At 40.6% G+C, this 53,321-nt stretch overlaps 1 protein-coding gene and 1 pseudogene across 1 annotated transcript; one reads left to right on the top strand and one right to left on the bottom strand.

The window, feature by feature from the left end:
* Positions 1–1,492: 1,492 nt before the first annotated feature.
* Positions 1,493–2,684, bottom strand: LOC146628903 (uncharacterized; annotated as a pseudogene).
* A 2,644-nt stretch (positions 2,685–5,328) lies between these two features.
* On the top strand, positions 5,329–42,135 carry sppl3 (signal peptide peptidase 3). Its single transcript, XM_085359744.1, has 11 exons — positions 5,329–5,857; positions 29,833–29,910; positions 33,456–33,547; positions 33,732–33,851; positions 34,076–34,154; positions 35,124–35,236; positions 35,759–35,865; positions 38,880–39,043; positions 40,591–40,781; positions 40,940–41,049; positions 42,040–42,135. Exons 1-11 carry the CDS (start codon positions 5,832–5,834, stop codon positions 42,109–42,111), a joined length of 1,152 nt encoding a protein of 383 aa, XP_085215870.1. The 5' UTR covers positions 5,329–5,831; the 3' UTR covers positions 42,112–42,135.
* The last annotated feature ends 11,186 nt before the right edge of the window (positions 42,136–53,321 follow it).

Here is a 53,321-nt window from a genome sequence, read left to right on the forward strand (position 1 = left end):
TGGTCCTCCTGGGAACTGAGTCCTTAATGGTTTTGGTGACCCCCTCTGACCTTTCCTCTCTTACCACCGTCTGGCCAAAATATCCACTTGAGGACTTCAAAGTCTAAAGGGCAGATTGTCATTCAGTTTACTAATATATGCTATCCAGAGGATAAAAGGTAAAATTTGCATTCTTTTGTGCACATTTGCTCAAAAATGCATCTTTATCAGATTGGCGTATTGATTGTGAGAAACTCTTACAAAGCATTTGTGTCATTCTCAAAGCAACAAACCCTGGCTTTAATGATACATTGATCTTTTAGATGTGTTGTGTACTGATAAGGCTTCTTTAAAAGGACAAACAGTCTATAGATGTGTCACTGCAATTGTGAGTGATGAGAAAAATAAACTGTTGCAAAACGTGGCTACAGGAGAAATCAGGTACAGAAACGAAATTCCAGAAATTCACAAAAGTCTGCACAAAAACAGAGCAATTCATACAATAACTGCAAATCACAAAAAAATAACAGCCACGGGTTAAAGAAAAAACCCAATGTTCATCCTTTACACAAGACTTTGTGGCAGTCTGTACAATTATAAAGCCTGGACCAAAGTCAGAGACCGGCAGACAATGCCATCACTAGAGCTATACATTTAACAGGACTGATAATAATAATTTTGTGGTCTTTGGGTGCCATTTGGGCATTAGACCAGTTGGGTATTGCAGTGTTTTTGTTCCCATAAAATCTCCATTCCATGTTCACAGAGGGAATCAATATTCTATTAGTGGGTAGGCTGTGGTATCACTACTAGGAAAGGACAATAGAAGGCAGCAATATGAAGTTACACAATGGCACCCAACATTTACCGCTGCATGACTGACATAAAACATTTAGAAATTAAAGCTGAGCCTGTCACGGTCTCGCTGGCAGACCGTGGGGATGTGGGGAAAGGAGGACCCAAAATGCAGGACTCTACAGTGCAACAGTGTTTATTTACAGTGGTGACAATCCGAACAACAATAAATCCCCCCGTGCGATCCCAACTCCCGTTCCGTGTCTTCTCCTTTATCCCGTGCTCCGTGCTCTGTCTCCGTTCCCTGTGTACTCTCCGTGTGCTGCCTCCTGGTCGCCACAATTCCTCCTGAGGAAACACGCATACCAAAGGCAGCCGTGAGTACAAAACCTAACAGTAGACTTGCACTAACCTTGCACAATACGCTTAAGACTGACGGGAAGTCACTCAACGATCCAGCGTCGAGGAGCTCTCAGCCACACTGTTTTGAAGCTCCTCTGACGAGGCTTGATCGGCGCCAGGTGTGTGTGGATTCCTGGGTGGGACTGGTCAGCTGGCAGGGCCACCAGGCCTAAAAGTGCCTGCCACGACCGCACCCTCACATACACAAGCACACACCCCTAAACACCTGACAGTACACCAACACGGAAAAACAGGACAGCAGACACAACCATAATAACAACAACCACAATAATGATAATAATAATAATAATAATAACTACAATAGTAGTCCACACTGCTCACGGACCCCGAATCCCTGGAACTGGGTCCGTGACAGTACCCCCCCTCTAAGGGTCGGCACCCGACGACCCAAAAACAAAAACAAAACAAAAACCACAGTACAACCAACCCCGGGCGGGCGGCGGGGGGGTCCCGGACGGAGGGCCCCAAAACCCCAGTTCAAATGTCCAACCACTGCCATGGTGGGAACAACAGTTCTTGCGGCCGACCCAGTGGACCGCAAGCAGGCAAAACTCGCTACGGGTCAGGCAGTGGTGGGAAAACAGTTCGGGCGGCCTACCTCCAACCCCATGATGGAAGCGGAACGCTTCAGGCGGCCTGCCACGGATCCGGTGGCGGCGGCGCTGCTCCTCCGGCGGCCTGCCACGGGTCCGGTGGCGGCGGAACGGTTCTGGTGGCCTGCCACGGGTCCGATGGCAATGTCGCTGCTCCGGTGAGCAACAGCGAGGCGTGGCACATGGTCTATGACGCGCCGGTCGCTGACGTGGACGCACTGGACGTGGAGGTCCCTCCGGTTCGCTGACCTCCGGCTGAGCGGGTCCCTCCTCGGCTGGCAGCGAGAGCCCCTCCTCGGCTGGCAGCGCCGGTTGTTCCTTCTGCTCGCCGAGCTCCTCTGCTGGTGGCTCGCCGAGCTCCTCTGCTGGTGGCTCGCCGAGCTCCTCTGCTGGTGGCTCGCCGAGCTCCTCTGCTGGTGGCTCGCCGAGCTCCTCTTGCTCGCTGAGCTCCACAGCTGGCGACGCGAGCTCCTCTTGCTCGCTGAGCTCCACAGCTGGCGACGCGGGCTCCTCCGGCTCGCTGAGCTCCTCCGGCTCGCTGAGCTCCTCCGGCTCGCTGAGCTCCTCCGGCTCGCTGAGCTCCACAGCTGGCGACGCGGGCTCCTCCCGCTCGCTGAGCCGCTCCTCCGGCTGCGACGCGGGTATAGATGGTCGTTGATCCGGAGGTGAAGATGGCGATGCGGAAGCTGCAGGTGGCGAAGATGACGGTCGAGCGGGTGATGTGGATGGTGAAGTTGAGAGTTCTGCGGTCGCTGCAGTCTGATGGGACGCTGGTGGAGAAGTAGCTGCAAAGGGCGGAGGTGATAATGGTGCGGCAGCTACTCGTGGTAGACTGGACAGCGATGTAGAAACAACAGGCGGGTGACATAATGGCAGGGTAGTTCCAGCAGGCATATCAGCCTCCAACTGAGGATGAAGACGAGAGGCTGACTGGACTGGCTGTGCTACGGCTACAGGCTAGGCAGCTGGCTGTGCTACGGCTACAGGCTGGGCAGCTGGCTGTGCTACGGCTACAGGCTGGGCAGCTGGCTGTGCTACGGCTACAGGCTGGGCAGCTGGCTGTGCTACGGCTACAGGCTGGGCAGCTGGCTGTGCTACGGCTACAGGCTGGGCAGCTGGCTGTGCTACGAGGTTAGCTTTCACACAGTCCCGTGAATAAACAGATGAGGTGAATGAAGATGAATTGTCCATATGACTCACCACAGCCGGCTGTTGGAAAGTTTTAGAGTCTGACTGCGGTGAGGCACGCCGGCGGCGCAAGCGTCGCTTCTTTAACGATGCCGGGGCCAGCGTATCAGGCTGAGGTTCCACCAGCCGGCCGGACAGGAGAGCAGCTGCGTGATTTTGAGCTGCCGGTCCTTGGTCTGCTGACTCAGCAGGTGCCGCAGAGGTGAGTGGAGATGTGGTGAGGTGCAGAGGGCGTGTGAAACGTTTCCCCCGCAATGGAGGGTCCAACAAGCGAGCTGCAAGCGACGGCGGGGAGGCTATCAGCCTATGAAAAAAGAAATAGGCAGCAAGGGCTCCCAGGGAGGTTGCCATATCCTCCTCGCCCGGACAGCCCAAACCAAACAGCTCAAAACAGGAACTTTCCCTCAGCGTGGTTATAATCGAAATTAGTCTCTTAATGTCCAAAAAGCTCACAGATGAGGTGATTGATGATAAGAAGGAATCAAAAAATACGACCTGTAAGTGTCTCTGATGTGGATCTGCCGCCTGGATAATGCTCCGACAGTATTTCCAGAGCTGGGCGAGCAATTCCTCCTGTGAGACGGTCCTTGAGTCCGCTGGGCCCATAATGGCTGGATCGTTCTGTCACGGTCTCGCTGGCAGACCGTGGGGATGTGGGGAAAGGAGGACCCAAAATGCAGGACTCTACAGTGCAACAGTGTTTATTTACAGTGGTGACAATCCGAACAACAATAAATCCCCCCGTGTGATCCCAACTCCCGTTCCGTGTCTTCTCCTTTATCCCGTGCTCCGTGCTCTGTCTCCGTTCCCTGTGTACTCTCCGTGTGCTGCCTCCTGGTCGCCACAATTCCTCCTGAGGAAACACGCATACCAAAGGCAGCCGTGAGTACAAAACCTAACAGTAGACTTGCACTAACCTTGCACAATACGCTTAAGACTGACGGGAAGTCACTCAACGATCCAGCGTCGAGGAGCTCTCAGCCACACTGTTTTGAAGCTCCTCTGACGAGGCTTGATCGGCGCCAGGTGTGTGTGGATTCCTGGGTGGGACCGGTCAGCTGGCAGGGCCACACCCACCAGGCCTAAAAGTGCCTGCCACGACCGCACCCTCACATACACAAGCACACACCCCTAAACACCTGACAGTACACCAACACGGAAAAACAGGACAGCAGACACAACCATAATAACAACAACCACAATAATGATAATAATAATAATAATAATAACTACAATAGTAGTCCACACTGCTCACGGACCCCGAATCCCTGGAACTGGGTCCGTGACAGAGCCAGTCTTAACTTTTCTTTCAGTGCTCCAGTGGTGCAGGCAAGCATCAACCAAACATATGCTTCCATTGTTTGCTTACTCACAGTGGATTTATACTTTTGTGTTAAATCTGTGCTGTAGTTACATTGTAATTGCAAACCCTATGTGGTAACTGGACATTTACCTCCCTAGAAGTGTAACTACATGTTGCCATCGACACAGAAGCACAGATATAATTGCAGGAAATGGCGTTGGCCACAGAACTATAAATTAAGCTACGGATAAGTCCGCCCATGGATAACGTCACTGAGTGTTTGAGCAGAGATCTTGTAACTTGGTCAAGCCCAATACACGTTGACCTTTATTTCACCTGCAAAGTCCCAATCTTCATGTGGAGTTTATGTTTTTTTTACCACTAAAAGGGGAACGACAGTGAATGCCCTACTATGGTTATTACATTGAGGAGCCAGAGGGGGCGACACAACAAATGGATTTATTTACGTAATCATCATCATAAACATTGAGAACATAAACATTGAGAAAAAAAAACAAAGAACTAGGCCCAATATATTTTTTATATAAATTTGACTTGATTATTTCAGTAAATATTGCTATGTTGCACACTCTTTTATTTATATTTTGATAAAGGGCATCTATGGGGTGATTCAGTCAACATATTGTCCTGACAACTTGATAACCGCACGACATTTCTTTTATCGGCTTTTGGTCCCTTTTAAAAAACAAAAAATCACCAAAGGAGGCGCATTATGCAAAACAATATTTTTAAAAATCTTAAAACGAATTTATTTTTTATAATTATACACACGTATTCAATTTAATTTGCTCTGAAAAAAAGTTTTTTTTATTTTTAATTTAATTTACAATTTTATTTTTTGTCATAATACTAAAGTAAATTGGTTAAATATTCATGCACGGCCCGTTTTTTCCGTATTTTGTATGTCACATAATTCAGCAATTAATTGCAACAACTCGTTGCCTTTCACAATCGCTGTGTATATGATAGGCTGCAGTGCTGCCGGGAGGGGAAACCATTACAAACGTTTTCGATGCATGAAAGCGTTTCAGTGCACGTCCTATTTGTAAACCTCTTCAGTAGGGCGATTTTGCGCGCTCCCGTGGACTCGCCATAGAAAACAAAGCTGAACGTCTTCCATAACAGCTAGAGGTGCAGACTTGAGGAATATCCGAATTTAGTCTGCATACAGCGAGCTGAATATGGATTTACTGTGGGTGTAGCATCGTTGGAGACCGAGCCTTCTCGGTTGGAGTGACAGCAGGACACTAGCGAAACCACCGAAAATAACAGCTGTCTTTTTTTCTCGGGGTGCTTTGTCTAGTCCACCTAACGATAGCAAACCATCACTGTCGTTTTAACCGCAAGATATTCAGCTAGTTCTTACTAGCTGCTGCCGGGATGTATCACCATGTTGTCACCAAAAAGTAACCGCTAAGACGTCGAATTGTGAAGGAAACGCAAGAAAACATCTCCCGGGTCCCGACGGGTTGTCACTGGGACCTGAATCTGTGTTAGCCACAGTCGCGGAACCCACTGTTTTTGGCGATATGGCGGAGCAAGGCTACTCATCCTGGTGAGTGCGTACAGGCATTGCGCTACCGATTGGTAGCCGCTGTTGCTATTGCTAAACCAGATTGCAATAGGTCATTAAACCAACGAACCGTATTTCTGTCAGTATACAGAAACCTTTGTCTCTTCACATCGACACTTCACATGCATTTATCAACGTCTTCAGAACAAAAGGTCACTCATCCAGATATTTTTCCATCAGCTTGATTTTTTTTTTTTTTTTTGCTAAACTGCTAACTTTGGCTAGCCCTAGCTAACGAGCAGCCCCAGCTGATGCCGTGCTAACATTGTCCAGCATCGGTTAAATCCAATGGTGGCTGTTGCAAGGAAATGCTAACGAGTTAGCTGCCCTGCTGATAGCTAAAGCACAATGGGGTGGTCATTTTAAAAATTTTCCTTCGCTTTTTGGAGTACGGCTGGCTTTGTTGGTAAACCCAGTTGTGCACAATAAACGCAGCGTTTCATGACAGTGTTAAAAGGCTTAGTTTGTTGTCTGCCAACAAATTAGTGCTAGCTGGCATTCGTCGTCGACCTGCTGCTCACACAATAACAAAGGTTCGGCTGTAGCTAAGCTAGCATCGGTGTCAAGTCACAAAAATGCAGTTTTTCCATACAGTGACAAGCGATAGGCGGTCACAGATGGCACCATCAGGTCTCGAGGTATAGAAACGATATATAACTATAGTGTCATAGTAATTTTTGTGGTCGGCGAAAGTATAGATTGCACGAAATCATTCAGAGATGATGTGATAAGTGAAATGCGTTGTCTCCGAAAACGACCTCTTTCTTATGGCCTAGTTAATCTATACTAGGTTATACTTGTCTGATCTATGAACTAAAGATTAAGTGTTTGTGTCATGTCTACTACAAGATTGTTTTGAGTCTGAGAAGGCCGAGCCAACCGGGTCTTCCCTAAGAGAGTGCATTCATTGAGTTGTACGAGTCGACTGTTTATTTCATATACTAACCTTTATTTAATGTCACACCTTCTGCCTCTGAAAATCCCAGTATTCATGCTCTTTAAAAAAAAATCACAATTGAATATCTTTCATCAGTTTTAGATCAGTGAGCAAAAGTCTTTCCCAGTACAGCGATATCTGTAAATGCAGATAAAACAAAGTTTTTCCCAACGTTTTTGCCAGCAGGGTGCCACTGTGTGCTTTTAGCTTCATAAGTGGTCTATCAAACTGTTTGTGTGGTAAATGTGTTGTATAAAAAGTCCAAATCACTGTAAAATGTGAGGCCAAAGAAAGAAAATAGTTTGTATATTTTTTTTAATGCACAATTTTTATGACTACACCCAGTCCACAGGCTTTTACAATGAAACTTGATATTTGAAAGGGTTGTTGTCATAAATTTTGTGTGCAATGTTATTGGATCTCAGAATGCAAATTAGTGTCCAAAAAACAAGCTTCATGATCCCGTTTGACTTGTCAACGGCTGTGATATATCAGAAGATAAGCGAAGCACTGGTGAGGATTAATTAACATAGTAAGCTTAATTTATGTGACCCAGCAGCAATAAAACCCACTGCCGATCAAGATGGATTTACACCTCGATGAGATCGGATCAAAGCACAAGCAAAACTACCTCCAGATGTGGTTAAATCAGTGGATTGATTCGTAACACAGCAGATAATGTCCATTTATTCTTTTGCTTTAAATGGGACTAACATTGAAATATGTCTTCACAATATTACAGCCCCATCATTTTTCTTTTTTTAATTACATTTATAGGACTGAGATCATCTCTGACTGGGAGGGGAGGAGGGTTAACTTTATGTTTGATTATTTATTTATTTTTAAAAAAAAGGTATGAATAGAAATATTCAGGCATGCCTTATATGCCCCAAACAGCTGTTCCGACTTTGACACACAGTCTGCAGTAATGTGGGTGGATAACACTCCATCAACCTCACAGCCCAACGTCTTCATACGGCTGATCTTTTTTTATTTCCACATTTAATTATGAAAATTCATATTCAAATATTTTTTTTTTCAAAATTTATATTATATGATCAAATTAAGAATATTTTCCAGGTGCACTGTTATCTATACTGTTCTACAAACATAAAAAATGATTTGGGGTTATTTTATGTGCGCTCCTACACATGACCATTTTGCATGTGTTTGTTTTATATATGCTGATATTTAAGTTATAGTGATGCAGATTAAATCAAGTATGAATTCAAAAGCTAATGATGATGATTTAACATGTTATTGGGAAAACAACCTGTAACAATCCTCTTGATCGGTAAGCTATCTGGGATTGCTCTGAACATATTTATTATCATCTGTCCCCAGGCCTTGCTTTAACAGTGTTAACGTATTGTTCATTCTCAACCTTTTAACACTTGTTGAAGGTAGCTTAGTACAAAGGGAATCTGAAAAACGGATAACCTCCATCCAAGAGAGTGAAAAAGAGGAATCAGAGACATTATACTGGTTGAAATTTATTCAGAACAGCAAAGATGGTTATGAAATTTTAACTGAGAGGGGGGGAAAGGGAAGGGGGGGAAAACCCCTTGCTTTTGGGGAAAATCTGTACATAATTTCATTATCATTTAAAACATTTCATTTGTGAGTGTAGTTTGTCTCAATTGCCGCTTAAGTTCGAGTTCATTAGATACTTGCTTTAAACTAACTCCCCAAACAAGTGCCACAAAGCTTTACCCAGATGGCTGCTCAGTGGCAAGACTTTCTTCTAGAAGGATTTTGGGAAAATTCAGCCACTTCAAAATTCTCTCTGGTCTAATTTGCATACATTAGTCTATTTTTTTTGAGGAAAAAAGAGGAAGAAAAGAACCACACACACCCACAGAGGCAGTTTATAGAGGGGAAAAAAGAAAACATACAGAAACACAATAGAAGCACTGATAAGAACATGCCAAGTGGACAAACCATAAAGCCATGTCGGCCAATCAGAACCACAGGCTCTGCAACGTCAAAAACTGCCAACCCTGCAAATGCCTTTTCTGAATTTCTTGACCCATGATTTCCAAAAGGCCAGTTTCAGTGACCTAAAACTGCGTGTGTGGCTAAAAGGCTAAAGTCCATGGAGAAGGAAAATCTGTTTTGTTTTTTAAACACGTAGTGTCAACAAAGCCTTGTACATTTTGTGACTTAATGATTTTGTGTTAACCATGGCTAAAGAGCTGTTGATATAAGGATTCCTGCTTAGAGATGTATTTATTGTAATATTTATGATTTAACTCAAGCTCCTCAAAAGAAATTAGTCTAAATGGGGTTTAGATACATAGTTGCTTGTGTTGATTTGCAAGCTCAGCAGAAAAACATTAGACCGTGACTATCTATTGTGCTTGAAATAGCTTAAATGTCACTGAGGAGCTTCAGAGATGAATAATGAGTAAATGTGGAATTATAGTTGAATCTCAAAGCTTGTGTGCTCGCACTAAATTTTCTTTTTGCTTTGCAGCCAACCTGAGATTTATTTTAATTACTACAGTGTGCACAGCCAACCATCAGGGCAGAATATCATAGTGTTTGTAGACATAAGCTGTTTTCAAACACAAATTTAGGACAGTTTTGGAACAATCTGGTTGAGATATTTTCTGCTTTTCTCACTTGTAGTGAACAGCAGGAAATAAATTTGCAGTGTGCTGGAAATGTTAGATTTGCTGCAGTATTAGGTGCTCTGTTCAAACATCACATGGACCCATGAAGCTGACAGGTCCCCCCCCCCCCAAAAAAAAAAAAAACCCAAAAACTCATCCGATCCAATTGCGTGGGATATTTGCATTTTGCCCTACACTTCTCCTGATTCTGATAGAAGTTAAGAGCACATGCATGAAAATGGCTTCATATTTTCTACATTTTTATTGGTGTTATCTAGTAGTGATGTTTTCTCTTCATATCAGCATCATCAGGTTAATATAGTTTAATATTGCACTAGATCAATTTTAAGTCATCCTGTTACAGTAGAGTAAGTGATGCCACTTTTGTCCTCACCTCAGTACCCGTTTGTCAGAAGAGCAGCAGCTAGACCCAGTGCAGCTACCTCGCACACTGAGCCACTGAATGCAATGTGTTCCTAGTAACTTTCAGAAGACACCAGAAAGCACTGCTGTTTTAAATCACATGCCTAAGTTTATTAATAGTGTTGACAAAGAGCAGATATTTGAAGACCGATCTCTCACCGCAATTTGTAGAGACATTTGTTAAATGTGCACTTAGTTTCTGTTGTGCGCAGCTAATTTTATATCAAGTGTATTGCTGTCCGGCGCAAACGACAGTGAGCCCCTTTCAACCTCACAACAACCAGCTGACCAATCTTTCTGAAGAGTCTTCATTTGTTGCCACTATCAACTCTTGCAATAGCAGCAATTTGCTTTAAAGTTAGATTACTAACCATTGGTAGTTGTTTTGTTCTAGTTTCTCTTCCTAGCTTTTAGTTGTGTAGCTGACAGTGCATGCAGTGTAAATGAGAAATTTTCAACCGTGACATTTTAAATCAAATTATGAAAGTCACACTTCCTGAAGTGAAAGCATAGAGCAGCAGAACTATTCAGTTGTATGGCACTCTTTTGTTGTATGGCACTCTTTCTCAAGTCAAGTTTATTTATAAAGCACATTTAAAAACAACCGAGGCTGACCAAAGTGCTGTACAACAAAATACAAATATAAAATACAATAAAACACAAGTACATAAAACTCCTCACTGATAAAACAATAAATTAAAACAATAAGTTAAACCTTGCTAAAAGCCAATGAGAAGAGGTGAGTTTTAAGAGCAGTTTTAAAAGTTCCTAGGCTTGTGGAGAATCTGATGTGAGGAGGTAAACTGTTCCACAGTCTGGGTGCAGCCACAGCAAAAGCCCTCTCTCCCCCAGTCTTTAGTCTGTACCTGGGAACATCTAAAAGCATCAGGTCTGCTGACCTCAAAGATCTCCTGGGGCGGTAAATGCTAAGAAGCTCTGCCAGGTAAGGAGGTGCAGTACCGTTAAGGACCTTAAAAACCAGCAGTAAAATTTTAAAATCAATCCTAGAAGCAACTGGGAGCCAGTGGAGAGAGCAGAGAACCGGAGTGATGTGGCCTCTCTTTTTGGAACCGGTCAGCATGCAAGCAGCAGCGTTCTGCACCAGTTGGAGGCGATGCAGACAGGAACGATCTAAACCAACATAAAGGGAGTTACAGTAGTCCAGCCGTGAAGTAATAAAAGCATGGACCACCCTTTCTAGATCGTTCCTGCACAGGTAGGACTTGACTTTGGCTAAAATCCGTAGATGATAAAAAGATCCCTTGACTACGGAGCTGATTTGTTTATCAAATTTAAAAGCACTGTCAAAAGTAACACCGAGGCTCTTAATGGAGGAAGTACATTTGGATGTTAGGGGTCCCATAAAATCAAAGGAAAGGTTGGGGTCTTTAGGAAGCCCAAACACAATGACTTCAGTTTTACTTTCATTTAGATGTAGAAAGTTAAGCGCCATCCAAGTCTTAATGTCAGACAAACAGGAGAATAACGGCTGCAGAGAGTCCTTACAGTCTAACCTCAGAGGGAGGTAGATCTGAATGTCATCAGCAAAGGTGTGGAAGGACACATTATGTTTGCGCAGCACATCGCCCAGAGGGAGCAAATACAGAATAAACAGCAGGGACACACTGATTTCTGACACACTGATGGGGCACTGCCCTATTTGTAATATACTGAAAACTTTTTTTTTTCCTAATATAACTGTTTAAGTCCTGCCACCACCAGAGAGACCCAGTAAAGATATAAAGTGTTGGAAGATTTGACATAACCCCTGCCTGCTGACCTGTTTAGGCTAGTGATGGTGTTTACACCAGTTACTGTTATCAGTTCATCTGCACAGAAAACTGGGTTAAGTAGCACAATAGCAGAGAAGATGACGTTGTTGTCTTTTATGAAATGAAAAATTCCAATCTGGTTTTAAACCTCACCACAGTACCGAGACAGCTTTACTGAGAGTTTTTAACGATCTCCTCGTAACTGTTGATACAGGGCGCCCTGTGGTTTTAGTTCTTTTAGACTTGTCCTCTGCTTTTGATACGGTCGACCATGATATTCTCCTTTCAAGACTTGAACATGTAGTTGGCCTTAAAGGCAAAGTACTCTCATGGTTTAAATCATACCTATCCGAGCGGTTTTTCTCTGTCTCTATGGGAAATCACTCCTCTTCCCCCGCACCCCTTCGTTGCGGTGTTCCCCAGGGGTCTGTGTTAAGTCCCACGTTGTTCTCTCTCTATCTGTTACCCCTGGGAAAAATCTTTAGAAATCACAATATCTCTTTTCACTGCTATGCGGATGATATCCAAATCTATTTCCCTTTGGATTTGGATCTTCAATCCCCGCTATTGCCGTTGCTTAATTGTCTGTGTGACGTCAGAGACTGGCTACTGCATAATTCGCTCACCCTCAATGAAAACAAAACAGAAATTATCGTCTTTGGTAGCCACATGCCGTTGAAACAGCTTTCGGAGACTTTAGGTTCCTATGCCAGCCACTTATCGCCCACTGTCAGAAATCTCGGAGTAATGCTGGACAGCTCCCTCAAATTAGATAAGCAAGTGGCTGCAGTGGTAAAAACCAGCTTCTACCAACTACGCCAAATTTCGAAGGCAATGCCTTACCTACGACATAAAGACCTTGAAAGGCTCATTCATGCTTTTATAACCTCTAGACTGGACTACTGTAATTCTCTTTACTTAGGCCTCCAACTCTCTCTTATTCAACGCCTACAATTAGTCCAGAATGCCGCAGCACGCCTTTTAAGCGGCGCTAGAAGACAGGATCATATTACTCCCATTCTAGCTGACCTCCACTGGCTTCCTGTCAAATACCGTATTGTTTTTAAAATTCTTTTATATACTTTTAAAATCTTAAATAACTTGGCACCCAGTTATTTGATTGACCTTCTTAATCTATATATCCCTACAAGGGCACTCAGATCCTCTAATCAGGGGCTTCTAATGCAACCAATGTCTCGATTAAAGACGAAGGGGGATCGGGCCTTTGCTTTCGCTGCACCAAAACTCTGGAACAGCCTACCGGTTGATGTCCGTGTGTCGGAAACTATCCAATCTTTTAAATCTCGGTTAAAAACCCATCTATTTAAGCTCGCTTTTCAAACTACTTAGCTTAATTTTCCCTGATTCATGCCTGTTCTTATATTATTATTTTATAATTTTATTCTTTGTTAACTGTTTTCTCCTGTTGTAAATTGCAAGTATGGTTCGTTTGTGAAGCACTTTGTTGTACTTGTGACTTTTAAATGTGCTATAGAAATAAAATTGAAATTGAAATTGAAATTTTATGGTAGAGCTGGAGCCTCACCTCTGACACACATTCACCGAGCTGTGAGCAAAGAGACAGCCCTTGGGCTAAGACTAGGGCTGCACAATTTTGCATAAAATGAGAATCACGATTTTTTTTGCTTAGAATTGAGATCACGATTCTCTCACGATTTTCTTTTCCAGTATAAATATTTATTGCACTTATTAACTGCACATCAACTTCGTAACAGTTGAGACTGAACATAAAAACAATAAATAAACATAAAAACAACAAATGTCTCACATTTTGTCGTTGCCGCAAAATGTTGTACTGCTTGAAATTCCGTCTCCACCGTTGCTCGACGCTGTGTGTATAGAGCAGGTAGTGCAACAATAGAAAAATAGTTGCGGGACAGCACTGTGTAGCGTTGTCTAGGGTGTTGATCATTTTCCTAAATCCCTCGTTTTGCACAGTGTTGATGGGAGCCATATCTTTGGTCAGGTGATAAGCAGTGTTGGGACTAACGCGTTATTAAGTAACGCGTTACAGTAACTACGTTATTGTGGTAACGAGCACGGTAACTAGTTATTATGCCAAAATCAGTAACGCGTTAGTCGTTACTGGGATTTAGATAGGGTTGTTACTTCGTGTGGTGGCTATCGCGGAGCTTCCACAGATTCAGTAACATTAGCAAGTGGTGGAGGCCAGCAGGTGGATGAAGGAAAGGGGACGCAGAAGGAAAAGAGACCCGAGGCAGCCGCCGGTCCAAGTGTGAACTGAACTTCAGGTAAGAAGTTATGACCTGCAGTCTCTCTGGGTCAGATATAAACCAAGTTTAGGTGGAGTTTATTTTCGTTATTCTGACTTTTTCCGTACTGCGTGCTAGCTAGCATGACGGGAGTTTCTATACAGCTGGGTGGGTGCTATGAAGTTAATGAAGTTGAACTTTATTTTGTTCATAAGTTATTAGAGTTGCCAACCGTCCCGTCTGGTATTCAGAGAAAATATTAAACGCTTCTTATTGAGGTGAAAAGGAACAGTTTGTCCCGTTATTCAGCTACAATGAAAAAGGCACAAAGCTGGAGTTATTCTGTGTCTTTGCTGCACAGCTGCCTCTTCTTCTCTCATTCTCCCCCCTCCCTCTCCCGTTTCTACTTCAATCATGAAAACTGATCAATGATCAGCTGATCGGTTCTCTTGTTTGTTTATCGCTCACTTTGCGCCGAAAGAGGAAACCAGCGGATGTCGCGCTAAACAACAGCAGCACGTTTAAGCTTGATCAGCTGTTGTTAGAATTTATTTAATATTAATTTCTAGTATCAGCTGATGTTTGCTGGAGCCACAGCTGTAAACCTGCTGGTCATGATATGGTTTGGTTATCTGGTGAGAGGGAAACATGAAGATGAAACCAGGAGATGTCCTTACTGGATCATCAGAGCTGAACAGGTGATGGAGAAACAGGTTTACCTTTTAGGTGACATGAATGAGTTGAAGGGAAGTTATGAACTGTTTCTGAGAGACAAATAACCCCAGGATCCTTTTTTAGGTAGCTGACAGCTGGTAACTGTGCAGGTGCGGATCTAGCAAAGTGTTGCCAGGGGGGCATGTAGGGCATTAACAGGGAAAGGGGGGCACAAAGAAATACTTTTCTTTCTTATTCCCATTTAAAATGTCTAGCTTTTAAAAAAGAAATATCTGAATCTTACAACAAACGATTGATAGATTGATGCATATATACCATCAAAACAGTGTACATCACTGTCACAACAGTGTTTATTTTCATTCAAAGGCTTTATGATTTTTTCCTATAATGGTGGGACGGTCTCTAGTCAAAATGCCCGGGACGATTTTCTGTCCCAGTCCAGCCCTGTATGCAGCTCATCTGCAGTCTGGTGTTACCTACATCTTCCTATTCAGAAGGCAGAATTTCTGAGTTCTGAGTACAATCGAAAGCACCACGACTGCAGTTTTTGTGTTGGATGTAAAAGGCGCACATGACTCTGTGACGTAGGCTAGAATCATGGCAGCAGTCAATGACGGTCCAGGCGTGGGATTTCTCTCGTGGAAATATGCACGTTATCATATCCTTTCTATTGGTAGGCGGCACAGTGCACTTGTGGCAAGTAAGCAAGCTAGAAGACTGGCAAAGTTATGGAAGAAACACATTAACAAGAGAATTCTGAGTAAAACCAAAGTTACTTTCCCTAGTAACTAGTTACTTTGAAAGTAACGAGTAACTTGAAGTAACTGAGTTACTTTTGAGAGAAGTAACTAGTAATGTAACTAAGTTACTATTTTAAAGTAACTTACCCAACACTGGTGATAAGTGATAGCTTCCATAATTTCTTTGTGCCTGCGGGAGTTCGACGTGTATAGGGAAGCGCTGCATAAGGTTCCTGTTATTGATGTTTGGGTGGTTGACCGGGACAAATTTTCTCCAGTCACTTTCTTGTCATCCCTGACGTGCTCTCCGTTGTTTTTTTTCCCTGCCAATTTCAGCAGCCAGCTTCTGTATCACGTGGTATAAGGCTCCGCCCTTGTCATTTGTTGAGCAGGAAGAGTGAGCGCTTGTTGCAGATTGTACCCAGATCAAAATGCGGTACAATCATCGTCTTTTTTTTAAAAATTGTTGTCATTTGGAAATGAGATCGCACATAAGTATGAATTGAGATCGCAATTTTCTAACGATTAATCGTGCAGCCCTAGCTAAGACCGTTAATTTTCTTTCACTTAACCTGAGCTTTAATTTTTTTTTCTTAAGTTGATAGCAACAGTGCTCGTTTTTATAATCACAATCAAGACCTATATTGGTAAAAAGCTATTAAACTTATTATTTTAGTTTAAGCAGCCCAGTTGTGGGTGGGAAGAGTGGCAGCAAAAATATCCAAAGGGGGCAGTAAAACTGTATTGGCCTTTTTGTACTGTAGTTTAGTTTATGAATTGTTTGATAAGGAACGTTTTACCAATATGTGGATGGGTAAAATATATCTGAAATGGTGTTACACTGTCTGCATTTACCAACATCTTAAGTTTCCTTTTAGGTGATGCCAAGTGTGATTAGGTTTGCTGGCCTGAAAACTGTGTGCAAGATTATTGCTTATTGTTTGAGCTCTTTGAAATGATAGGAGAGGAGGCATTTCAGTGATTCCACTCAGTGATTCCACTTAGTGACGGTTCAGCTTTTAAGATGTGCCAGTGTCTGTTAATTATGTCCCTGGATTTCTGATGATAGTGGTTCAATTCAGTGATGAAAGTTATTCTTTCATTTTTTTTTCTGTTAAGGTTTTAAGGCTTAAGCAGTTCATATCTTGAAGATACTAAAGCATGGAATTAGGCTCTGACGATTATGGAGGGATGGCACTTTCCTTAATTAAATCATGATTTCATCTCCTTTGTCATGCTTTTGAATTCTTCCAAGTCTGAGAAATTTCTCCAAAGGCATAAAAATTGCCCAGTAGGTATGTTTTCCTTGAGATGACTTGGATGGTGTTGCAGTGAAGAAGAGTGTTATGTTCAATAGGGTTCCTTTAAATTGAAATATGTAGGCTTCCATCTTGGTGTATAGACATGGGTAGATTACAATGAAAAAGTGTCTAGAAGGAAATACTTGAATTTACATATCAGAAACATTTTGAGTTCTCCAAGAAAGTACCATCTCTCCATAATTGACATAGCCTACACCCAAGTCATATGTCATTTCTGTGTCAGTGTGACCTAAGGGTGGAGGATGTTAAGGATGATTCAGGTAACAAGTAGTTACCTGAATGCCAGCGTATCATTGGTAGTGCAGTGCTGTTTATGCATAACAGGCCTGTGCAGTCTTGCAGTCAAGTTAAACGGTGTGAGTCTCAGCAAGTTAGTTCACTTGAGGAATTTAACTAGCTAGCCACCATGCTAAAACTGAATCCATCTGTCTAATCTTTGAAACACTTTCAGTTAGTTAAAATACTTTTCTGTCAATTCAGATTGTGGATCAGGCTAAAATGTTAAAAAATAATGCTATATATCTTGACGCATGCCCAATCATCCAGGTAAGTAAATCCCAAAAGGTTGATTCTGTTCATCTGGACGTTTCGTCACTTGGGTGGGTGACGAAATGTCCAGATGAACAGAATCAACCTTTTGGGATATTGCCATATAGTTTCAAGGTTATATTAATAGGTTATATTATATTTCAAGTACCCATGCATTTCCTTTTTGTTACTGACAAATGAGAGTAAAAAGGCAATAAAGGCTCAGGTTTTTTTAGAAAAAAAAATTAATATGGGACAGGATTAGGAAGCTGAGGAAAAATGAAGACAAGATAGTGGCGCTCGTAATAATCATAAGATTTAAGTTGGGTTACTGCTCAGTTTAACAGGCAAAACTGAAGCAAACTACAGGCTCACTTACCACAGAGATACATTTGCGGTAGAGTTACGAGTGCCTGCGTGTTTTTAAAAATATCTGTATGTCTGAAGCGTAACTATATTGTATAGCAAGATGGGGCACTATGATATGCAACATGAATATTTTATTGCACATGTTACGATCAAGTACCACCTAATGTATGTGGGGGTCATTGAAACTGACAAATGCAGACTTGACGTCACAGCTCCAGGGTCAGGGTGCCGGTGCTTTAAATGCTTGTACACTGCATGTCGTGAAAGGAAAGCTCAGTCTGGAGTCTGGATTTAAAACACTTGCTCTTGCCAACTAGCAAGAGCAGCAATGTTTAAACATCTGGTCAACTAGATGTTTAAACATTGCTGCTTTTGCTAGTCGGCACCAGAAGTACTTGTCAGGTAAACAAGTGATTCTTATTTTATTGATATCCAAAATTACCCATTGGTTGTAATATCTCGTCTTCCGTCTAAGGGCAGGCAGTGGTGCTTGCTCCCTCTTTGTGATGGAAAGTAGGCAGACAGCTGTGAGAACTAGTGCGGTTCTACAATGCTTTGAAAGATGAGTGGTTATACGTTAGATATTACAAGAGTTAACATAAACAAGACTGAAGCTGTGTGTAACCACATTCTGCACAGGCACATATGTAGATGCTGGCCAACAGGAAAGGTGGATAACTGCTGCTAGCAGTGCTAATGTAACACTTGGCAAACTGATCTAATACTGCACGTGTGTAGTGTTATACACAGCACAAAATCTTCAGCAATATTTAAAAGCACAATGTCATTAATGGAATGTTAAATGCAAATGCAATGATTGTATTTGCAATGTTTAAGCTCATCTTTTAGATGTTTGAAGCACTTTTCCTGCACCTTTTTTTTTTTTTTTTTTTTTAAATAATCTTAATACAAACTTTTTTAAAATATTGTTCATATGTACACTAATGTGATTATTTTAATGAATGAATACCTTAGTAAAAGTTAATAGAGTTAAAAAATTAAAGAAGAAACTTTACACCTGGAAACCTAGTTTTTAAAGAGATAAATACAAAGTCCTGTTAAGACTTATCTACAGTACAAGTCGATGATGCTTAACCCTTTAAAACCGGTTGGAGCGGGTATGCTCAGTTTTGCGTAACTATTTTTAAATCCCTGTAGAACCAGAACCACGTAAGCTAGCACAATAATTTTTAAAAGTCATTTTTGAGTTCATAGTTTTCTGAATAGTTTCTGGGATGCTTAGAACTCAAATTGCACTGCTGGAAATAGTTTATTTTGATGCACATGGTGTTTATTTGCATTGTAATATTTATTTTCACTTCTCCAGCAGTATATAAAAATTGGTGCAGCTCAAACATAAAACTATGAAGACACTCAAAATAAATTTCCTGTTATTAGAAACTATTTTGTGCAACTTTTTTGTATTTACAATTTTGAGGGATAAACCTCTTAAAACCCAAAAAAGTATTATCAATTTTTTTGTAGTTTATTGCACTTTGTTGTAATATATGTAGTTATTATAGACTTAATGCATACATATTATTAAAATCTGGGCTATAACGGTTATATTGATGTATAGCAACTTGAAATGCTCCCAAAAATGGCACTACTGCATGCAAAAATATAAAGATAACTCTGGCGGACTTGGTTCTATAGTAGGTATAGTAGGTTAAATGACTTTTGCACTTTTTAAATAATCCTGTTAAATCTTAAGGAGTTTTGAGGGCTTCTTCAGTAGATCTTACAGCTGTATAGACAGAGCTAATCCTGCTGAATTTTCTATTTAAGAGCACACATTGACCTGAGTTTGGCACACTACTAAGGCACCTGTTGGATGTGTCCTGAACAGAAGCACCACTAAGATAACCTCTCAGAGCTGAAAAGCTCAATTTGTTTTAATTTGGAGAGACAGGCGCCTAATCAAGCTTAAATTTTAATGGTGGTCATCTGTGCTGATTAAATGAGTAAAATTGTTACATGTTGAGGCCAGCCTTAATAGGTATGTGCAACAGCTAGTATTATCCCTGATGTCTTAATACAAACTGATAGATTCTTGGTTAGTTGGTTATTCAACTTATTTTTTCATTAGCATACGTCATGCAGTTACAAAACTTTAAAACATGTCTTTTTGCAGGAGATTTTCTCTTTTTGTTTAAAAAAAAAAAAAAAAAAAAAAAAAGATTAATTCAAGAATGTATTTTTGATCTCATTATTATTTTTGCTTACTAGTCACTGGACTCCAAAATTGTAAACCCCTCCTAGAGGCAATCTTTGCTACGTTAAGATGAACGATGGGCTGTCGGATTGTAACACCAGAGATGAAGCCTGACCAGAACCGCCTGGATCTGACCAAGATCCATTTCAATGCTAAATTCTCAAACAAACACAAAATGGAAAGATAACTCATTACAGTACCAATGCAGAGGAAATGTGTCCTTTTATATTGGGTGTAGTCCATTAATGTCCATAATTGATCATAAAGGTGAGACACTAAATGCTACCTAATTGGAAGTCAAACACCCAGTGCCTCGCTTAATGTAATTGATGGGAAAACTTGTTCGCAAGATTAATGTTAGTCCTGGAAGACTTGCCTTTTTTCTGTTTAGTGTGAGTGTGTGTGTGTGTGTGTGTGTGTGTGTGTGTGTATTAGACCAGACCTGAGTAAGATGTTAATTTTGCAATAGTAGACTTTTGCTACTATACCTCACAGTAGCAAAAGTCTTTATTGTGGCCTGTTGACCTGGCCTTTAGTGGTCAGGTCTGGATGCAACTAGGACTGGGCGATATGACCCAAAATTCATATCTCGATATTCTTTTGCTGGATGGCGATATATGATATATATCTTGATATTTTATTTTATTTTTTAAATTTTTTTTAAATCCCTAAAGTAAGAACAAAAAGTGAGTTCGTAGTCAAAGCTGTGTCCCAGATCTCACACAGGCACTTTTATTAATATACAGCGTACATGAAAAAATTACTCAGAAATAAATTATCAGCATTTATTAAATAATAATTCTCCATAAATAAAATAAAACAATGTTGTTTTTGTGCATAACAAAAAGCTCACAATTGTGTTCTACTATGTGACTGACAGCCTGGAGTTTGAAATCCTCTTTGTAACCATGTCTCTTAACTGGTGCCATTTGTGGTCCTTACAAACACACAATGCGGTAATATTACGTTGAAGCACAGTAGGTATTACTCCGCGAGGCTCCTGACTACGGTAGCCGTAATGCTCCAACAATCCATCAAGTGGTGCGGCTTTGTAGCTTACAGATTGCTGAGCGCCGTGTACCATATAAAAGCGGTTTGCAGTCAGTAAGCACAACCAGAATTCATACATAATTCTGGTTGTATGAATTCATACACTGTCGATTTTTGAGAAAATGAAAGGGTTTTAGGCCGGGCAGCCCCCGTGCGTGGGGCTGCATGGTGTCAATGTGTTAGCCCGGTTGGCTCGTTAACGTGTTGACGCCGTCCAGCCGCATTGACGCATTAATGCAGTTATGGCGTTAACGTCGTTTTAATGAGATTACCATTTTAGTGCTGGTAGCATTAATCTCCAAATGTTTACTTTTTACCGACCAGCTCCTCTTTGATAGCTGCCATGTCCATCTTGTCGTTGCCTGCAGGTGAAGCGATGGGAGAGGGGGAGTTGTGTTCAGTGAAGGAGAGAGGCGAGGCAGAGTAACGTTGCGTAGAGACAAAAGTGGACGAAAGACAGGCAAACTTGCAGCTCCTCAAGTATAATTCTAACTTAACACATACTATAGCGTTACGATATTGTCACATCTCATATCTCGTCTAAAAATATATCAATATATTTAAAAAGTCGATATATCGCCCAGTTCTACATGCAACTGCTTTGATTAAGAATGGTATTGGAATTGTTATTGAAAACCTAGTCTGTCAGCGAACAAGGACGTCTTATGGCACTTCGGGCTACCGTCCAGGCCTCAACAGTCCGGGATTGTATTTTGTTTTTAAATGTTCCATTCATCTATCTCACCCATGTTCTACAGGCTTCTGTGCACAGAATTCAGACGAACCAGTTCGATGCTAGAATATGAATTAGGTCTGTGGGAGATTAAACTAGCTGTCTGTCTGCTTGCTGTGTTGACAGTGGAGCAGTGACCTCATTGGTGTGTTGTAAAACAAAGTCAGCTTTCCCTTATCACTTTATGAATGCTCGAAACCAAACTGACCATGTTGTTTTAACCCGCACCTAGAGTCAAATATACCAACCCCCATTGTAATGCTGTATGATGCAGTGCTGTCCTAGTGTCCCGTTTCCACAGTGAACTGTATGTTAGTGTTCCAGACTCAGAGACCCAGTAGAAGTTTCTGTACCACTGAATAAATGAAAGCGACAACGGTCTTGCTTTTTTTCACTTTTGCAGAGTAAGAACTAGAGCAGGGGGATATGATCAAAAATATTTATCACGATATACATTTGAAAATTTGTGATTAAAGATATAACTGACGATATAATTGACACTAGACAAAATACTTTACAACTCCACAACTTTATTAGTGCAAAAAATCAATGTATCAATGTATTTTCACTTAAACAAGCAGCTGTTTTTTGTGTATTAAAGTTATATAAAAATTTATCAGTGCAAATGCAAATTCCTTGCTGACTGTTTAACCAAAAGGCATTTCCAGTGGAAATTGGCCGACATATCCTCAGCATAACCATGTATAATATCCACAAAACTTAAAAAGAGGTTATAGACACACAATACAGTAATATTATGTTGAAGCACAGTACGTATCACTCTGCGAGGCTCCTGCCTACAATAGCCGTAATGCTCTGCCAATCCATCAAGCGGTGCTAAAACATTTGACAGATTTTCGAGCGCCGTGTACCGCATAAAATCGTTTCGAGGTCAGTAAACACAACCAGAATTCATACATAAGGCACACGGGATAATAAGGGGCACTGTTGATTTTCAGAAAAATCAAAGGATTGATTTTAAAAACACCAAAAAACACGGTAATAATGACGGCCGGCTAGCATGCTCTACCAAAATAGTGCTTTGTTGTGTATCTGACGGACGAAAGCTAAACCAGTTCCACACCACTGAAGTTGCAGCATTTTTACAAACCAATTCTGGTTCATCCGTTTCATTTAACGATCCGCTTTCGCCCTTCTCGTTCTCCTTCGCCGCCATGTTTTTTCCACCATGTGCGTATGAAAACAAAGGCACTGCACATGCACGTTTTACCCATATTCTATCACTATATTTCATTTTCTTATCGTTGCCCAACATTATACCAGAACACCAAAGTGCAGCTTGTGCCAATGGAAGTGATGTCACTTCTGGCGTCCGGTGCAACTCGCAAGGATGAGAACTGAGTATAAAGGGCCCATTATGCTAAATGTTCTATCAGTGTTTGGAGGAAAAATAATTATACAACTCAACTGCATGCCAGCAGAAAATAAATCTTTGTAATTGCACAGCCAAACTAAAAATGCATCCCCTTTATATCATGATATTGTGTGTGTGATAAGCTTTACATTCGGGTCAGTTCAGGCCTGCAAAATAAAGTCAGCATGGGCCAAAAACAGCAGTTCCTCTGCCACTAGAACCTTGTTCCAAAAGCAAGTCAGCTCTCATAGACTCCCATCTTAAAATGTCCATCTTTGCAGCAGGATCAATTTTACATCCCCCAGTTTTAATAGCTGACCTGTTTGAATTGTACAAAATCTAAATTCTGTTGGAGGTGTGGCAGCATAGTCTGACAGGTGGCTGCCGAGACGTGGGTGTAGCTGGTAGATATTTCCTGGGCTGGACCTCAGCCAATTAATGTTGATGAACTGGATCTCGGTTCGTGTACATGGTGTTGGAGTATTTCATCTGTGTTGACACTGTGTGTATTACGGTATATGTACCAATAACCAATTCAAGGAAACTGTTACTTATAACATTCGACCTATGGAGTTGCTCTCAAACTTATCTTCTACTGGCTTTAATTAAAAAAACAAAAACAAACAAAAAAATATCCAAGGATTGTTTGATTTAATTAAAGCTGAGAGGCATTATGGTGCACACTACAGAGATAAAACATCCAAGATTGCATTTGTTCATTGTCGCTCTTGAAGTATAGCTCACGAAATTGGCTTCAAAAATGCAGATTTTCAGTTAGTTATGATTGCTATATATTATAATATAGCTTTCACATTTTGCTGGTGCTGACAACACAAACGGAAATGTAATGTGTATAATACAGGATGTTGCAAAGGAAATCATTTTTGCATCCATTCAGTGTTGTTTCATAATAACCAAAGAGGATGTAGCTGCTGGCATCAGGTGTCATAGTGTGAGAAACATTTGAAACACTACGAAGTGATACTATATTATATTACTTTTAAATGTCGTACATATAGTCCACATATAGTTTCTGACACTGTGTGTTTGTATGTTTTCTCTTTTTTAACACCTTATTTCTTTCTCTGTATATTTTTATTTCATTTACTCTTTAGTAAACATTAAATTCAACAGCACTTTTAAATACACTCTGCATTCCTCATCCATGACCAGAGTTTGACAGGAGACACACGGGTAGGATTTGGGTCAAATTTGCACCTCGTACTAAGGCAGGCAAATTACAATACCAGCCTAGTTTTTGACTGCATAATAAGGTTGCATGTCAAGGATGTGCCGCATATTGATATGGGACGAAGATCAAAATAAAAGCCTGGGTAAACATTTGTTTGAAAACAGCTGCCACTGTTTAATGTGCAAACATCCAGATTAGATGCAGAACTCTAATCATGACTGATTAACAAACTGAAATGGATAGATGGATATCTGAAGTTTTAAAACCATGCTCACCCTTTATCAAAATAAGTGCAATGCATCTGTCATTGTGCATAACTATGATTCCTGCTGCTTTCAGGCTGAGTTGTGTGGATCATATTTTTAATAGTGACTGAGCAGAGGGCTATTGCGTTGTTGTGCTCAATCTGTTCCTCGGCTATTTAATAAAACTGAAAAACATAAGTGCTATAGCACATGGGGATTCCACTCCAGAGGCATTATTTCAGCAAGATCTGCAGATGATCATAGGTGGCAATCCCAGACTATAGAACATTTTCTATACAATCTTTTATGTTACAGAGTATTCTAGGAACCAAATGCATGATTTATATTTTCTATCTGGAGTGTTGGCTTATGCATTTCAGTCCGATCAGGAATTGTTATACACACAGTGAAATTTCAGATGTTCAGATGTTGATGGATCTAATATAGGTGCAAAGCTAGTATTTAGTGCAAGCTCAGCTTTTATAAAACCTCAATGTGCCAGTCATTTGCTTTTAAACTACACCAATAAACATAACACCTAAAACCTGAACTTAACATTGGTACAGTTCTTTCTTTTCTTTTTTTTAATTCACACCCTCTTCTTTAGTATACAGTTTCCAGTGTGCCTTCAACTCTGTTCCATTGGCCTCATTGATTTTCATAATCAATAACTTGCTTTTCCTGAGTTCTCATTTTAACATGCAGCAAAATTAGCAATTCAGATTCTGCTGTCGAATTGGTTTCATTCGCTCCTTTGGTGTGTGTGCATTATGAGGTCCGGTCATCTCAGGGGAACATATGCTCATGGTTGTGCGGCTCAACAGTATTGTGCAGCTTCAGTGGGATGTAGGGTGGTCATAATTAATTTATTCAGATTCTTTTCCAGTTCTGTTGCATGTTTGGTTATGTAGTGATAAACGGGGATTTTTTTTTGTTCGTTTTATTCTTATTCTTTAACAGGCCACTGTGATGGTTAACTGAACTCTGCTGACCCAGTTCCCTTTGTATGCACAATGCACAATGCTGTACCTTTGTATAGAATGGACATGCTGCCCAGTTAGTTTACACTTGCTGGTACAGTCTGCAGACTTCATTATTTTATTTCCAAGCATTAAACTTGCTCCACTCAGTTTATCATTTTTGTGGTTGCTGTTGGTGCCGTGCTACTTTGCTGGGACAAATGTGTCTCATGGTGATAAAATTGCCACAGCCAATTTTTCCATTGTCAGGTATAGAGTCTGAAAGGAGTAACACAAATTGCCATTTTCAGCTAGAGTCTGTTTTTGCTATGTTTAGAGTATGGTGATTTAAAAAATAATACTCCATGGAAAGAACAGCACAGCCATAATTTATTCGGACATCACCAATGGTTTGTATGTCTCTATGGGTGAATTGATTACAGAGTAGAATCCAGCAGGAAAACCACCTTTTATTCTCAGAGAGAGGCTTATTTACACAATTCACCACAGTCTAGCAAATCTAAGGGCTGAACTTTCTTCCCCTGTAATATACCAGCTCTGAAGCTCATATTTCCTCTTCCATAATTGAACTTTGAGTAAATTTGACAGTAATCACATGCATCCTGACTCACTAAATAATCCTTGTCAACTCAACATGTTTTGTTTCATAACTTTATTTGTTTTGCTGGTGTGATAGTTTTTTGGTTTGTTTTTTTTCCCCTTCTTTTTGGTAATGCTTGTATTTTAGTGAATATTTTCTTCTCCTTTAGCTAAAAAAGGAGAGGCTAGGAAGCCTCACAAAAGCTAAAATCACTTTTAAACAATTTCTCTTTTGGTACTAGTTGTCAGATCACATCAAGTGAGAATTCAACTTGTGCAACAAGCAAAAGTATATTAAAAAAACTGAAGAGTGGGCAAATCCCAAGTTAAACTTTTCTAAACTTCAAGACAAGCAAAGCTGGCACTAATGAAAGTACGGGATAGCGTTGATTGACATAAGAGTGAGTGGTGCATTTAGAGCAGGGGTTGGCAACCGTGTGGCACGCGAAGGGTTAACTGATGGCACGACCATAGCTGGATTGGCCATAGGGCATACCGGGCATTTGTGCGATGGGCCGATTGTGATTTTTCATTTTTACGGGCCGATGGTTCTTTTTTTTGTTTGTTTGTTTGTTTGTTTTTGTAACGATATAAACAATGTAAGGTGGTGGATTGGCCAGATGATGGCCGATGTGTAAAAATAAGTTCGTTGTTTGGTGGTGGCTATGGCGGAGCTCACAGAGGCCAGTGGGTGGATGAGGGAAAGAGGAGGCAGGAGGAGGGCGAGACCTGAGGCAGCCGCCGGTCCGAGTGTCAGGTGAACTGAACTTTAGGTAGAAAGTTATGACCTGCAGTCTATCTGGGTCGGGTATAAACCAAGTTTAGGTGTAGTTTATTTTCATTGTGCTGACTTTTTACAGTCAGTTACAATAACTCGTACTGTGTACTAGCTAGCATGATGAAGTTTCTATACAGCTGGCTGGGTGCTATGATGTTACTGATAGTGAACTTTATTTTATTCATAAGGTTTGTTAGCAGAGTTGCCAACTGTCCTGTAAAAAAACAGGATCGTCCCGTATTCAGAGAAATTATTACGCGTTTCGTATTGAGCTGAAAAGGAACAGTTTGTCCCGGACTTCAGCTAGAATGGAAAAAGACACAAAGCTTGAGTTTTTCTGTCTTTACGCTATCAGCTGCATCTTCTTCTCTCATTCGCTAGTACATAACAGTAACCTATAGCACACCAGAAAAATAGATTCGGACTACCTTTTAGGCTCAAGTGCAGTGACACGACTTTAACAAGTAGAAAAGTCAGTCATTCACCACCATCTTTCTCTTCTTCCTGCGCACTAAAACCACCAAAGTCCTCTTCTCCAGTGTCGGATACGAACAGGCTCATGATGGCTTCGTCATCCACTCTCAGCTTCTCTCCTTCGTTGTCACTTTCAAAACCAAACAAATCCTCGTTGTCAGTGTCAGAGTCGAACACCCTCGGAAGGGCCGTGGCGGTGTCCTCCTCTCCATCATGCAGCAGTCCAGCCCTTCGAAATCCGTTGGTGATCGTGGATGTTTTCACACTTTTCCACGCTGTCAGAATCCACTGGTGGAGTTGAGCATAACTTGCTTTTCGCAAGTTTATCGCCTATCATTATTTACGCCTCCAGCTGAACGCGTAGCGCTACTTTGAAGTTTGTTTTTCGCGCTACTTCGTACGGCACTATGTTGCCTGGCGGATGGACATGTGACCAACATACCACTCTTGAACCCTGATCCTTCCGCCAGGCAACGTAGTGCCGTACAAAAGCGGAACAAACAAAACAAATCCTCTTACGATATCACAAAAATCATGGACAATCTATAGAAAAGCCGCACCTGACTAAAAGCCGCAGGGTTCAAAGTTTGTGCAAAAAGTAGCGGCTTATAGCCCGACAATTACGGTAATATTCATTTCTAGTATCAGCTGATGTTTGCTGGAGCCACAGCTGTAAAGGCTGCTGGTCATGATATCGGTTTGCTTATCTGGTGAGAGGGAAACGTGAAGATGAAACCAGGAGATGTCCTGATGTTACTGAATCATCAGAGCTGAACAAGTGATGGAGAAACAGGTTTACCTTTTAGGTGACATGAATGAGTTGAAGGGAAGTTGTGAACTGTTTCTGAGAGACAAATAACACCAGGATCCTTTTCTAAGTAGCTGACAGCTGGTAACTGTGCAGGGGCGGGTCTAGCAAAGTGTTGCCAGGGGGCCAGCTGGGGCATTGACAGGGAAAGGGGGGCACAAAGAAATACTTTTCTTTCTTATTCTCATTTAAAATGTCTGGCTTTAAGTAAATAATTATCTGAATCTTACAACCAAAGTTTTCATCTCATGTAAAATGTATAGAGATCATACATATACCAACAGGACTGTACATCACTGTCACAACAGCGTTCGTTTTCATTTAAAGGCTTTATGGCTTTTCCTATAATACCTGGTGGGCCAGTCTTTAGTCAAAATGCCCGGGCCGATTTTTTTTTTTTTTTTTTTTTTTGTCCCAGTCCAGCCCTGGGCACGACACGCAGTGAATTAATCTGAGAAGGTGCATTAAAAAATAAATGGCTGGGCCAGCGGTGCACATCGCACACATTAGTTGTGCCGCTTCTTAATGATGGTATTTTAGCTGACAACTCCAACTACCAGATTCAACTTGTAGTTGGCTAAAGATAACTTAGCCTACCGGTGAGAGGGACGTTGCTAGCTGGCACCTTTTCAAGCGATGTTGAAATTTCCACATTCCGACACTTCAAATGTGCTCGGCGCAGCAACAGCACTGTGGAAATACATGGATACATCCGTAGACTCAAGACAGAATTCACAATGTGTTTTCAGGACTTTCAGGTGTATGGACCACTGTTTTCTTTTCTGATCAAACCAGAAAGGCTTAATGAGCAGCTGGATTTGGCGCAATGAATAAATTTAATAGTTAAAGACATTCAAACATTTTCTGAACTTTTAAGTGCCCACTGACACTCTGTTTTACACAACAAAATAAAAAATGTTAACTCTTTACCCCTTGAAAGCCTTAGAGGAGCAGTTTCAGTAATGTTTCAGGGCTGTTAGTGAAGGTGGTCTCTGCTTATGCGGCTACCCTTGGAAAAAATGGTCATCGAACCACATCTTTATTATTTATATGGATTCTAGCAGAAGCATTTCACCACAAAGGTTTGATTTGTTTTTACAGCAAAAGCAGTACCTAAACTCTTTTTTTTTTTTTTTTTTTTTTTTTTATAAAGTTTTTCACTCGAGTTAACTCCTCCACATTGTTGTCTCCTGCTGCATCATCCTGACTTTTGTTGTTAACCTTTGTGGTTTAAAAAAAGAGAGACTTTGGTGTTTTCTTTTCTTTTCGCTCATACTTTGAAGCATGTGACACTTGTTTTCAGTCTCCTTTTCCTGGCTGCTGCATGTCTTAGCACTTATTGAAAAAAACATTTAAACTGATGAAATATCAAGTCTAATAATGCCAAGTGTTAGAGGCCACACCACTGTATTTTTAGTTAAACAAATCCCATCAGCATCACAGTTGTGAGACTGCTCTCCAGAACAGCAGCCACTTTGCTATAGCAGTGAAACTCATCGCATATTCCTCATATTCTTAGCAGTTCTGTTTGTGAGATGTCATTGAGGTTGCTGGCATTGGTCTATTTAATACTTTTTTATATGCTGTTCACTATTGAATGTAGTGAATGGAGCCCAGAGTTTTGCCCTGACAGCTGTGACCGGAGAGTACAGAACATAAACACACACAAGCATCAAGTATAATCGCTTGACAACAGCATCTGAGTGTTAGGAATTTGAAAACTTAAGCTGTGGTAAAATAAATATCAACAGCAGCACAGTTAATTATCAGATTCATGTGTTTCTGCTCTTCAACAGTACATAGCAGTAATCTTGTGTTAATAATGAGACAGTTGTGCTTTTGTTGTTGTTAAATGTCCATGCGTAGTCATTTGTGCCGTAAGTAATGTTTGTATGTCTCTCTTTCTTCTATAGGGCGTACTCCCTAGTTGACTCCAGTCAGGTGTCCACCTTCCTCATTTCCATTCTGCTCATTGTCTATGGCAGCTTCAGGTGAGTGTTAATAGCAAAAGGGGTTTTTAGTGTTTCTATTACAGTAGATGAGCAGTAAAATGTAGGTTGTTTTTTTTTTGGTTTTTTTTTTTAATAAATTTTTTTGTTTGTGTTCAAGTCAGTAAAAATGCTCAAGTTCTAGTTTAATTGTTTGGATTAGCAAACAGCAAAATTACGACATCTCTCTAATTTATATTTTGTGATTAATCTGTATGGATATATTATCTTCTCCCATCCCAGTAATAACAGGTGTAATCTATCATTAAAACTGGACATAATTTAATTAATGATCAAAATGATGATAACATTTTCACAGTGTTTTACCAGTCAGCCCACAAAACAGTCCCTATGAATTTTCACGTAGTCTAAATTTGTCTCCATACTGGGTACCTGAGGGGCTTTACTGTTGACTGCGGCAGTCTTTATGTGACCAAAGCAATCAAAGGTTTTCAGTTAGCACCGTATAACCCTTTGTGACCAAATTTACCTAGTGACAACAAGCAACCTCCAGCAACTACTCACAACCACACAGGGAATATTAATGTTTCCCTAGAGAGCCGTGGTTGCCTGGGGGTGGGGGAATGGGCTCCTGTTAGACTTGTAACCAAGACCAGAGGGTATCAAGACCAAGACAAAGTCGAAACGAGACCGAGACAAAAAAGTCTTTAAACTGCAGCCAGATGCTGCTTCGTTTATGGGTGTCAGGCATATTTATGTGTTTTTGCGATGCACTTGCACAGCCCTCCTCACCGCTGTCTACTGTCTCACTCACTTACTGAGAGGACAGACACAAGCTCCACTTGACTGTCGTGTCTCTCACCCTCTGTTTTCCACATAATGATATTATCCTATATCTTCGCATGTGATTGGCCACAATATGGAGGGATTGGACCATAGCTGAGCCACTGTGTGAGAGCTGAGCAGTGAAAGGAAATTGAGGAGCCGGCTCTCGCTCAATGGGAGTCGACTCTGATTCACTACAAAGCACTCTCTATGCACGGCTCTTAGAGCTGATGCTTTTGCGCATGACAGATTATCGAACGTTGCGTTGTGTGTCATGGATACTGTTGACTCCAAATCTCCCAACCACTATGTTGATCTGAGACAGCAAGACAGAGAGAGCGAGACCAAGACAAGACCGAGGGATCCGAGACCAAGACAAGACCAAGACCACGTAAAAGTGGTCTCGAGACATCCTACTCTAGCTCCTGTGTGCCCGGTGCCTTATTCACACTTCTAATTATATGATAGAAATCAATAAGTCACACTATAATCTGTGAACAATAAACAGTTTAACTCTAATAACTGCACATTTGCAAAGCTACACACATGCTGGGTAATATTTACTAGCTAGGTAACCTGACATCATTAACATCCGACATGGAGTCCATCATTGCATTACACAAAGAGACCAGGAATATGTCAAAAACATACAGCACTCGTCTACTGTCTGACTTTGTTCAATTTAAAAAAAGAAAAAAAAAATTGTGCTGAACTTTCACTGTGGTTGTGTCTCAGGCAGCTTCTTTACACAAAGTATCAGGAAACCAGCTAAGGCACAGAAACATGTTACTTGAGGCAATCGAGTGTTCTTCCTGATAACAGGATCGTTTGTGCCACATAAGTTTGTTTTAAAGTCTTAGTTCACAGCTCTGCTATGGAAATGCTAGCCTGACTTTTAACTTTTAAGGACTTTTTCCTTAAAATAGGGCATCACAGCTAACCAAAAACAACAGAGAACGCCTCTTATGGGAGTCTCTGTCTCTTTTTATGACCTTAAAATGTTTTATACACTTTGTGGTACTGAAAAAAGGTTGAAACACTAAACATTCATATAGCTGTGATTATACCATGAAACTGCCACTCAGCCATCACTCCAGCAAGCACAGCAGCTTGCAAAGCATCAGACAAAATTTAGTTAGTTAATTATTATTAACTTATTGCACTCTGCTCATTCTAGTCTGAGGCGGCTGCTGTTGGGAGGCATGCCATTTGATTTTGCACAGTATAAATCTCTGGCAGCGATGACAAAAATAAATCAAAATGTAAAAAAATTCCAACTTGGCTAAGGTGAAATCTTAATTAGAAACAAAAAGTGATACAATTTTTTACGATAAAAAATGTCAGTTAAATATATGATATAGGAGACACACACAGTGATATTTGAGAAGTGAAACAAAGTTTATTGGATTTACAGAAGCAACCAATGATTTATACAGGAAAATAATGACTATTAAGGTTGCCCAAACTTTTGCATCCCACTGTAAGTGATAAGTGGCCTCAAACTATTTTTGCAGGATCTCCGAGGCAAGATACGTTTTTGTGTAGGAAGTGTTTGAAATGCGACTTGGTGGTAACTGATGTTCCCAAACTTTGGAATTTCCCACATTTTCATGTGTGTTTGAAAAGATGGTTTACATTAGCAAGTTTGACTTACTCATGCATCTCAGATCAGCTTGTTGCAGCTGTTGACGAGACTATCTAAAGAACCTCAGCCCAACCACAAACACAAGTGGCACCTTTAAGTAACTGATATCAGGATTTTTTATTTTTGGTTACTGTGTTGTTGGTCTTTAAAACTTTCGTTTTGTCTTTGAATCAAATCTGGTTTGAACTGTAGGATCCCAGCCTCTCTAGTGTGACAGTAATCTTGTACTTTATTAACATGAAAAGTGCCATAGATGTTAAAGAATGCAAAAAAGATGGTTAGAGAAGGCAACGAGTTTTCAAAGATATCCAGTGAGCATTTTTCTATCTGTGTAACAATAAATGGTATAAAGTCTGCTTATAATTGTTTAGATAAACATGCATCCATACGCAATTTCCACTGCTTCTCCACATTTTCAGTTTGCACCCTCTTCTGGTAGTATGGCTTATAGTACCAGAATGGAAAATTGGTATCAAAGTATGACTTAAAAAAGCTACTGTAGATAAGCATAATTAATTCAAAACATGCATCAAGTTTAAATTTGCTAATGTTTAAGGATTAAATTTTTTTGAACTCAAGGTTTCCAGTCACGGGATTTGTGAGTCAGGCATTCTGACTCAAAGAAAAGATGTGCTTTTTCAGGCACAAGCTTTACACTCTTCTGCCCACACTCTTTATTAGCAAGTCATCAGACTGGACCTGTGTATGCAGACTTGGCCTGCACAATATGAAGAAACTCAGTATTGATTATCTGTTTGACATGTGACAAAGAAATATTAAAATATGCATTTTTGGCAGTACAGGTCTCTTGTCTTTTTTGCTTTAATAGATACACAGCTTATGTAGAAACCAAATATTTAAAAAACAAAAAACAAAACCTATGCCTAGTAAATGAAGAAATAAAATTAAAAGCTTGCATGCTAAATGTGAGGGTCTTTTGCAAGGTGCTTATCATGCAAAAGACCCTGAAATTGAGCTGCTAGAGCATCCACAATGAGATCTGATTTGCAGAGATTGCGTTTTCACCTCCCTTCACCTCATACTAATGTACATGCTTTGAGGAGCTAATTGTGGAAGCCAGAATCACACATAGGTTTTCTTTCCCTTCCTTGTGCAGGTCATTAAACATGGATTGTGAGAACCAGGACAAGGATAAGGATGGAAACCCTTCAACAACGGGGTCATTCAATAACAACAATACAAACAACAGTAAGTATTACATACAGGGCAAAGTTGAACTGTGCATGCTAAACGTTTTCTTGGATTTTCAGGTAATAACTTATGAATGATTAAATTCTCTGCTCGTACCGTTGTTTTTAAAGTCATATATAATATCCATTTCTGTTTTGTGCATTTTAATCCATCTTACATTAATGTTTGAATTCCTTTTCAGGCATTCAGACTATAGACTCCACACAGGCCCTGTTTCTGCCCATAGGAGCCTCAGTGTCTCTGCTAGTCATGTTTTTCTTCTTCGACTCTGTACAGGTGGTCTTCACCATCTGCACTGCAGGTAACTACCAGTCTTGAACATACCACAAAAAATAAGCTGTGGAGTTATTATAAAGCTTTTATGTTAGTGTTGTGTAATTACGCACTGGGGAAACATCTTTACTGCATTGATTATTATAACTGAAGACATTAGCTGCCCCATTAAACTGACAGGAACCACTGGAACAAGCAGCGGAGGTGAACTGGGCTTTGGATTTAACTGCTGTGTTTTGTTCCTCTCCTCAGTTCTTGCAACAATTGCATTTGCATTCCTTTTGTTGCCAATGTGCCAGTATCTGACCAGACCCTGCTCCCCACAGAACAAGTAAGAAAATCATGTTTCATAGTCTTTCTGGCTCCTGCTCAATTGCTCTGTGGTGTTTTGCGTTTCTTCCACAAAGTATTCAAAAAGGTCTTTTACTACTGCTTATCAAATGTCCTTGTCCTCTCAGCTGTTCCTGGTGTGATGGAAATGCTTTGCATTAATTTCACAGAGTAGAACGGAAACTAGATGCAAAGCTCAATACCACTGGGAAATTTATTTTGAATGTTTGGAGGTAGTAAAAATTCAATAAATTCTCTTGCATTGCCTTGCTCCATATAATTTCCATTTAAAAGTTCAGCATAGTCTCTAGATTAAGACATCTAGAATAATCAACTCTTCTATTCCACCGGGGAGTTCACACAGAGTCACCAGGAGAGCTCATCTGCTCAATAAACTGACACGGAAAAAACTGCTTTAAATAAAAACGACTTTGTTTAAACATTCAAATCCCCATATCTAGTTTTCAGTAAATCTTTGTCTGCTTCTCTCACCCAAAACAATTCCATACCTACCCAGAATCCCTTTAGACTTAATAAAGTATGGTCATGATGGCAACGGCTTTCCACATGCCATTTGACAAAAATTCCTGACATCACCCTCCCATCAAAGCATCAGCTGAATGCCCCAGAGCAAGCCTGAACCACTGAGGCTCCACCCTACAACCCACACAATGTAATGGTTTCTCTGCCAGCGCCACACCCCAGCTGAAAGATGGACACCTGCATGCTATTTACCAAAATAACTACTGTTAACTTGATCTGTAAAGCAGTTTACAGGCTTACCTTCCACTCTCACTCATCCAAACATCAGTTGTCTCAAACATAAGTTCTTTGTACAGTAGTCGATATGCAGCAGATCCTCAGTTAAGAAATATATCCACCTGTAAAAGTTTTTGTGCACTGCATTTTACCCCAAAGTGCTCTGTGAGATTTAAGTGGGTCACTTCTGTGTCTTTTTGTCTCATTGCAGGATTTCGTTTGGTTGCTGTGGGCGCTTCACTCTGGCTGAGCTCCTGTCTTTCTCACTCTCTGTTATGCTGGTGCTCATCTGGGTGCTGACTGGACACTGGCTTCTCATGGACGGTACGTTGCTCTGCCTTAACTTTTGTATGAATGTTGCTTCAGTTCATACTACAAACAGAATGAGAATCCACAGATAAGAGCCGCAGCAATGAAATTTAAACACAAAGTAGTCAGGTTTCAGAAATGTAACTGCAATGTGTGATTTGGTGTTGTTTTAACATGCCCTGCTACACAGCATGCTAAAAGTAAGCATTTTAACATCTTCAGCTTGTAATGATTCATAGTTTTAAAAGAAGTACTTCTCCTAATGGTGGAAAAGTACATGCTAAATATTAGTCATTGGTTCTATATTTTACCCACATGACTAACCCATGAACTGGCATTCCAGTTCGCTGGACTTTGAAAAAGGTAATGACAGACTCCCAGCTCAATATAAAGGTATATGTTGGTATTCATCTTCAGTTATGCAGCCCTGAGAAAATCAATTTCAAGTAGGAAAATAATTTGAACAGCTTTATCGTGTTGATGTTTTCATTCATTTCTTTTGAAAATGTGAAATTATATGTTGTCCTCTCCTTTCAGCTTTAGCCATGGGCTTGTGCGTCGCCATGATAGCGTTTGTGCGACTTCCCAGTCTGAAGGTGTCTTGCCTGCTGCTGTCAGGACTGCTCATTTATGATGTTTTCTGGGTAAGAGATGCTCCCAACCCAAATTAAACCTGCAACACATACAAGCAGCTTCCATGAGACGCAGCAAACAGACTGCGATATATGAAGCACACATTCAAAGAGAAAATTTCTGTTTATAAACAAAAAACAAACAAACATGATGATTCACGATTATGAAAGGCTTTGTATTTATTCCTCAAACCTGCAGGCCGGTGTCTGTCATTGCTGATTAAGTGAGGCACTTTACATTGAACAGTATTGAGTTTGGGGGAGAACTTGATCGCATTGACTGCTGTGCAGAAATTAAATAAATCATGAAAAATTAAAAATTCATTTGGCAGAAAGCAAAACTGATCGAATTAACATGTTAAATGAATCATGAAGGTGATCTTGCTACAGAGGGTGCTAGTCCAGGAAACACTAGATCACTAATTCACTAAGACATTTAAGCATCTAAGTCTTGCTAGCATTTTATGGCAGACTTTTGGTATGTCTCTCTTCTTTGTTTAATATCCTCTAATTTTACAATGCTACACATCTTTCAACAGCCCCATGTCTGGTCAGTTAAACAGTTCTTCCATTTTGTAGGTAGTGTGTTGAGTACTGCTTAGAGCTGCTCAAAACAGAGGAAAAAAATATATTTTAAGACACAAAAAAATAGTTGTGTATCTGTGTTTACATGCACAAAAGGTTTACGTTTTGTGTCTATAAATAATAGAGCGATGTTTAGCTGTCTCTGCAGTAAGTTCATCTCGTGGATGGTCTTCAGCGCCACTGTCTTAGACCACTCGTTCTGCTCAGCAACCTAGATGAGCTACAGCATCACAACAGCAGCCCTTTACCTGCTGTGGGTTCATGTTGTCCTCCAGCTCACAGCAGATCTCCAGAGCAGAACAACAACTTTAATAATGGCAGAGACTGTTTTAAAAGTGTGCCGTCATAACGCCACCCATTCATTTCTGAAGTCCTGATTGTGAAGCCTCAGGTTGAGCATTTCTGCTCTCTCGCTTCCTTAATTGTAAAAAACCCCCTACAAAAGTGACAAGGACAAGTCTGACTGTGAAGCCACATGCTCATTTTCTATTGACTTGTGATTCATACCACAGAAATTCCTCTATGTTGAAACAAGCCACGACGAAGATTTACATAACAGGCTTAATTTTCTTAATTATTTATTTTCGTGTTCAAAATTACCCGAAATGATTGACTGAGCCCTTCAGCTCAAGGAAGGTGTATACAGGCATAAAGTCAGAAAGCAGTTTTTTCCCTTAGACCTCTATAGGACCAGAAGTCTTTTTGAAATTATAGCCATCACTATCTAGTCACCTTCAGATAGATTCCAGGATTAAGACACTTCCCACGTCTGCACTGGCTTCATTTTTCTGACCCGGTAGCTGCATCCATATTTTATATTAGACAGTTGTCTATCAAAGACATCTGCAGTTGTGGCTTCAGCAATGAGAAAAAGAGTCAAGACATATATACATAAAAATATATATATGTGTATGAAACTGGCAGTGATTTCTAAACAGACGATGCAGCACTTATTAAAATCTCTTGAATTAAAACTTATTAAACTACACCTCTGGTATGCAAAGACAGAACTTACAAACAAGTGTCTTATGATCGAAATACTTATGGACGTAGTTGTATACTTGGGTGACATTCGGTGTATATATAAGAAGAGAACCTGGCCAGTTTATTGGAGGACCACTATTAAAAATGTTTCAATCTGTCAGTATATGGCTTTAAATGAAAAGGAAGGGACAGAAAAAACAACCTTCATCCATGTTATGAAATCTGTTTGTTTCGTCTACCTGGAAGAAAAATATCGGTCAATATCTGAGATTGTGGCAGCACAGTGGCACGGTGATTAGCACTGTTGCTTCACAGCAAGAAGGTCATGAGTTCAATTCAACCACCTGTTCGAAGCCTCTCTGTGTGGAGTTTGCATGTTCTCCCCCTGTTTGCATGGGTTCTCTCCAGATACTCCGGCTTCCTCCCATAGTCTAAAGGTGAGGCTATTTAGGCAAACTGGTGAATCTAAATTGCCCATGTAAGTGTGACTGGTTGTCTGTCTCTATGTGTTAGCCCTGCAAAGAGCTGGTGACCTGTACCCCGCCTCTCGCCCTGTAGTAGCTGGGATAGGCTCCAGCCCCCAGTTCATGTTCAGGAAGAATTCAAAATTAACTTGATGACAGCCCTATGATTTTTTTTTTTTTTTTTTTTTAACAAAATAAAATTTTTTGTTGATTTTATTTTGTAAAGCACTAAGGAATGGGTTAAATGTGCATGTCTGCTGTCCACTGATGAAGCCGTTTGCTTTTCCCAGAACAACCAGCATTTTGAAAAGTGCTTAAAAATGGTCAATTGTATTTTGCGCTAAGTACAGACATTTTTACACCAGTATTGAGTGTTACCCTAATTTAAAGCCAAGTCAGTTGCCTTTGAATTTGACAAATGCCATAAGCACCAGAATCGGAAAGCAGTACAGCAGCAGCTTTGCAAACAAACATGCCGCTTTCCTTCAGATTTATAGAAATTTTAAATTCACATGGGTAAAAGGGTAAGGAAAGCTGAGTGCCATATACATTTCATTTATGGCATTCAGTAGAATTTCCATTAAATACATCAAAGTGAGCACACGCTCTTGAAGAGTCTGCCCTGTCAGCTATGACTGAAGAGCACATAATGCAAACACACAGTAGTCAGACATAATCTCCTGAGACCGGTAGCTTTGTCTTTATTAAAGAGCTGTTATGAGTTGCTCTGTCAGAGTGAATTAAAAGTGCATAAATACTGATGGTGCCTCTTATCAAAACTTGGGCATTGACAAATTTATAAGCCGTCCCTGCTGTGGAATTTCCGTGTTACTTAATATCAAACTGGCTGCAGCCATCTTCTTTTAAGTGGGATTTTCTTGCTTTTCATGCCATAAACATTGTGTTTTGAGTTTTATGAGAAAAGTCGCAACAGTCACTTTGGGTTGTGGTGAAGCCTGATAAGTATTAACAGCCGGCTCTCTTTCTTTCCAGGTGTTTTTCTCAGCATACATCTTCAATAGTAATGTGATGGTCAAAGTAGCCACTCAGCCTGCTGAAAATCCCATAGATGTTCTGTCCAGGAAGCTCCATTTGGGGCCGGGGATGGGCCGTGACGTACCCCGCCTCTCCTTGCCCGGCAAACTCGTCTTTCCCAGGTAATGCTGCTCTCAATCATAAAGCAGTGCAGTGTGTGCTTGGTACACATTCATTTGGGATCACCGAGTCGTTTGCTTGTGATCAGCCTCTGCGTGTGCATGATGTGTGACCTTTATTCAGTCACTGATGCTCACTTCATCACACCGCTCAGCTTTTTGACATTTAAGTTTGCTAAATGTTACCGACCCTTGAAAAGACATCTTTCAGGTCCCACGAGGTGAATCCTAAAGTATTGTTATCTCGCGGCTGTTGGTGTCGCCAACAAATTTACAACACCTTCAGGAAACAAAGGACAAACATTTTAACTACCTCTTAAGATCTGCCTCAAGATTAATGCTAAAGGGTACATCCTAATAGCTGAAACTGTCAGTGAATTAGTATACCAGTTTGTGGGGTTTGTTTGTTTGTTTGTTTTTGTCCCTTTGTCACAATGAGTATGTATTCTTTGTGTTGGATGACAACCTAAACATGAACTTAGACACCGTCAGACAAAACACGTGCTTGTGCTTCAGAAAGGTTTGATATGTTATGTTTTCCTCGTACTCTGCTTTGGAGTTATATTGATTAAGTGAGAAAACAGCTGTTAATGTTTTATTTCCTGCCATAGAATGAGTTGCAAACATGACCTTGCTGATTCTCTATACCTCCATTAAAGGATTGAATTGCATGAATCGAGTCCCTGGATCAATATTAGTTTGATGTTTTCCCTTTTCCTTTTTATTTTTTATTTATTTATTTATTTATCTATTTATTTTCAGAATTGCATATTTTTCAGGATATGATGTGAAATTTTTTGCCCCGTCTTGCAATGGTAAACAGTCCTTACAAATGGAAACTTGGAAACCGAATCTAAACCCAGATTTGGACCAATGCCAGAGGTTAATCATCTCCAGCTATAATTTTGTTGCATGATCCTGCTAGCAAACTAAACCAATCACATATTCTATCTTACTCTGCATAACTTTCTTTACTGAGGTAAAATCAAGTGAAGCTCAAGCCTCAGACTGCATTAAGTGCTCCATTTTGGACAGTTTTTTGACTCTTGTATTATGTCAGAGAGGAGATATACTTAATATGGTCCATGGTCTCCAGCGCAGCAGGTCAGAAGAAACTAGGCTTAAAGGTAGAGGAGCCACAAGTGCCTTCCAGGTGTAGGTTGAATTATAAGTTAAATAAAGATTATTATTATTATTATTATTATTATTATTATTATTATTATTATTATTATTATAATAATAATAAATAATAGCTGGTAATAAGCAGTTCTAGGGCCCCTTTAAAAATGAGTGTGTTAGTAGCACTAACAGAGCTGCAGTTAACATAATACAGCTGAAGCTGACACCTAAAGCTGTCAGTTCCTTTTCTGTTTCAGTGATCGTAGTAACCACAGTGCGGCTACCATGGTGACTGACTTTTGGCCGATTTCAGTCTGATATTTGCTCAGGACCTTGTGTTGGCTTTAGCCAAGTAGTGATGAAATGGAAATAAAAGACACAGGAATTGATTTGCCATCATTTCTTCTTTTTTGCTCTTTGCTCCTGCGCAGTTCCACAGGAAGTCACTTCTCGATGCTGGGAATAGGAGACATCGTGATGCCAGGGCTGCTGTTATGCTTTGTCCTGCGTTATGATAACTACAAGAAGCAAGCGACCGGGGAAGTCCCAGGGCCCGGTAACATGTCTGGACGCATGCAGCGCGTCTCCTATTTCCACTGCACTCTCATCGGATACTTTGTAGGTAAGCAATCAATGAAGGGATGGATAAGGTCATGGTTATATTGTCTCAGTGTTAGGCAGTGGTGAATTTTTGTTTTGTTTTTTTTAAGCTGTGACCTTTCAAAATGTTTTGTCTTAAGTATTTGTGACATTTCTGACATGTTGTTGATGTTTCCTCAGGACTGCTGACTGCCACCGTGGCCTCCAGGATCCATCGTGCTGCACAGCCCGCTCTGCTCTACCTGGTGCCCTTCACCCTGCTGCCTCTGCTCACCATGGCCTACCTGAAGGTATAATAACAGCCATGGACTGTGGCAAAAATCTAGCTGTTGCAGTTCTGATTTAGAAATAACAAAAGAAAGAAAGAAAGACTACGTGTGGGGGGAAAAAAATAAGCTCTTTGCTTTGTGCTGCTTTTAGAGAAGTGTGAATCTAATTGTTAAGTGAAACTATAAACTGCACTCAATTTCTATAAATGGTAACATTTTCTTCGAAAGTGCTAAAGGCTTGCCCATGTTGTTTAATAAACTGGTTACTGGGACTTTAAACTAAGGAAAATCAGAAGACAGTGATAAAATGTCAGCATGCTTTTTCAACGCACATTCATCTGACTTCAACAAGAAACTCATACTTGTGTATTTAAAGGTTCAGTCAGGGTTTATTTAACAGAAAAAACTCGTCATACTCATGTGTGTGTGCGTGTGTGTGTGTGTGTGTGTGTCTTCCAACAAACTAATGCATACTCTTAAACTTAAAATTAGTCCATTTAAAAAAAAAAAAAAAACAACAACAGCATAGAAGCAGGCGCCACTTTGTGGAAGCCACCATGTTGGCCTGCCATCTTGAATAATACAGTGTTTGAGATGGACATCGCCATCCTGCCGATAGTCTTTTAGGTATGTTGACCTAACCCTGCAAAAACGGCAGCGCTTACTGACAGAAAGGTTCAGGATACGCTCGATAACTCACCTCAGTATCACTTTCATGAGACAGAAGTGAGCTTCACTGAGTCGTTGCCTCGTATCAGACTACTTTCACAAAGTTTTACAGCCTCCTCCTACATAGAGGTGGACACCTGGCATATTAACACCTGAGGTAAACAGAGGGATGAACAGCAGCGAGAGTTGTTTGTCCTACAGGGGCCACCGTAGCTTACGCAGTTGAATTGGGAGGGGTAAGAAAACAGAATTCGGTTGACTGCTGTCTGCAATCTACTGACATTTGAGTGATTCGCTTAAAGACTCGTAACTTGTGTTTGTCTTGGTGTTTGTGGCCCACAGGGGGATTTGCGGCGCATGTGGTCTGAGCCTTTCCACACTAAGTCTAGCAGCTCTCGCTTCCTAGAGGTATGATACAACTTGGGACAAGCGACCAGCACGGAGAAGTTCTTTTTTTTTTTTTTTTTTTTTTTTTTGTTGTTGTTGTTGTTGGGGGTTTTTTTTCTCCCTTAATTCGAGGGAAGGAGAGAGGGCACACTCACAGTGAGGCCATGTTGTCATCACTCGTTCATGCTTTCCACCAATCTTCTGAGAAAACCCTCCGAAGGGACACCAGTGTGTGGATCACAACGCCCCGACACAACTCATCTTTGGTCCCTATATCCTCCCTGTTTCATCTCTGCTTCCTCTCTGCTGTTTATTTCCTCTTCACTACAGCACATCCTGCCCATGCTGTTTTTGTTCTGCCCCCCCCCCCCCCCCTCCTTTTTCACACGTGTATAGTTGGTCTCATTTGCCACTTCCCTCACATGGCCTCGTCTCATTCGTCAGGCCTCTTCTCTGTCTGCAGTTTCCTCCTTTTTCTACGTCTTTAATTTCCTCTGCATCTCTTTGTCTATGACTCAGATGAACTCGAGGGCAAGGCCTCCCCTCCCCCCTTTTTGTGGACTTGCAGTTGTGAGACATAGCAGGGGTTTATATATATTTTTTTAGCATTGTCGTGGTCATTATTATTAATATTGTTGTTATTATTATTATTATTATTATTATGGAACAACTGAAAAAAAATGGAGTTGAGGTGGAGTATTGCAGCGGCACAGGAGAATGCCCACGAGCAGCGACACCGTAAAGGAGAAGAGTCTTCCCCTTCCATCCGTCTGCCCTCGTTCACCTTAGCTTTCTCCCATCTGTTCCACCATCGCTCCATAATGGCTTCTCCTCGGCGCTCCTGCTCTCCTCTGACACTCCCCGCGAGCTCCTCCTCTCTGTTCATCTGCTGTCCTCATTCCCCACCCTCACAGATAACTATGTATTTTATTTAGAAAAGTTTTATTCTTGGCATATACAGAAATGATGCATTATAAATTGTTAAGCTGCCTCCTCCCCCCAGCATCGGCGGGTGGGGGGCGCTTCTATTTGTATATATGTGTACACATGTATTTGCAGTATCTTGAGTTTGTATTTGTGTTTGGGAGCATGTTGAACAGGGTGGGAAACTGACGCCAGCCAACAGCCGAATTTTTGGTGAATTTTGACTGCCAGCTGCGTCGACAAGCAAGCGTCCATCTATTGGAGACAGTTTTCTAAATGTTTGTCGACTTGTCCAATAGAATCAACAGATGGATTTTTGTGTGTGTGTGTGTGTGTGTGTGTGTGTGTGTGCGCACGTGTGGTTTAAAAAACAAAACAAACAAAAAAACAATTTCCTTTGTTACTGATCAATTGCAAAGTTAGTTTCCTGTTCTAGTGTGTGTGTGTGTGTGTGTGTGTGTGTGTGTGTGAGTGAGACAGAGAGAGAGAGAGAGCAGAACAAATGAGTGAATGGTTGTTTTACATGGGTTTTAATTTGAAATCACGAACACTGAAGTTTAGAAACAGCGACAATAGTCAGGTTTGCATTGAGCTGGATGTTCAATCAAAACTTGCATGAACTTTTACACAGAACTCACCAGAGGTCATTTTTTCTTCGGACAGGTGGAAATGTAAAAAGTGTTGTTTTTTGTTTGTTTCAAATAAATGAATGTTGAAGTAACTTGAAGGTATGCTACGTTACTTTTATCCTGAAACTACATGTTTCAGTGATTTTGCACATCCCAAATTTGCACCTTTTATATATGACCTTGAAAATACACTTCTTTCCAGAATACACAAGTCTTTTTGTGTTTTGGCAAAAAAAAAAAGGAGGAAAGGAAAAATCAACAACAAACCACAAAAAGAACAAATCAAACGAAACATCTGATCTGAACTCTGTAAATGTCAGTGTTTGACCTCAGTCGATGAAAACCTGACTATTGTGAGAGTTTGAAATCGAAGCCTGCTGCAGAGGAGGGTCATTGGATATGAAGGCTTACTGAGATTAAAGTAGCTACAGATTAAAGGTTTTGTGGATGGATGGTGAATGTGTATGTGTGTGTGTTTGGACCTGTTTGAATCCATTGAGCTGAGTCATGAATCAGTCACACCATTCAGAAATCAGTGAAATAATTGAGGTTGAAGCTAACCCACAGGATGTTTTTACTGTCACCATTAACTGATGTTTTTTTTGTTTTGTTTTTTCTTTTTCTTTTGGTCTTTCCACTGTTTTGTGGTGCTTGTCAGTTAATATCTAATGTATACTGGAAAGTGTGTGATTGAAGATGTCTGGATGCATTTTGCTGGCTTTTTGGGTTTGGGGTGGTGTTTTGTTTTGTGTTTTCTTTTTATTCTTTTTATTCTTTCTTTTTTTTTTTTTTTTTTTTTTTTACTTTTTTATGCTACCTGGCCGTGCATGTTAAGTGTACAGTGTATCATTTCTCAGACTGCATTAAACAGGGCTACTGCAGTGCTGAGCTCTGCTGGCCAACACGGAGACATTGGACCTATGAACTCCTGTCAGTGGGTAGTACAAAGGCTGCAGGTCAGAAGGACTTTGATTGGTCAGCTCTGACTGAAAGTTTTGACCTGAGTACTGTCTGCTTCGGGATTTCTGGCAGTTTGCTCATTGCAGTCGTCATAACTGACATCATGGATCTACACCCCCCCCCCCCCCCCCCCCCCTTTCACCTCTTCATGGACAAGGCAGAAAATATATAGATTTATATACACATATACATACCCGTGTGTGTGTGTATGTATATGTGAATATATGCATAACTAATGATCTTGGGGGGTTTTTTGTTTTGTTTTTTTTATTGAAATTTGTTTTCTTTTTAGCCCCTCTGTATTTTTAGTTTAGTGCTTTAGGTTTTTTCTTTTTCTTTGTTTTTTTTCTTTCCATCTCTCTTCCCCTCCAGCAGAGCACACGAGCTCTGTCGGTTGAGTTGATATTACGGCTGAATGGATTCTGTATAGAAAAATGGTGAATAAAATAAATTAAGAACTGTGTAGTGAAACATGAATCCTGAAGCGCTTGATCTAAAAACACTTTGTCTCCTTTTAACCCCTCTTCCCCGCCCCCTTTGCTCCTCTCCCCCCTCATTCAGGATTCTGCTGTAAATAAACATGACTCTAACTGTAACACGAGTGCATCTCTTTCTTTGGGTCCATCTCCTGTGTTGGTTTGTCATACATGATCGGTAGTGCCATTGAAGAAGGGGGGAAAAAAAAGGTTGTGCTTCGACTTAGGTAGCACTTGATTAGGCACACGTTAAATACAGGGTTGGTCCTTTTTGACATGAAAGCATTACACAGTTTTTGCACATCCATGAGGCAAATCTCATTTCATCCCAAATGTGCTTCATTGGAGGTCATTCAGTACAGTGAACTCATTGCCAAGTTATGAAACACTGAGGTGATCTGAACATTGTGAATGGGTGTGTTATCCTCCTGGAAGCAACCATCAGAAGATCAGTGCACTGATCCTAGTGGGATAAACACGGTCACCACCAATACCTCAGGTAAGCGGTGGTGGTTAAATGATGCTCGGCTGGTACTAAGGCGCTCAGAGGGTTGCAAGAAAATCTCCCACACTATTACACCACCACCAGTTTGAACTTTTGATGCAAGGCAGGATGTATTCATATCCCAAATTCTGATCCTACAGTCAGAAAGTTGCAGAAGAAATTGAGACTCATCAAACCAGGTGAAGGTTTTCCAATACTGTCCTGTTCTTCATGCGAGCCTTAATTGTAGCTTCGGTTTCCTGCTCTCAGCTAACTGGAGTGCTACCCAGCGTGGTCTTCTATGGCTGTAGTCCATCACCTTCAAGGTTCGACGTGTTGTCCATTCAGAGAGGCTCTTCTGCATACTTCAATTGTACTGAACAGTTATTTGAGTTGCTGTTTCCTTCCTATCAGCCTGAAGCAGTCTTGCTATTCTCCTCTGACCTCTGATAATAAAGCATTTTGTCTCAGAAAGCTGCAGCTCACTGGATATTTTCTCCTTTTCAGACCATTCTCTGTAAACTCCAGAGATGGTTGTGCGGGAAAACCTCAGTAGATCAACAGTTTTCTAAAATACTCACACTTGCCTCATAGAAAGTTCAAAAGTTACTTAAATCACCCTTCTTCTCAATTTCTGATGCGACAATTTGAACTCCAGCAAGTGATCTTGGCAATGAGTAAATCCACTGAATTGCTGCCATTTTATTAACTGATTGGGACAGTTATACAGGTGTGCCTAATAAAATAGCAGGTGAGCGTAATAAACGTTTTCCTATGCAACAATTTTACATGACATGCTAATATTGACTAAATAATGGGTGTCACACTTTTCATCAGCTCTGTGGTGTAAATCATCAACTCACACCAGAGATGGATGATGAAGGCATCAGCAGTACAACCAAGTAAAGGTAACAGATATCGAGCAAAGAAAAGACTGTTTTTGAAGTCACCCCCCGCTGAATTCCAATATACGGCGTTTAAAAGAAACCACTGGAGGAAACGTCTGTGTCAGCATCCTGTAATATCCACAAGGTCCACTGGCAGAACAGAAGCCAGCTAGAGTTTTGGTCAAAGTAATATACCACATATAATGTGTGCCGGAGTCTTCACCCAAGCCTCTGCTCGCGTTTATGCGCACCCTATGGGCGCAGTGATGTGGTTTGCAGGTGTAAATTGGTAGAAAGAAAATAGTTCCCGTGTGAAACTGCTCACAGTAAGAATAGTGGATTATGATTTCTATTTTATGATGTACACTTTGGAGAAATACTTTAGCTAACAAACCTAAAACAAAAAACAAAAAAACTTACAGGTTTTCCCATTTACGTTAGATAAAAATAAAGAAAAATATATTGTCAGCCTAGAAACAGAAATTTCAAGCCATTTTTTAAGGCAGAATGCATGCACTGGTGATAGATTCTGGCGGTTTTCATATGCAGCTACAGAATCGACCCCATATCTTCCTATCGAAAATGAAATTTTCCATTAACTATCAGTTGCATAATTCTCTGCAACATGAACATCGCCCAGCAGATGGCAGCAGAGCACAAATATCTGAAAACCCTATGACACCAGTCAGTTATGAAAGGTTTTTACTCCTAAACTCAGCGTGTGTATTTTCACTTATTGGCCGATGTTATAAGCTTGTTTTCCATTGTATATGAGCAGCTTTCACCCAATGTATCAACACGCAGATGAGCCGCAGCGTTTACAGTTCACATTTTCACAGCCAGGCTACATTGGGAGAAGCAGAAAGCTGCAGAATCAAACAATCAAAGAGAGAAATCATCCCTTGATTAAGCAGTTAACAGAAATGAAAGGTGTGCTCTCATCAAAGTACAGTAATTGGTTCCTGCAGGGCTCTGTAGGGAGATCTTAATGGGGGGAAATGGCTGCCTCAATGACAGACCAAAGACGCTGAGTCAAGAGTTTACAATAATGTTGAGATCTTCACTCCGTGCTTGTGTCTGTAGTGGATGTGAGGCATTTTGTCTGATCTGCTGTGGCAGATCAGCGCTAAAATATTTGAGTACGAGCAGGGTCAGGATTGAGCTCCAACGTTTATGGAGAGGAAGCCAATTTACTCTAGCAGGGACCAGTTTAATGAAAAGATGCTGGTGTAACATTTGGCTGAGGTTTCGTGCTAAAAGAAACGGCTCCATATTGAGTGCTCGTCATTGCTTAAAGACACCCAGAAGACCTTCAAACTGCCATACAGATGAACAGGCCGACCCACTGACTGACTGATTGACTGGCTCGGTGGATAGGTGGATGGTGTGGATGGTGAGGGGGTGGATGAAGGCCAGGACACTGAATGCGTGGCTGGGGGAGGTTTTTGGGGGGGGAAGGTCTCTGAGGTCAAAGCAGGCAGGGTCCATCCCCCTCCACCTATTGGCCAGAGCAATCCACGATTCCTGCACAGCTTTGAAGCCCTGAAGTGGACAGAATTCCACCACAGTCATGGGGATTGTAGCATGTCATTTGTAAGATATTTTGGCGAGATGGTCCTAAAACTCGGGAAGCTGGCCCTTGCCTGGAATGCAGGGTTTTGTATTTAGAGGCGCTCGTACCGCTCTCTCCTTTTGATCCTAAAATTAGAGACATGCAGATCAAGACACAGTCCCAATTAGCCAGCAACTGCTGTAGGAATCAATCCTTTGTTTTAATTTATGGGGACAGAAGATCAATAAAATCCAATGAACTTTCAGGATATTTGTCTAGTACTAAGTGTGAAAGCTGCACATGAAATAGAGACAAATGTGGATATAAGCCTCGCTGGTGTGTCTTAAGGAGTGCCAAACACAATTCATATGAAAGGTTTTCCAATAATATCAAAAATATTTGGATGAATTCTGCACAAGAGTTTTAAAAAACAATGCAAAAGTCACGAAAAACAGATTTGATTGGGCTTAACTAATAAAAAACAACAACAAGCCTATATTAATCTACGCAACACTGTCAGTATGTATATTAAACTGAGTATAAAGTCTATATGTATTCATTGTCCATCTTCAGAGCTTCTCTGTTTCAGAGGTTGATTGCACTTCCTCAGTCTGCACGGCACATCTGAGCACACATAGTAATTTCACCTATCATTACAGGAAGACTCATCTAAGCAGTAAACATCTAATGAGGGAAAGCTCATAATAAATTTCAGAGTCAGTAGCAGATGAACTCATCCAGTGCGGGTAATTTAAAAAGTGCTGGTATTCATTGGCAGTGGCCCCTTAACTCATTTTAATGGCATAGAGGTTCCTTCCCCTTCTTCTTCTCCTTCTTCTCCTCTCCTCAAACCAGGCATTCCTGGCTTGTTTAAATAAGGCCTGCCTGCCTGCCTGGGCGGGGGTGGATTCCCCTCTGGCCCTTTGCCCTTTGACCTAATGTGCATTCCGTATGTAAAGTGAGGAATTCCTCTGAAGTTCAGCTAATGGGGTTGAGTTTTTTCATCCTTTGGACTCTGCTCCTGCACTCGCCCGGTGGAAGTGAGGGGGGGGGGGGGGGAAACAAGCCTGACGTAGCCTTCGCTGTGAGTTATGGACGAGGTTTGTTGTTTGTTGGTGGTAGGAGAGGAATCGATGTCTCCCACCCGCAGGTTTTGAGCTTCAGTAAGTTTCTGCAGTGATCCTCATGACTAATTGATTTAATGGAGGGTGCTGTTGAATGGAGGCATGAAGGTCTGTGGAAGCTGAAGGCTGTTTGGTGCTTCCACTCCCTGCTACCACTACAGCTCAGCTGTTGGGTTAATATGATGACAATAAAATTATTACTGATGCTTTTGAGTTTTTTCCCCGTTATTTATTCCAAGGGGGGCTGGGAGTCTCTGGGTAGAGGGGACAGATTGAGCCCCTTGTGGCAAATTTGTGACACTGAGCTGTATAAATACAAACAGAACATGTGTCAACAAGCAAAATCACAAATTATTAACCTGCGCTGACATGATTCATAGTAGACTGGTGAACAGTTTCTATAATTTTTAGTCGAGCACTGAAAGGCATTTTGTTTATTTTTGATATCCTCTTTACTTCTTCATAAACTCCACTCGTCTTTTTTAAAAACTACCAACTTTACTAACTTTAATAACCCTCACCCTAACTTTTAGAAGACCGCCATAAACCTTTGATCACTGGTTTGTGGTGCATGATAATGTAGTTGTGACCAGCTATAAGAACATTTTTTGTAAGGTTTGTAGGTCTCAGTATCCAATTTTGTCTTTTTGATTCCTGAAGCTGAGTCGTTAATGTAAATTATTACATTAACGACGTTATCATGATCTCTATCAGAGAAAAAAATGATGGTTCTGCCTTCAGTCAAATTTCTATTCACCAACTTTATTTATTGTGTGCTTTGTCTATTTTTTAACAAACGAATTACACGTAAAACAAAAGTATAGTGAAGGCGAGGGAGTCTCTGACCGTAAGAGTACGAAAGGTGCAATTAAACCTTTGAGCGACTTAATACATGTGCATGCGCAATGTTTATTCACTATTTCCTTCCACTAAATATCAAAGTTATTGCCATTACATGGATATATGGAGAACATTTTTGAGGTGAACTGAAGAGCAAAACGAAAAGTATTGTGATTACACTTACTAAAGATATAGTTCAAATGTTATATATGATATGGAAATGTATTAAAAATGTGAGCTTTCTTTAAACACAAAGGTAGGTTCCAGACAAATGTACACACTGCTGTAGATTCTGACTTTACTTATGAGACATATAACTGGCTATTAAAGGCTTTTAAAACTCCAGTAATGGAAAAGCTACATATTTATCACAGATACAGGGCACATGAAAATCTTTCATATTAAATTGTGTATTAAAGCTGCTGCCTACAGCTATTTCCCAAAACATATAACTAATTAGAAAAATCATGTTTAGAACAAAAACATATTTTTGAACAGCCATGAGGTGTCAAGGTGGTAAAACAAAATTCCAGGAATGCTTCTGAGCTCCTTAAAGCTCTTAAAACACAAAATCAGGGTTAAAGATAAAGAAGAGGGGAAAATGTGCCGCCTTGTGACTTATTCTTTCACGTGTCCTGCCCTGTGAACTTTTGGGTCATCAGATAACGAGCCATCAACATTTGTGATTACATTTCTCAGGTAAAACCGCGGCACAGAGCTGAAGTGATGAAGTGTAAGTGAAGATGGATCGTGGGCTCCTTTGCTGTTGTGCTTTAGGAGCCATGTGTACTGTTGGAGAAGCTGTAAAGGCTGTGCCACCCACACAGCTGGAATGTCATGTATGCAGTCCATAGAGTCTGTTTCAAGAAAGAGGAGAGAGGGGGGAGGTGAGGTGGGGAAACCTCTTTTAGGAAGGGAGCCGGTGCTCGAGGTGGGGTCTTCTACTACTACGTCTTCCACTACTAGCACTAATACTACTGCTGCTACTTCATAAAAAAAGATGAAGCAGAAAACACCTCTCTCCACTGACCAAAACCTTCTCCATTAACCTTTTTCTGTGTGTGGGAAATTATCAATGACGATCCATCACAGTTGTTTGGTCTTCAGCCGACGAGAGGCGAGAGGAAATGTTGAGGGGGAGAGACACGTAAGATGGAGGGATAGGGGGTTGGTAGAGGTTAAAGGGCAGAGGAAGAAAGGAGGTACATTTTCGGAGGATGGGAGGTTGGGAAAAAGAGAGGGAACAATAACTCCCATGTTTAAAAGGCTTTTCTCAACCCCCATGACACCTCACACAGGCAGCAGTTTAAAGTCAGGCCTTTTTTTTTAGCTTTTAGCTGGTAATTTTCTCCCAAGCTCGAGCTCAGAAGAAACATTTTGTGAAAAATGAAACATTTTTTTTATGTTTAAAAATATGTTTTTTGCTTCTGTTATTTGCTTAATGAAAGGAGGATTTGAGTGCACCACATCCTGTGTTTCTATAGGTGTATTCCTTCTTTAATGTCCTCTAGATTAACCAGTTTAATTAAGGTGTAGCTATCTCTGTTTTGGGAAATACTGATCTTCTAAATGTTTTTTAAAGTTAAACCAAAAAAAGAAAAATAATTGAAAAAATCTGATAAAACTGAATTGTTTGATCCTTTTAACTCGTGGTTTATTTATTAAATTATATCAGACGTAATTAGCTCAGAAAACATCAGCCCTAAATGTCAGAAATGTAGATAAAATGTCCTAAAAGGTGTAAAATTAACTTATAGATGTGTCAGGAACTGCAGTATATATGTGCATAAATGAACGGTGACATTATTGGTGTGTTTTCAGTGATAGCTGCTTTATCAGAAACTGTAAACAAATTTGCTTTATTAACAGTTTATAGTTTAAACCTAAAATGTAAAGGTTGAATTGTGGGATCCTCGTAAATGTGAGTCAAACACTGTATTTAAATCAGGAAACACATGTTTGAAATAATCATAAAACACATGTTGTTTTAGTCTTTGTTATTTACAGAATAAATTATTCAGTTCTGTAAATCTCTTAAATTACAGTTATTAAAAAATCCAACTGGATTTCCCTGAACTGAAGAATGCAAATCGTCATATCTGAATTAAACACAGCTGAAAATCAGCCTTTGGTGACCACAAACCTGATTTGAGTTTAGCTGTAAAATGGTTTAAATTGTCCAATCAATAAATGTATTTTATCTCCTTTTGTTTGATGTTATTTTATTTCAAAATATAAATATGTAATTGTGTCACATTTTAAATGAACAAATCTGAAAAGAAAGTATCTCTTTGTACTTTCTAAATTTGATTCCTTTTATTTTACCAAAGGTAAACCAAGTGTGAACAGAGTCTAATGAAGTGTATTCAGTTTTATAATCTTACAAAATATATACATATAAATTCATTTTAACAAATAATCAAGTCGTATCATAGATTAGTCGTTGCTGTGTCTTTGAAACAGTAAAATGTTTTTTTTGTAAAAGTAATTATGTCAATCCTGTTAAATACTCATTAATCTTTCCTCAAACATTTTTGAAAATATGCTTATTAATAATAGCAATAATAATAATTCATTTTCACTCCTTGTGAAACCAGATTTTTATTTTAAATCCAGCCTGAAGCAGCAGTGAATCAGCTCATTTCTCCAAATTGTTTTTGAAACTGTCTATTTCCTTTTAATAAATTAATTTCTTTAATGTGAAAAACAGGTCTATTTCATACATCCACCTAATATGGATCCACTCATTTTCACATATTGCATGTCAGTGTTTTTTAAACAGATTTCCAGTGTTCCTGGTGTATTTATCAGATTCATTAAAACGGATTTCCTGTCTGTCTGTTTCTATTTGGTTATGAATGAGGACAGAAACAATGTGTGAAAATGGGCTTCAGCAGCAGTGATAAAATCAGAATATATATACCATAATTGGTCTTTATGATCAGTTTCAGAGGTAGTAATAAACGTTGACAGGACTCGGTCCAGCATGCGAACAGTCACAGGAGGGGAAAAAAGCCTCTCTGTGTGGATTCAGATGGGACATCACTGGCCCAAACCTTCACCGGATCCATCATGCCTCGCCTTACATCAAACATATTTTGCCGACTGGCTGCACAATCAGATCCCTTCTGAGTGGGCTAGAGTCGGGTGGGTGTGTGGGGAGTAAAAAGTGGGCCCTCTCCCACTGGATAATGCCATTATTTCAGCTCCTCTGGCCAGGAATGCCAAATTTCACAGCCCGCTACTCCTCTCTGTGCGTCAATCAAAGCTCTGCGAGGGGCCGAGGCGCCCAGTAGGTCCGCCTCCAGCACCGTGTGATCCGATCCAAGCATTGACCCCTCACAAGCTGATCCATACAGGC

The sequence above is a fragment of the Diplotaxodon limnothrissa genome, linkage group LG7, assembly GCF_057381915.1.
Source record: "Diplotaxodon limnothrissa isolate DT_005_m linkage group LG7, D_limnothrissa_male_GT1.1, whole genome shotgun sequence".
NCBI classification, from domain to species: domain Eukaryota; kingdom Metazoa; phylum Chordata; class Actinopteri; order Cichliformes; family Cichlidae; genus Diplotaxodon; species Diplotaxodon limnothrissa.

What these genes read in the sequence shown, in the direction of transcription:
- sppl3 (XM_085359744.1), top strand. Translation starts at nt 5,832, where the DNA reads ATGGCGGAGCAAGGCTACTCATCCTG. An exon ending in TCTCATCGGATACTTTGTAG is followed by an intron (nt 40,782 to 40,939) that starts GTAAGCAATCAA and finishes ATGTTTCCTCAG; the next exon opens with GACTGCTGACTGCCACCGTG. An exon ending in TCACCATGGCCTACCTGAAG is followed by an intron (nt 41,050 to 42,039) that starts GTATAATAACAG and finishes TGTGGCCCACAG; the next exon opens with GGGGATTTGCGGCGCATGTG.